Source organism: Ambystoma mexicanum, chromosome 6q (genome assembly GCF_040938575.1).
Source record: "Ambystoma mexicanum isolate Mex_15411 chromosome 6q, UKY_AmexF1_1, whole genome shotgun sequence".
Lineage (NCBI taxonomy): Eukaryota > Metazoa > Chordata > Amphibia > Caudata > Ambystomatidae > Ambystoma > Ambystoma mexicanum.
The window spans coordinates 417,249,098-417,321,186 of record NC_090937.1 but is presented as its reverse complement, the minus strand read 5'-3'; positions in this window follow the sequence as shown (position 1 = coordinate 417,321,186).

Genomic DNA, 72,089 nt, shown 5'->3' with positions numbered 1-72,089 from the left:
TGCTCCTCTACCAATTTTGAAAACTCTGGGAAATCCTCCAATGGAGGCACCTCTGTGCTTTCTTCCAACTGTGTGGCTGTATCGCTCTGCAAAGTTGCCACTTTTAAATATTTTTGCATATCAGCCTCCATTTCAATGTGCTGGTTTCCTGTTTCATTTTCATATAAATCAAATAATATACAATTCTCCTTGTGACAGCACACTGTCTCATCGGAATCATAAGGGTACACAGATTGAATTTTGAACATCCCTTTGGGTTGAGAATCCAGGTACTCTAGCAACACACCCTGTTCATCTACCTATCTCTCAGGGATATTGCTAATCACCATATTGTTGAAATCTGCAGTATAATGTGATTTTTGTATTGCCATTCCTAGCACAGAATTCTCTTCTAAATGAACATCTTGACATCCTTTATTATCCACCATAATTTTGACGGACCCCTCCCCAATATCTACCAATGGGGTATATTCATAGTCCAGACCTTGCATTTTCATGACTCATTCAAGCTCACAAAGGCATCAGAATCCTTCATTTGCTGTCCATTTTTGCTCTTTAGTGTTATAGCAACCTGCCTGATGAATGCAGGAATGGTAGTATCCTTTTTCAACGGTAACTCAATTGCATATGGCACCAATTGTGCACAATGATAAGCCTTCCTTTTATCTTCAAATTCAGGCACAGGCCCGCCTAGCCGGGACCATACTTTTTGGTTAAGGAAATCTAACACCATGCACATGCTGTGCATGATATCATTGCCCAGGTAAAAGTCATTTTGTTTTCCACATACTATCCACACATTGTGCTTGATGGTTTTTTGCCCAACAGTAATCTTTAGCATGCACCTTCCTGCAATTCGATTTTTCAAAATCTGGATTGTCCAATCCATAAATGTATTGCTTTTTAATTCTAAACTTCAGCATCTCCTCCCTTTCCATTATTCTTTGAAGTAATTTCTCATTAATAAAACTCCTTTCCTGTTCAAATGCCAAAGTGGCTTTTACCACTTCAGAATGGCCATTTATACCAATATAAATCCATGGCTGCTTATCTTCCATATGTATTTGAGCGAGAGTGGTGATGTGTTTTTCTGTGTTTGCTTTAGGGAGGGTGTTCTGTTTTCACTTCTTTTCTTTTAAATAGAAGCGCAACGTATGTTCATCTAATTTCAGTTTGCCATTTCTTCCTAGGATCCAAATAAATCTGCACAGATTGTTTTTCTTTTACACTTTGTATTTTGTCCTGACACATTAAAATAACGGTGACACTAGGCACACCTATTCTGGAGATACGCTTCCACTGCATCATTTGATTTGGTAACAATATGGCATTCATTTACACTGCTGTTTTGTGACTTTGTTTTCTTAGGCCTTAACCCCTTAAGTACCAAGGATGAGATATCTCGTCCTTGACATTACCTCCGTAGTGCCAAGGACGAGATAGCTCGTCCTTTTTGGCACCTTGTTTTGAGCGATCCCTGCAAATCAGGGATTGCTCAAAACTGTAATCCAACCCCCGGGCTATGTGAGGGGGAGGTCCCCCCTCACTGCCAGATGGCTAGATCACCTTCAGTTACACGTCAGTGTGCGTAATGCACGCCAACATGAAAGTGAAAGCATTTTCACTGCGGCAAACATTTTCGGCTGTCACAGTGAAAACACAAGGTGAGTCTCCACCTTGCTCTGCCTTGATCGCCAGCTGCATTTCAAGACGGAGATCAAGGCAGGTGTCGTTGGAAAGGGGAGATTCTCCCCTTTCCAACGTTACATTGTGTGACAGCATTGCTGCTCACGGATCGGGCACAGAGCACTCAATCTGTGGGCAGCAATGCCACTAGACACCAGGGCTAACTTTACAGTGCAGGGGGGGCTGCTTACTAGGTAAGCAGCTCCCTCCCCCCATGGGGCCACATATATGGAGACCCCTGAGGGGCAGATGGGTGACCATCTGCACCCAGAGGTGGGGGGCCAACAAAAAAAAACACCTGAAAAAAAGCTATGGGAAGGGGGAGGGGGTTGGGGACCCAAGACACCAGGGATTTTTTGTAAGCATTGCAGCAATGCCACTAGACACCAGGGATAGCTTTTGGAAGTGGGGGAAGGGGGGCTGCATACTAGGTAAGTGACCCCCCACCCACTGGGGGACGTGTCCCACAATTTTTGGTGGCCCTCTCTCCCCCCACCCAAAATGGAGGGGGGTATACCTCACGCAGCCGTTTGTAGGAGGCCCAGGGAGGCCTGCATGAGGTGCCCCCGCCACCCATTTGGGATGAGGGGGGAGAGGGCCATCAAAAATTGTGGGACAGGCCCCCATGTGGGTGGGGCAATAAGGTTTGGGCACCCTGGGGCCAGACTGGCACACTAATGTGCCCCTCTAAACCAAGGGGAGTTGAGTTACCAAAGGAAAAAAGTGAAAATGGAGGACCTCATTTTAGGGGGACTGTGGGGCACCCCAAACTGACAGGGAATTTTCTAATAGGGCCGGGTGGTAACTCCCTCCCCCCACCCACAATGGAGTAGGGGACATGTCATGAAGCCCTCCCTGGGGCCAGATATCTGCTCCTAGGAAGGGACACCTGAACACAGGGAGGAGTGCAGAACTGCCCCCACTTATCTGCCCCCTAGGGAGGGCTACATGAGATGCGCCACCCATCCATTTCACATTACAAAATTCCCTGGCGATGTAGGGTGCCCCTCAGCCACCCCTAAAGTGCAGCCTGCCATTTTCTATTTTTGTCTTTGTTTATCAAACATGCCTTGGTGCAGAGGGGCACATTGGTGTGCCAATCTGGCCCCTAGGTGCCCAAACCCTACTTTCCCATCCATTGGGGGCCTGTCCGATGTTTTGGGGTGGGCTTCTCCCCCACCCCAGATGGAGTGTGGGGGGAACCTCATGCAGCCCTCCCTGGGGGCAGATATCTGCCCGTGGGAAGGGGCAAATGGGTTGTCACTGCGGGGTGTGGTTCAGTAGACCACCAGGGATGGCCTGCAAGGGGGGGCATTTTTGGAAAGTATTGATTTGTTTTTGCTGGTGTTACCATAGGTACTCATGTTTTTTGTTTTGTTTACAGCTTTTTCTACGCAAGCAGCTGCAATGTTATGTGAGTACTGTTTTTTATTATTCTATGGTTAGGGCCCACTGTCAGTGGGGTGGTTGAGACTGGGGCTGGATTGTTGGTGGTGAGAGTGGGAATGGGCCATCTGGGCAGATATTTTGGTGGCTGGGACACAATTGCAGGGGCAGGCCACAAATTGACCCCCATGCCAGCAGAACATTGGTGTTTCTCTGGGAGCGGATGCCTCCCATGTGGGTTGTCCGTCTGCAAGCCCAGGCTGCAGCTCTGGCTGTGCTACGTTCTAGGTGTCAATTCCGGGGAGGAATGTGGATTCTGCCGGCGATCCCTGGAGCTGCCGCTGTGCTTAGCAGACAGTACACCGACATGGTGCATGGGTGACCAAGGCTGGGGACATCACCTGCAACCGTCCTGAAGTAGCGGCTGGGCTGCATTACAGCTTTTCCCTTCGGGGAGGTATTGGCACACTGCCGGGAATCCCAGGTGGGGAGAAGCTGTAACGCGTGCCAGCCAGAGCTCCAGCAAAGTCTGCGGTAATATCCCTGACCTTGGGACCCCTTCTCCCATGTGGGACTTTGGCGAGGCTGTTAGGGAGAATTCTCTGAGAAGGCTAATTTTCCAAACCTAGTGAGTCCCCCAGCAGCTTTGCTGGATTATTGGGGTTTAATTTTTTCTCCTGCTAAGAGTGAGACTCTTTTTCTTCCACTCTTAGGCATGATTTGAGAATGTCCTTTGACTTTGTAATGTGTTTTATGGGCTATGGGGTCTTTTACTCCATAGGGCTGCATGTGTTTTTGATAAGTGTGTTACACAGCACCCTTGGTGCAGTAACACAGGGGTGTCATAGTGGCCCCCAAACATAGACTCCATACCCTGGGACTGACTACTGTCTCCCAGGGCATGTAAAGTCACCATTGACTTTACTAGTCTTAAATTGCGAACAGAACCAGTACAAACCATCATATTGTGGAAGTACTGGTAGGGGTAATTCGATTGCCCCTGGGTCTGTTTTTCAAGGGGGCACTGTCCTGTCCCCCCTTGTCGAGTTTCTGGCTGGTGGCAGTGGTTACCACGTGAAATATTCCACCGGAATATTTCCTATAGTATTTTCCCATTCATTTTAAACGCACCACTTTTTTGGTGCAATGTTAAAGATACCGCTGGGTTATTTATTTAATATTTATTCCCCGGTTGGGTCTTTTTGCCAGGACTCGGTTTTAAAATGGCATTTGTGTTTGCCTCTGTAACTCCAACCCAAGTCGAGCCCTTTGTTCCACTTTTGGCGGGCTTCTGCACAGAATCCTCCAAAAGTGGTGCAACTCTGTCTGGGTCTACAGGATGTGTGGGAGGGGGGAATAGGCACCCTGGAATGAGTTGCCTCGGTACCTCAAGTCAGACTCTTGTGTGATTGGCCCAGTGGTGAGCCGCGCGGCTCACCACTTAGCATGTTTGAGTGACAGCTAGGACTGATGAATGGGGGCTTTCTGCATAAAAGCAGGGCTTTGGGGACTGGAACTTCAGAAGTCGCCACAGGACCTAAAGAATCCGAAGAGGGAGAAGCTGAGCCGACCTGCTACGACAACACCACCGGTGGAGCCCTGCTGAACCAAACTCACCACTTCCCAACGACAGAGAAGATCTTCTTCCAGGAGAGTCTTCTTCCTTTGAGCTGGTGGGGTTAACCATTTTGCCTTTTTCACCTTCCTGGATCGTCTCGTGGTCGAATCGCCTGTGTCAAGCACCCCGGTGGCCAGATAGCCACACTTCACCACTACTGCGAATAAAAGGGGAGTACCTTTTAACTGGGAAACTCTGCGGCTGGTTTCTTCCCTGGCAACTGCCCCTGCTGGAGCTTTCTCGCCATTTCAGGTACTGTGTCGCGCCTGGTCTCCCTTGCAACAGACTGTTCAAGGTGTCCCGTAAATGCTTGACTCTCTATCCTGGGGTGACCTCAGACCCATTAACATTACCTTTCTGAACTGATCCCACTCCTTTTTGAACAATCTGCAAAGACTTTTAAAGTGTATTTCAAATGTGTGATCTTGGGCACATTCCGCCTTGCTCTCTCCAAGAGTGGGCCTGGCCTATGAACGTTTTGCTCTACAGTAGACACTGCCTTTCTTGACTTGCTGTGGTTCTTTAAAAGTGTTGGTATTGTGTGTTTTCCTATTTCTGCCTTTTCTCTCCCTTTTTAAATCATTATTGGAGTGCCATCTATGGTTACACGCTCACTGTTTTGCTAAATAAGTGGTGTCTTAACCTAGACTTGTCAAATAATTAATTAGGGAGGTGTATATATTTCTAGTGACTCAGTTTGAACTTGCTTGACATATTAGTGCCAGTGTATTTTTACAAGTGTGTTTTTAAATAAATAATTATATACTTTTATACCAAAGCTCTGGTCAGTGTTTGCTTGTACTACTGTATTTTGGGCCTTATTGTGTATACTTTATATACTGCCTAACTCTTCTTGAGAGAAGTCGGATTGCTCTGCCACAGCTACCAGGTAAATCGGGGGGGGTACAGACTGCTACCAATTGGGTTTACTGCTAACACCTGTAGTTTAAACTTTTTGCAGTGGTCCCTAAGGGAACTGCACAGGTTTCTGCCTAACACTGGTGTACAGCGATGGGATTCCTAAAGAGATTGTGGGTATGTATGAGCCTAAATTGGATGTGTTGGATTGGTTGGCTATGTTCGAGTATAATCATGGGCTCCAGGACATCTCAGGGAATAAGTTACTTACCTGGTTGTTCTCTAGGCTCCCCCCTGTTGCATCTGATGTGGTAATGGAGTTGGGGGAGGTGGATAAGAAGGATTATGAATGTGTGAAGCTAGCTTTAATAGCTAGATTTGGGAAGACCCCTTCCCAGTACGTTAAGAGGTTTAGGACCCTCAAAAAGAATGATGGTAACCCTTGGGCTACCTGGGTGAATGAGTGTTTGAAAAACTTAGAGGGATGGATTAAGGGTTACAAGGTGAACACTTATGAGGGAATGAGAAATCTTGTAATGATGGAGTCAATTTATGATGCCTGCTCTCCTGAGCTCAGACAGCACTTGGCTGATTCAAGGGAATTAGATTCCAGGAAGCTAGCTAAGGCTGCTGACTTGTGGGTTGCCAACAGGGCTACTCATAAGGATTCAGGGGTCACTCATAAAAATGATGAGGGAAAGCAGCCACCAAAAGGGAACCAAGAGACTTCTAATACCTCCCAAGCTAAAGAGGGCCACAAACAACAAAATAACTAGGGTAAGCCCCAAGGTAAACCACAACAGGCTAGTGTACCTTCTGGTCAACAACCAGAAGAAGGTCAGAACAAGCCACCCTTTCAGAGAGCTTCTGGAGTATGTTATGTCTGTAAGGCAACTGACCATAGCAAAGGAGATCCAAAATGTAAGGGTAAACCTACAGGGATAAGCAAAGTCTCCAGAGTACAGTTGATGCACTTTAGTTATTGTGGTACCACTTAGAACTGTATATATTTGCCATTGTAGATTTTCTGAGCAAAAAAGTGAGTTATTATGATAGTGTACATAACCTTGAGTATTATTTATATAAAGACTGTGTTTTCAGTAATGCAGTGTGTGGACATTCCTTTGTGGGGGCTTGGCGACTACACTGTACTTAAGAACCAGCCTGCATCACCTCCTGAGAAGCTAGGCCTTGATTGCTCGACCACGTTCCAATAACATAGAATCTTGGCTGGGGTCCTCTGTGCCTCTCCTCTACCATATAGAGAGCAGAAGTACAGACCCCCCCTCCAGTCTTTACAAAGAAAACAGGATATAGAAAGCAAGAGGCCACTGGAGCCATCGTGTTTCCTATCAGGAATCAACTGATTCCAATGGCAGGGCATGAGTGTCCCAAAATCGAGGATACTCAGAGCACCTGTCAAATTCAGCATGGAGCTGCCACCAGCCCATATCCTGCTCTGTGGGTCACACACAGGTGCCTAAAAACATACACTAGGGGCACAGGATTGTACCCCCCCACCCATGGGTGCCATAAGGGTATCCCATGAGTCTGTACTCCAAACCAAAAAACAGGAAGAGCTGCACTGCCAATAGTCCCACATGGACTCCTGGGCAGAAAGCAATACAGAACACAAGTGAAAAAGGATTACAGGACAAGAACAGGAGGCTCTGTCCCTCCAATGCATTTCCCGCATTTCAATGTCCTCCGGTTCATTCAATCCTCTGATGATACTTGCTGTGGGAGCATCCAGAGTTAAGTGAAAGTATTGTCTGTATTGTTCCTTGGGTATGTTTAGGGCTTTAAATATATTGTGCACTGCTTCTAAGTGGTCCTCTATACAGCACTCCCCTCCTTTTTTGAACGGTTTGATCAGGGCCTTGATTGACTTCATTATCTTGATAGGGTTTCTTGGCACTAATTTCAGAGTTACCTTATTTTTGTGGTATAGTGGTGAGCATATCTTTTTATACTACAGCCCCATCATAAAACAAATCTTTCCTCTCTATTTGAAAGTCTCTTGGTCGCCTGGAGAGAACCCCCCCAGAACTATCACACTTTTAGAGAACCCAGTGAGTTTATTCAAAATGTCATCTATCGTATTTGGCTTGTATTACTGGCTTATTTACATCTAGTAATCTATGTGTCCTGATGACACCGCTCTCTTTCTAATGTATGCAGATAAAAGCACATTCAAAACACATACACACACCTTCCTACCTTGCAGGTATTTAAACATCAAACCCTTGTGATTCCCTTGTATAGAAATGATTCACAGACGCATGAAATGAAACCAAAATCCCAGCATTTGTTGTTTGTAGACCATGCATTACACAACAATTATAAAAATAGTTACATCTTACCACATAATATCACAGCATCAGGCCTACAAAATATATAAAAGTACAGAAAACAAAAGGCACATTGCAAAAAAAAACGAATTTGGTGTTCAGCACTTTTAAATGTGGAGAAAGAGACATGAATATTTTTTTCTAACTCCCTGCACTGCCAACAAATTACGTCATCTCCCATTCATTCTCATTCCTCACTGGGCACCAAACTCACCCCGGAAAAGCGAAGTATGAAATTCTTGTTGTCAGGACCTTATCTGCATGACCTCGCTACTTCGCAGACCCAGTGCTAAGGACTCTTTTGCATCAGAGACAGCAACTCAACCTCCTTGTGTGGGGAGCTCCCAGCTGTTTAAGTTTGTAGCCAGCACTCACACCCACATGGAGTCCAGCAGCATTTCCTTGGAAGCACCGTTTGTACCTCCATCTCAGCTCAAACTGAACTATTCCCACTGCCTTATTCATCAAGAAAACTCCTCCTGTCTATCACCCCTAGATCAGCCCTCTATTGACATGGCCCATCCACCTCCAATCCGTACCAATCAGAATAAAACAATGTGTCCTGTCCCAGCCCTTGTTTTTCAAGACAATCAAGATTTCAGCCCTGCAAAGCAACTGTCTCTGTTTGCCTTCCTGCCAGTAGCATATTTCTGCTTTCCATGGAAAACACTAACATGGTATGAATTTCAGCGTGTGCATCTCTTCATGGAAAAAATATAGAATGCATTTAATTGTGCACAGGAACTGCAATAATATTGTTAGAGGGATTAGGTTAAACATATAAGTAATGCAGTTATTAGAGGGATATTTAATTATGTATTTCTAATGCAGTTCCACCCAGATGAAGACATCCCAATAGTAAAATATTCACATTTTTAAAATGACAGCACACTGTGCTAAAATGTTTTACTAAATGCTCTGAAAATTGCCTGCTGGCTGTTACTGAAAACTGCTGTGCACCTATTGTGCACCTATTTTGCACCTATTTTGAAATGGCTGCATTTATATATTGCATACTGCCCAATTATTCTTACAACACCAGGCTTCAAGATATTGTGAGAGCAGTTCAAGCCAAGTTCCAGTACAATTAGTCATGTGGATCTAAGCAGTGAGCTGGAATCAAGCTGGGTGGATACAGTGGCAGAGAGTGGGTCAAAGGTGGTATTCAAGCGATCTAGGTTGGAGCAATCACCCGGATTTGATCGGGAGTCCAGCCGGTTTGAGTCGGGGTTTAATCTCTGAGTACTGTCAGCGAGTGATGCTTCTGTGAAGTTGAGGGTCAGCAATGGTTCAAATTGGTGTTCTTGATGCTCCAGTGTGCCGTTTGATGAAGCAGCAGTTTGAGGTTAAGACAGGGTGAGTCATTTGTGTATCTGCTTTTCTGAGTCGGCGAGTGACACTCAATCAGTTTGAGTCAGTTTGCGGACATGAGCAGTTAATTTGAGCTGACGAGTTGACAGTCTCTGCAAGGCATGAGACAGCATTGAGCTGGTTCCAGATGCAAACCAAAAGGTTCAAAGAGTTTGATTGAGTGCCAAAGACAACAAGGGTGGGTCTGGTGGTTCAAAATGCAGCGAGCCAGGTTCCAAAGCAGCTCAAATGGCCCAATGTTCTGAAAGCAGGTCTCCTGGCTGTCTTTACCCTCAGGATGCTGTGATTGCCAATCCAGGGATTTAGAGTAAGGTCAGTACGTGATCTCAGTTTCCCAAACATGGGGGAGGATGATACCCAACTGTAGGGGTCCTTCAACACAGTGAGGTCTAGGGTACCATGAATGGATGAGAAAGAGGTCTTGTCCCAACATCACTTCATCCCCACTGGCCCATGGGGATGGTTAGGGGAAAGCTCTTCCCTCTGCTTTGGCTGATCAGTCTTCATCACTGTCAGAGGTCTTAAGAAACATCAACTCTCCCAAAAGAGGTCCAATGAAATCTTTTTGATAGGTTAGAGCCCAAAAGATGATTCAAATAAGTTGTGCAAGACTCCTTCTGTCTACACTTGCCCCTCCCCTTACCTCATCAGTATGATCAAAGGCCCCTTTGGTTCCATGTGCAGAGAGACAGTTAGAGAGTATAAGGAGGTGTGTCAGGTGTTGATGGTGGCTGGCCGCCCACTTTCCCATATTCTTCTTGTGTGCTGTACTTGAATAAAGAGAACCAGTTGGGCAACTTCTGGACCATCGTTGTGCGACCTGCAGCCTGGAGTAAGGCTACTGTACTCTTTTTCTTCTTTGATTCCTGGGCCTAAGACATATTACTGTTGGGTGGCTGTCCCTCGAGAATGGTGTTACCTACCCTCACAAAGAGCTCAAAGAAGGCCGTTCAGGTTGAGGGTCTGTCACTTGGGAATATCAAAAGGTCTGGCCAGAATACATATCACCTTTTGCAGCTGAGCTGGCCCATGACAGCTGAAACATGCAGGATAACAAATTGGATGTGGCTGCAATGATCAGTGCATTGCACCATGACCTAACTCAGTCATGGATTATATTTAGAGTTTACCCTGCTAACAGCTTGGGCAACTTATAATCATAATTTAGGTGCAGGAGTGCATATCTTAAATGCAGCCCCATTGCTGCCGACACTTGTCTGTCACTGCAGCTATCAAATGGGCAGGTGTGACCTCTGAACCTGCTCTATTGCACTGGTCGAGCAGGCACTGCAGATCAGGGTACTGAAGTTGCAGGAACACAGGCACACACTATGCTTTTGGCAAGGAGCTTGCGAAAGGGGAATCTAATAAGCATAATTGTATTAATTCATACAAATAAAAAAGGCAGGGCTTTCACACCCTTGACAAATGGCAATCCATCATAAGTACTTGCTAATGAGATGTTCAATAACATCTGATGCGTGATGATTCATTTCTCTGTTGATGAGATTCAGTCTTGTCAAGTGGTCTCTGTTTGATTTAGTTATTTTTACAATCATCGATATGCCTAAAGCAAAACAGACTTCCCCTCACCTCTCTAAACATTGAGTGGTGCCCATGTTCAAGTGTTTGGTAAAGTTAAGTACATGGTGATGAATGGACATTTTAAAGCTTATTTTCACTTCTGTAGACCTCACCTGTAGTGTTGTATTGTGAAGTAGTTGGAGACGAGAACTACGAATGAGGATCTGTTTGTGATTATTGATTATATTGTCACCTCTACAACTGCCTTTTTGAATTATCGCTGTTTTTTTTTGTTTTGTGTGTTACCTTTGTTTTCCTGTTGTCAAATGACATAAATGAAAATAAAAACACTGTAGGCAATGTGGGCTAGAAGCTCATGCACTCCACAAACAGTCGCAGAAAAGCAAAATACACTTGTGACTTGGTAGGGCGGCCAGCATGGTGTCCCCTGTATGTAAACCTTGGACAGGCACAGGTCAGAAGCCCCTTCCCCTCCAATGGTATCTTTCAGTTCCCAGTTCACAGTCAATTGTTTTTATCTATTCTGTGGTGTATTTACCTTTTTTGTATTACTACTGATCTGTGTCAGTGTTGTATTATTGATTTCTACATGAAAAGACATTGGGCCTCATGCCGGTAGTGCTGCCGGTGCTGTTATCACTCTACTGCCACATTACGAGTTCTGCTCGCTGGGGCCGCTCTACACGCCTGGTCAGACCAGGCGTGCAGATCGGCACCTGCGAGCAGAACAGGATGGTAGCAACGGTACTGTTATGAACGGTACCACTGTACCATCCTCCGTATTCCCATTGAGCCCTATGGGGGCTCAAATGAGAATGGGGATGTACTGGCTAGGTGTCACGCGAAAGGGAAATTACCGGGCCCTCCAAGGTCAGAGTGGACCGGTAATTCCCCTTTTGCGGGACCCGGAGCCGGACCCGAGCTTGGGGGTAGCCATGCCCTTATTAAGGGCATGGCTACCTCCAACCTCGTAATGAGGCCCATTATGTGGTAAAGCTCCATCCACAAACGTAAATAATGTGTCTCTCTTTCATCACAATGTATATGTGTCTTTAATGTGCCTATCACACTCCACCTCCTACCTTTTGAACGTATTTAAAATACCCAATTCTGGAGACAACCTTACAGTTATTTGATGTGCTTTGCATGTTCACCTAATGTTCCAGCTATACCCGTTGTCCCCGCAATTTCCAAAATCATCAGCCTGTGTATTGCATCACAGAAATGCAGCAAAGAATTGTCACTCTTGGGATTTCTTTCATGTGGCCTATCATGTACTAGTATACCATTAGATCATCGTTCCCACTTATTTGGATTATTAAGCAGTAGGACCATTAAATGTTGTACAGTACTTTTCAGCAGGTGAGGAATCCTCGTATGATTTTGTTCTCAGAGTTTTTTTGAAGTTGTGGTCCTTTTCTGGGTTTATTCGGCAAGATTGTATACAGTACCCTGTAGGAGACTGCACCAGCCTTGTCCTCTTGGCAATAGTTTACCCAACCTTTGGTATAAGTCTGTACTACACACGTTGGTAGAATGACTGAGCAGCCCGGCTTATCTCGAGAGGGGTCAAAGTGAGCTGTAGGGTTGCAACATAGAGTTTCACAGTGACAAGTATCCAAATAACACTTACAATCAAGGTTTCTTGATTAAACAATTATTTATTAATTTTACAGTCAGTTTATTAAGACTTCTTTAGAAGGGAGCAAATATGTAACACTTAAATATTCTTCACAATAGACACTCTCAGTTTCAATAAATCAGTAGATATCCTTTTGTGATGGCACACAGACACATCCTACACCCTGAGGTGATTTCAATAACTAGGACACTGGACATTGATATATCACTGGTACATTTAGAGCAATACTGGGTTTGGTGTCAAAAGGAAAAGGTTAGGGAAGGAAACAATGGTTAGCAAGTTTCTCAAACAGGTAAGCACTTTTGAACCCCCCCCCCCAATGCAACATAGAGTAACACTTTCCCTGGAATACAAATGAAGAATGTATGACTTTTTGGAGGGACAGTTACAAGTCAGAGGTTAGAAGAGTCTTCAGGTAGCCAAGACAACCAACGTCAATTGATCAAAGTCTAGGGGAGCTGAGGCACTTGTTGAAGGTAAGTAACAAATCTTGCACAGTGTTATGAGTTCTGTAGAACATGAAATCACTTGTTGGGCCACAAGCTGGGAGGCTTGTGGAGGGCAAAGCTGCAAGCAACTCTGGAAAAGGCAGCAAATGCAAGTATAATCTGAGAGCAAGCAAGCTACACAGCAAGAAGTAAGTACCCCTTAGTTCACAGTACCTTAGGTCTGATGAAATTGGTTCCAGCTGGCTTCTGTTCCTGTTGTAGTATGCCAGAACCTGTTGTTCCTGGGCCTCAGTCGTGGGCACAAGAGGGAGAACATCTGGGGATTCCTGCACTATAATTCAAAGGTCGGCGGCTGCAATGGGCAAACTTCAGATCAGCGGCACTTTGTGGTTTCAGCTTCTCGCGAATAGCACCAACGCAGATCTTGGACATCTTGCACACCTTCCTTGCTTCTGGGGTCCAGCACTCTGTTGAAGTGGCTCAGGCTTGGTCAGCCTTGCTTCGAGGGAGTCCGGAGGATCTTCCTTGAGCTCGTATCTTGCTTAAAAATGATGTACTTGATTGTGGTGTTTCTCTCCCTGGCACTCGGTTCCTGCGGCAGCAATGGAAGTACAGGCAGCAACGAGAGGATTTCCAGATGAGTTCGTCTTGGGGTCAATTGGTCCCTCCGACCCAAGGGGAGAAGTCGTCCTTTGATGGGCTTCTCTTGTGGAGGCAAATTCGGAGCTTCAGTACTGCAGCAGGGCTTCACCAGGCAAACCAACAGTCTATGAGTTGCAGCAACCGTCTCTTCCAAGTTCTTCTTCAGATTCCTTCGTCCAGTGGTACACTCTGTTTTCTGTCTAAAAGACCTTGCCTTTTATGCAGGTTTCTCCCATTCATTCAAGCCTACCTGTCACTCACACAGCAGGGTGGCTGTCCTCCAAGAACAGCCAGCCGGCCAATCACCTTTGGTTTGAAGTATCTTTAGCTTTTTTAATAGCAATGATCTATTAATGGAGTTGAATGCCACCCTAAAGTCTATGAAGGCTAGATATATAGGCTGTCTACAAGATATACAGAGGGATTTGATTGAATTGATGGTAGTGATATTAAAAGCAGTGCTCATGCCTGCGACACAGCCCGTTTGAAATGGGTCCTGATTCTTGGAAAGTTTTATCCACTGATTTAGGTCTCTCAGCATAATCCTGGCAAAGATTTTTCAATTTTTTCCAGAGTTGTCAAAAAGGGCTATTGCTCTATAATTGGATGGATTTTGTTGATCACCCTTCTTGAACAGCGGTATGATGATGGAGTGTCGGCAGGATTTAGGCAATTTTTGGTCATTCAGGATCTGAGAGAATAAATTGTAGAGGATTGACATCCAAAGTTCTGGAAATTGCATAAGCATCACGTTTGATAGGCCATCAGGGCCAGAAGCCCTGGAATGGCTAGATTTTTTTAACGTAATATATATATCCTCTTCAGTAAATTATATGTAAAAATGTGCTTTGATGGTTGGAGAAGAGGCCCATGTTGTAGGCTCAAGGTTAGCATACAAATTTGAAAAATGAGATACCCATTGGATTTCGGAAACAACATTAATTTGCATCGCAACTTGGGGAATCTGTGCAGAATTTGTATTATAAATTGTTTTAGTATTAGTTCCCCATCATTTTGAAACATGGTAGATGTATGTGACCTCATCCAGTTTTTGTATGTTGTTTTAACCAATTTCAATGCAGACCATCTTAGCTCTTCAGATATTAATAGAGCAAGTTTTTTTCTCTTGTCTATAAAGAGATTTCCTTTTTTTACGAGTGGATCAAATGTATGTGAAGTTCTATATTTTTTCTTGTAATTGAAATTGACTTTAAATAATTGTAACAGTTTACTGTATTCAAAGTGATTTTGTGTGTAAGGATCAGAAGTTCTTGAGAATGTATCTTTTAATAAGAGTCTAAACTTTGATATATTACCTTCAGTCCAGTGAAATCTGTTTCGACCCATTGTTTAAAACAATGGTTCCCTGAATTTTGGTTTTATTTTTTCTCAGGGAATTAGTAGTCATGTTCAATTTTAGGTTTGATATCTCATGATCGCTCTCGATTGCGTGAATTACATGAAATTGGGTCACAAGTGAAAACAATTTACTGTTTACATAGATATAATCAATTATGGCACTGGATGATCCTCTTTTCCATGTGTTTTGTGGAGGGATATCATCCTGTAATGTTCTGTTTGTCATGATCATATTCCTAATTTTAGTGAATTTATTCCACCACACAAATCTAAGGTCTGCGTAATTAGATGGTTTGCCAAGACAATGGGCCTCATTCCGAGTTTGAAGGTAGCCATGGCGCTATTAGCGCCATGGCTGCCTCCAAACCCGGGTCCGGTCTGGTTGAATGGGGATTTACCGGGACATTCCTACCTGTGCAGGCCCGGTAAGTCCCTATTCAACCAACCATTCCCCATTCCCATTCCCATTTGAACCCCCATAGGGTTCAATGGGAATGGAGAAGGCGCTAATTACGGGCCCGCAATTAGCGGGCCTGTTATTAGCGCCCTGGTCCCTTAGCGGGAAACGCAGAGGACGTGTGGTCACACCACACATCCTTTGCGGGTCCCGCTAAGGGAACTCGGAATTGGGCGGTAAGGGTTTACCGGCACCGGGTGACCGTTAACCCTTACCGCCCAACTCAGAATGTGGCCCAATGTAAGTTAAGATCACCAGCCATCACAATATGTGAGGTTGTTGGAGCCGTAAAGATCAAGTCCTATAACATGTCTGGATCTTTGAAATATTGGTCAATTGATATCGCTACTGGATTCCAATATATGTTAATTATGGAGAACCTAACTTTCGTGATTTTTATTTAGACCAATTGCATGAATGGGTTCAGAGTGTTACAGAATTCTAAGGTAATGTCAGCACTAACCTTTAAGTCAATTAAAAGACCTGACATGGGTTGGCCTTTTTTGTGTTGTAAAGCTGAATTTAAAATTATGTTATAATTGTCCCATGACAGAGTTTCAGTTAGCCATATCTCCTGAAGTAAGATTGTGGAATGTTGTTCCAAACAATTTGTTGGATTTTTTATTAGGTGGGTAAATACTCTGGTTTTCCAACTCACCAGGGAAATATATGCAATATCATCATACACTTCTAGTTATGCTTGAGAGCTACAGCAAGTGCATGTAGTCTGTGATTAGTTTTAGCTAATTTAGACCTAGCATTCAACGGATATCTTGTATCATAATTCTCACTTCTTACTAAGTTAGGAGTGGCAAGGTTAGTGACACTCAGTCCATCTAGAAATATTTCAAAGCCCAAGGTAAATAGCTCCTTTTTACCTGACCATATGGTGTTTGGAACCACTCTAGAGCGTAACCATATTCTCGATGTTGCTAAGTCTCTATCATTATTAAATTCAATCTGATCGAGGTCAATGGATCCTATATCTTCAAGGGAGGGGCTATCCGCCAGGATTGCTAGAATTCTGGTTCTATTAAGGTCATATTTGGTATAGGGAGCTCCGCGGCATCTGATAATCAGTGAATAATAGTAATTTATTTTTGCCCCTGTTTTGAGGTGCAGCCTGAAAGTTGTTAAAGTTGCTTGGTCTACTTTGTTAGAGTGAATGATATTTTGTGTCAATTCTGATATAGTAGTCAGACCTTTCATAGTTCGGTGGGTTTTCTGTAACTATCAACCTCCTTTCGAATTTTGAGTCGTCTCAGCTCAAGTACATGGTTGTCATTTTGCAATGATTTTCGCTCTTTATTGAGATTTATTGTGGGAAATCCCACAGGAACAGCAGTTTCTTCTTCCTCTGCTTTTTGTATTTCAGAGGCTGCATCAATTAAATCATTAAGAGGGAAATATGATGTAGGGTATTTATTGTTTGTTTTTGTTTATCTCTTTTAGTTTGGGCTATGTGAAGGTAATTTTCTTTTTAATGGCATAGATGCCATGGTTGTATTCTTTCTGGGGAACATTAGCAAATTTAAAAAATGTTTTAGTTGCAGAGTGCATAGAGGTTTGAGGCATTTTGGCATTTTTAGTTTTTTTTTTCTTGCAATGGGCAATTCATTTTCTTTTTTAATTAATGTTGTTCTGTTCACGTGTAGTGAAAATCGCATATGCTTGTATTTGCGTGTCTGTCGGAGCATTTATAATTGCGTCTTCTATGTAAGTCGCTATCTGTAATGCTGGATCAGTCTCAATCTCTGCTGTTCGGGATTAACAGCATGATTTATCCAGTCAAAGAAGGGTAAGGCACCACTAAGATTGCTTAGTTTTGTCTTTCAACCATTTTGTGTTGATTGGGCACTAGGGGAAATGCCTGAGTTAGTATCATTTAGCTTTCCTTGGTTACACATTATATTATCATGTATTTTTTTAGAAAGGGCAGCGCTCAGAGCTAACTGCGATTTTAAGAGTTTATTAATTTGGATGGCTTGGTTCTTGAGCTTGATATCAAGGGTTTTGAATAATTTTAGTAAAGATGAAATTGCCAAATTCATTCCGTGTAAAGTAGTTTCTATCAAAATGGAAGAGGAGATATTGGGAATAGGTGTGTGAACGTGAGGGGAGGAATGATTGAGTTTTCTCAGTGTTGATGCAGTTCTCTATTTGATTGTCAAATAATACCAGAGATTGAGATACATTGACATTCTACTCACATGCTAAGAAGCAAGAACTGTTAGATTCCAAATCAATTACAGCTGGTTCAGAATAGATCAACAAAGAAGTAGATTGGTCATAAACAGGCGGTATACAGGCTTCTGAATTAGATGGTAAAAGAGCATCTGGAGCAATGGGTATATAATCAGGTCATGAGTTGAGTCATGCATAGTGATAGCAGGAATAGTTGCTGGTTCTTTAGGAGCCACACACTGTTTTTCAGGAAAGGGCAAAGTCTCACAACATTTAATTAGGGTAATATCAGACATGAACGCTACACTTGCGTTCGGCTGTTCTTGTAGCGACACAGATAGATTAAGTCTAGGGATTGGAGCGGTAGCTAAAGATTCACAACAAAAGTGCCTAATATCACTATGTGAGAGTGTTTTAATGGAACTAGTGGAAAGCGTTTTAGCTACTTGCACACTCACCACATTTTGTGTTTGCACAGCAGCACGCCTTCGCGGAGTACTGTCCATTTGTTTTCGTTTGGTACTTATCGCAGGAATGCCGACTCAAAGAGGCATACCAGATTTGCGGGTGTAGAAGCTATGCCGCATTGACGCTCAACAGGAGTTACTACATTTCGCACTCCATGTAAGTATAGCTTTGCCACTTTACTGCTGCGAAACAGCAAAGCAGTACTTGAGGTACTTGCCCGGGTGGTGTGCGCGGCTTACAAATTTGTATGAAGGGCCAAAGAGGGGCTTGGCCAAAAGTTTTGATATTAATTACAATCTCAGTAATATAGCCAGTCCACAAGTAAGTGAAATCAGCGAAGCAGTCCAGGAGCAAAGTCACTCGTGGCAAAGCAGTACTTGAGGTACTTGCCCGGGTGTATTTAAACCTTTGGGAAATCTAAAACACTTCCCTGTGCCACTGCACTGAAGGTGCTGTGTGTCACAATGTAAAAAGATGATGCATATGTAGTTTGTCAGACTCCAAAACCAAAAGAAACACAGTGTTCAAATCAAAGAAAAATACATGAGAATGTGGGAAAAAGGTCTCACTCTCTCCAGGATGAAAAAGAGTGGGAAAAAGGTCTCACTCTCTCCAGGATGAAAATAAAAAGTCCTAAAGTCCAGCAAAATAGTTGGGGGGGCTCTAAGGTAGAAGGGAATTAGCACATGTCTGAGAATTCTCCCAAACAGGGTTTATAAACAACCATAAATGGCTTAACTGAAATATTAGTTGTAGAGTACTGTATACTCTAGTAGGTTAGCATGGCAACCATTACTATTCAAGAAGATAGCTTTACTCTAGTTCAGACAAAAATGTTACTGTTCCCATATCATTTTCATAACTGTGGCTTCCTAGTTCCAGGAACATTCCTGTCCGACTATGCTTGGTTTAAGGCATCTGTGCAAGATAATAAATGAGTATCTGCAACAAGAATATGAGAGGACTGTATGGCAGTGATCCCTTTGTGTGATTATGGGATTAAGACCAGCATAGGCATAATCAATCATACTTGCACTTGCATGCTACGGGCTGGAAGTTTGGGTCAGTTATAGCTGGGAGATAGCCAGGAGAGTGTTAATTTCCTTCATTATGAACATGGATTATTCTTACACCTTGAGCTCACCTCCTCTAGACAGAGGAAGATGTCTTGCTTCCATTCTCTGCTTTATATTTTCCAGCTCGTGCTCTCAGCTCTGTGCTGGGATGTGCTCTGGTCTATGTTCTGAATTGCTGTCTGTACTGTCCTATTGAAATCTATCAGACAGAGCTGATTGCAGCTAGCTGTTGTCTGCCTGATTGAGCACATACAAATGGCAGATGATCTTTACAGGTGAATTGGGGTTGTTTTGCATTTCCACCAGCACAGTCATCAGCTTTTTGTGTAGTCACAAACTCAGCTTCACTTCGCACTCCAGCTTCCGCTGCAGGTCTTACTTTTACGTGATTTCATACTCCTCCTACATCAGTACAGCTTTTTTGTCTGAATGTATATGTGTTTGGTGTTGTTGGTGAGGAGTAGGAATTCGGTCTTGGAGGGGTTGAGCTTCAAGTATGCACTGGACATCCAAGACTGGATCAGAAAGAGGCAGATTTTCAGCCTATGGATGTCCTAGATGGAGTCGATCTTGAGGTACAGCTGTGTGTCGCCTGCATATTGGTGGGTGTGGATGGTGTGTGTGGCTAGGAGGGCTCTCAGCAGGTCCATCGATAGATTGAATATCACTGTGGATAGGATGGAACCCTGCAGGAATGCACAGGTGATGGGTAGCATTGCCGATTGACTGCAAGGCCTCTGCATGTCTTGTTCGGCTGGTCTATGTGTTGGATGCTGTAGCTCTCGGGGACAAGGATGTCTAGGATGTGGGTGAAGGTGGGTGTCAGCCAGGTCTCGATGATGAAGATGCCATCAGGGTAGTGTGTAGCAATGAGGTCTGTGATGTCTGCTGCATGGGTGACAGCTGAACGGATGTTGGCGAGCATCAACTTCCTTGTGGATGGTAGGGGGGTGTTGATGGGCTTCAGGCTGATGTGGATGAGGTTGCTGCATTGCAGAGTCAATGCCTTAGCAGTGGGCAATGCTGTTGACATTGGAATTAGCTGGTGATGGTGGGGATAGCCTATGGGGATGGATGGAGAAAACACATGTCAGCACATGCTTACCTGTTGTCTGAGCAGGGTTTTGGGCCCTGGGTCCTGTCGGTCCAAACAGGTCCAACAGGTCCAGACAGGGATTGTCCTTTGTTTCATCTGCCATTATCGCCCGGGCAAGAGATGCCCCTGATCTAAGAGTTAAGAGCAGATAGGAATAGGCAGGGCTAAGAAAGTGGTTGGGGCCTAGGCCAGGTGACCAAGATCCACTTGCACCTCCTCACCAACTCCAAATGAAGGAGACTGGGGGGCTGCTTATGTAGGGAAAAAGGGTGGGAAAATAGGAAGGGCCAACAAGTTAAGGTGACTGACAGGTGGGCAGGGCTTAGACCATGGGACCTAGATCCACTTGTACCTGCTCACCACAAAAGTATATTTGAGTGAACTCAACACAATCTATCACCACATCTCATGTCATGTGCGACCATAGGCCTGCGGACCAGACAACAAAGCACAGACACTACAACTGCACAAGAAGAAAAGTCATTTGCAGTACAGCCTCCCCCTTTATCCTGGCGAGAAGATCCCCATCAGGAAATTTACCAGATCTAGGAAAGAACCATGTTTCACTGGACACTTCACTCTAAGGTACTGCACCCCAAAAGCAGTGGAGGTAGCACTGACACCAGTTTGTGGATTGGGACCCAACAGTCCCAACCACTTCCTGGCAGCAAGCACCCATAGGCATCCAGTTGCCCATCAAAAGGCTCTGCTTTCCTGGGCAGTAGATGTCTATATAAGGAAGAAGGATACAGCACAAGATGGCCAAAGGACAATCAAGCAAGCTTGCGGTTTGGCCATGTTTGACCACTAGCCACAGTTAGTAGCCAAACACAGTAAACATGGTAAGGCTAAATTGAAATAGACCAAAAAATATCAAAAAGCTACTGCTGCCACCAGCTTGTCCCTTTAGCACACCTACAGTAACCAAAAATACTCTGAGTGTTAGTCTAGGGGAAAATAAAACATGTGCCCCATTGTATTTCATTGTAAGCTGCATTGTACAATGATACACAGTTACCAAAGTCATAACAAGTAAACAAAAGTAGTAACAAAGTAACAGGAATAAGGGAAACAACGTTTCCCAGTACTCACAGCCTGAAGGACATGTCAGTTTCCCTAAAACAAATGCGCAAAAGCCAACGTAGTGAAGTTTAAGGCTTCACTGAGCTGCAAAAAGAGTAGGTCAGAATAAAAAATAAATAAAAGCACACCATTTGGGGGTACATAGAAATAGAAGAAAAGGTGCAGTAAAGAAAAATCTTTCCTAACAGCAAGCCATGTACCTTGGCACTCACAGGGAAACAAAGGGATTCAACCAGTAAATACAGACAAATAGGAGTACAACTATGGTGCGGTAAACAGTTTCAAATAGCTCCTTAACAGATGGAGCAGGGAAGAGGGCTGTGGGGTGAGGGGGTGGGCCAGGAGTCGATCAATCATTGAGAGAGCTTTTGTGTCCGCGGAGTGCAACAGTGTTTTGTTTCCTTGCTGATGTCTGTGGGGCACCTCATTGGTTGGATGCCATGTAAATATCCCCTCATTGTCAAGCTCAGGGTGTCTTGTGTGTCTCATCAGATCTGGCCACTGGCAGATTAATAAAGTTCCAGTGGACAGCACAATTACGTAATGTAATGAATGCCATGTGGGGGGCAGTGTGGGAAGGTTTGTGATGTCATGCTGGGTGGTATTCGACAGTGTGGGTAATGATGGCCTGCACCAATCACGACTAGGCATGGTATGTTTAGCTATAGGGGAGTGACACAGTCCAACCAATTAGCTTGTCTGGATGGTTTTATTAACTGCTACAATTTTTGCTAATTATGTGAGAATGGATAAATAGTTTGCTCGCAGTAGGCAGCATTCGACAGCTACCTTCATTTGGTTCTGTTCCACTATGCTGTTTGAATTGTGCTCTCCCAGCTGCATCTGGACCTGTAATAAACTCTGTTACTTCCTGCTTGGTGCACGCTGCTTTTTGGATTACTTTGGTGTTGCAGTCACTACTTGCCTTTGGAGGACCCCTGCCATTACCAAGATTCAAAGGTTCCAACAACTTCATCTATGCCACGCCTACAGCTGTCAAAGTTGCTGGTCGAAAGATGTGGATCCACATAACTGACAGCCGGAAGGACAACAGATCCAATACCCCTCTCCAGAAGCAGGACGAGGAAAAGGGGGGACACACTCATTTCTTTAACTTCTCTGAACTCAATGTACCCCTTTGGGAGGATGAATGCTAAAGATTTTCCACAGCCACCAGGAACAACAGACAATATCATATTTATTTTCTTTTCCTCTCTCTCTCTCTCTGTTTCTCTCTCTCTCTCCCTCTCTCTCTCTCTGTTTCTCTCTCTCTCTCTCTCTGTTTCTCTTTCTCTTTCTCTCTCTCTCTCTTCCTCTCTCTTTCTCTTTCTCTCTCTCTCTTTCTCTCTTTCTCTCTTTCTCTCTCTCTCTCTCTCTCTGTTTCTCTCTCTCTCTCTCTCTCTCTCTTTCTCTTTCTCTCTCTCTATCCCTCTTCCTCTCTCTTTCTCTCTCTCTCTCTTTCTCTCTTACTCCCTCTCTCTCTCCTTACGCTTGAATGTACTTGGTTGTTTTGTAGGGGTGGGTCCAATAACATCACAAATGCTGCAAATAGTCCACTAAATGGTAGAGTATCTGTGACCAAAATTAGGAGGGATGTTTTAAACCCAGGAGTTTATTTAGGCAGTGTTAAAGATGTGCATCACCCCGATACTGACAACATATCGTACAACTTCATGAAGGTATTAGGAAGAGGGAAGTCATGCAGTCCTTGCTATGTGTTTCCTTTAATCCCCCATGCAACAGGCATGCCTTATGTAGGTTGAAAATATTGATTCAGGAGCACAGGGTCCAAGCACAATGGGTTGAAGCTGACACCACAACATACAGAGACAACAACGTAAAGATAAAGGAGATGCAAGAGACAGAGAATTCGAAGAATCTTATACTGAACTATCAAGTAGTAGGGCAGAGAAAGGGTGAAACTGTCTTTATGGTGCAACCCCTGCTCTGGTGTTCTGATGAAGAAGGGCAGGAACAGCTTCAGTGAAAAACAAGTAGATATGAGGTGTTGTTTTTCATGGTGCTAAATGGGTAAACGGGGTGATGGTGTGCAAAAACAAGAGGGATGGTTGGACTATCAAAGAGTGCAGTCTTGCAAACTAAATGAGACTTGTTTTGATGTTTAGAAGAAGTATGTTATGAAATGGACATGGATCGACCAGCATGAGCAGTCTACCCAAGTACTGAAACACACACGATCCTCCATGTGTTTCAGAGACGATGACAGAATGCATGTGGGGACTAAAACGCAATGTAACATAACCATCAATCTCCCAGACATCGGAGGACGAACAGCAGCCCTCATGGACGTATGTTGGATTTTTGGGGGATTAGCCTACACCCAATTGCCTACACTCTGAAATGGTGTGTGATCCTTGGCAACCCTTCAGTCTCCCATTCTTGTTATCCCAGATGTCAATCTAACCACAATCCGCGATCACCCCATGCCCAAACCAGTACAGCACATGCACCAGTGGGCCTGTCGCTCTTTGGGTTTGCAACAACATTGCTGCAGCAATTACTTCTCCCAAGACTCCAGTGACATACTAACTGTTATTCCTGGGTAGTTTAGGCTGTTTAGTAAATCTGACACATTATTTTCCTCTCTTGTTGCTCCCTGTATACAGGCAGCGAAAAATACGAAATGACTCCAAATAACCTGGCGGGGAATGCTTCAACTTGCAAATGAAACAGAACATGGTCTAAATGCCATTAGAGAGGAATTGAGAGCCATTAGATTGACCACCCTCCAAAACAGAAACATACTTGACCTGTCACGGCCATGGAGGGTGGCATCTGCGCAAAGATAGGTAGTCCCTGTTGCACTTACATAATTTCCAATAAGACAGATAACAACACCTTAAACCAAGCCATTCACTCACAACACACTTTGCGCAGTATGATGGGGAAAGAGGGTCATAGAACATGATTGGTGTACATCTATGCTTTCATAGGCACCAGCATTGATCAGTAATATATTCAAAGTTCTGATTCCTGTCCTTGTTTTGTTGCTTATACTTTTTTGCACCTGCCAGCTGGTTATGGGTTGCTGAATAAAGACGGTGGCCAAGGAAATTCCTATGATGTCACTTACACTTATAGCAGGGGAGGCCACTTCCCTTTTGAAACAGGTACACACAGAGACAGAGAAATGAAATGGCGAGATTGAGCATTGTATGGTTAGAATAGTGCTACTGATTGGTCCACCTGGAACACATTCTTGCCCCGCCCAAACGAGATAACTATTGGGAAGAATACATTGACTGCACAGAGGATGGGGTTTGCTGTGTTCTGACATGTACCCCAGAGGAATATGCAGAGCAAGGAGGCAACCTGTGAAAGGTTAATAAGGTATGCAGACCAAAGACTGATTTTGACAAAATGAAAGAAGCAAGAAAGGTAGTTAATGAATTAACTATAGGAGAATGTTAGGATGCAGGAGTAATTCCCTAAACATGAAGAGAAGTATAAGCTGTCGAAATTCTATTAGCATGAAGATTTGGCAATTTTCTGTGTCAGTGCTTCCGTCATTTGTCACGGAATTTCAGGCAATTTTCAAATTGAATTTAGTTTTGCTACATTAGGCTGCAGAGTATGTGGTTTAATGATGGAAAGCAATAGATATTGTTACTGGTTTTCAGGGCATCTTTCCACATTAGCCAGAGTCCTGTCAATTTGAACTAGGCTCCATCAGAGTTGCAGATTTCTACCATTCAGGAAACTAGGCTGCAGATCTGAGCCTCGTACTTCCATTTAATCAAACCTTTTTCCTGCTTCCCCAAACAAGTGTTCAGTGTGCCATGGTCCTTGGAGGAAGGGTGAGGTGCAGCACACATGTTAGTTATTGTTGCAGGGCCTAGCGGTTCTCAGGAGCTTTGAGTGAAATGTAGAATAGTGGTGTTTTAGACGATAGGTAAGAGTAGAATAGTTGTGGAGGACATATGGAGAGGAGACATTGCCAAAGCACCCAACTAGATTGTGGATTACTGCCCCCTAGGGAGTGTTGGGACAACTGGGTCTGCAATAGAATGACCTGCTAGTATGAACACATGTGTGAAATTAATTTCCAAAGAGTGGAGCCTCAGTTACATTTTTTATGAAGCCACCTCGTTCCCAAGAGATAGTCAGAATAATAAATGCCAGGTATAGCAACATGTTTCAAAATGGGAGTTGCAAAAAGTGTTAGAGGGTAAACTGCTACAAGGCCTGGGAAATGTCTTGATTGCCAAATTGGCCGAGCTCATGGCAGAGGATGTTACTGTGTATAATGTTTTATGAGTTATTTGATAGTACACAACTTTAAATAATTGAATTGTTGTTAAAAGAAAGATGCCTCTGTAAGGAATGTGGATATGTATTCTTGCTATGAGTCTTATCTGCTGAATTCACTAATCACACTCAGTACATGATTGGAACATTTCGGTGGGACTACACATCAGAAGTTACATTAATGTGTTTTGACTAATGAGGGTATGCCATTTTAGTAAATTTTACATGTATAACTTTAGCCAATTAGGATAGAATATTTTTTGTTGACTGTAGAGGTAGGTCATTTGAAAGGGGCTATACTGAGGATGGTCACGGGTAATGTATTAACCAATAGAGTTTGATAATGCATATTGTGTTTAGATTTTTTATGTAGGTGAGAGCAAATAGGGAATGTTGGATTACCTTGACCCCTCCTTGATGACCCTCAATTATACCTTTTGATCATCAATTTGTTAAATTACTGACAAGATATTAGGTAAGCATCTAGTAGATTACAACTGCTCCTTATATCCAATATGCAGTTTTTTAATAGCCATTCCATATGAACATACATCCTGGGAGATAAGTGGTGTTTCTCCAGCATGGGGTCTGGCATGGATTCACATGCTCATGAATATTCCCTGTCGTCAGACTGGGAATCCAGGGTAAAGAAAAAATCAGTTTCAGTTTCATTTTTGAACTGTCTTTCTCCTAATAACCAATCACTGAGTTCTGGGTCATACTGCCGCCAGCCAATGACTGCCCTCTACCTAGGCCCCTCCTCTGGCAGCCATCTTCAGATTTTTACTGCACGTTCAAGTGTTGGGAGTCCTTGCATTTAGCTCTGAAGCTTTTACAGCGTTTATCATTTTTGGAAGAGTATTACTCTATTTTTTGGTCAATCGGGCCTTGTGCTCCATCAGTCAATCCATCCGATTAACGAGGAACCGTTGTCGGTTTTTTCAGTGCCCCTCAAGGGTGAATTTCATTGAGTTTCTTCGTGGAGGCTTCTCGAAGATTCTCAGGCGTACGCCACGTGGCCGTCAGAGGAGAAGACGGATTCGGCTCCCCTGTTCAAGATCTGTTCTAGCTACAGCTCGCAGAATGTTTTCTTGGATGACAATCATTCCTAATATCTGTACTGCCAGTATCCGGCACACAAGGAGGTGGATTGTGCGTTTTGCCAGCAGATGTCCTCACGATGAAGGATCGGCACAGGCAGCTGAACAAGTGGCTACAGGCCAAGGCCCCTGTTCTGGGTGGGTCCCAGCAGCATACCTCTGGCAGATCCAAGAAGGCTGAGCTGGCTTCTAAGAACTTTGAAGGTGCCCCTCCTGCAGGGGTCCAACAGAAGGCTAAACACCACAAGTCCATTGTCACCAGGAGAGCCGTTGCGATGGGCTCCGCAGTGGCCAGGGCGCATTTGATGTCTCCAGCCTCAGTCAGCAGTTGACGCTCAGAATCCTCAGACCATCTGGCAAACTCAAGGAGAGGCCCAAGTCTGTCCTACCGGAGAAGTCCACAGGAGAGCAGGGCTCAGACCCTTCCCCTAAGGGGAAGGCCAAGCAGGACAAGGCTACAGCCTTGACTGTGAAGGCCCAGGTTAACCCGGTGAAGGCCCAGCCTTTCATTGAGGGGGTGGCAGCGTCTCTGGTGAAGGCCGCCGAGACGGTCCCACAGGACGTGACACCCTAAGACCAGGGTGTCTTTTCCTCCCAGGAGGGAGGCTGCGTTCCTGCCCATAGAGAAGACCCCGGAGAAGAGGATGCCTGTCATCTCCCCGAGACCTTCACCACTGGATGCAAAGAAGGGGGGTGTGGTGGCCCTGCAGGGTACGGATATCTCCTCTGAGGAGAAGCTCACAGGTCTGCAAACTGTCCGGGGGGAGGGAGACATAGGAAGTAGGCCCTACAAGGAGCATGCAGACGAAGGTCAATGATGAAGGTGACAATGGCAAGGACACCGAAGAGGAAGTGCAGCAAGGTGACAATGGACTGGGCTCCCAGCCGGTACCCCAGCGGCCTATTCTGTCTGCATCTCAGCTTCCACCCCCACCTCATGCACCTCTTAGAGACCTCTCAGTGGACTTCCTTTTGGCACTGCATACGCTGGTCTCGGAGATCCAGACAAGGATGCCTATCATGCTGGCAGCCCCGCCCGAAGCACCACTGCCGGCCAACTCCCCCGCGGGGGGAAGAAGAGAGTACATCCTCCACCTCCTTGCTACCCTTCGCCCCTGTTGCCACTCACTTCCCCCGAGGGATGTGATGGACCCAGGCACAGCGATGATGGGCACAGATGACAAAGGCAGGTTAGGGGACATCCTGTCTCTGCTGTCCAGATCTTCACCACCCAACGAGATTGGCTTGTTCCACTCAATGCTCTCCAGAGCGTCAAAACTTTTCCAGCTCGCTCCAGAGGAGAAGAAGGAGGGCTTCCTATATCAGCGCAGAGAGGCGAAGAGGAAGACCATCCTCTCTGTCCCACTTCTGGATGAAATTTGGGACAAGGGTTTGTCTCTCATGGAGAACCCTTCTACTGGCCCAGAGAAGAGGGATCGCCTTGAGAAAAAGTACAGGGTACCAGACTCTACGCCCAAGTGCTTACAGGCCCAGCATTCTCCGGACTCTGTGGTGTCTGCGGCGGCCAGGAAGAAGTCCTTGAATGGTTCGGCCTTGGCGGGTTCCACCCCACCGGACAGCAAAGTCAAGAAGTTAGATGCCATGGAATGACAAGTCATCTATTCTGCAGTGACTACCATCAAGGCCACCAACGCCCTCACCATCGTGGCTCGTTACGACCGGGAGTTGTGGTTCAAGATTGCTCCCATCCTGGACTTCCTCCCCGATGAAAAGAGGTCAGAGGCACTGGAAATTCTGCAGGAAAGCGTGGTGGCGTTGGACCATGCCATCCAGGTGCCAACATTGCCAGGAACATTGCCAACGCGGGATTCCAGCAAATGGGCAAAGATGTTCGCCTTCGTCGTCATGGCTGGCTCAAGGCCACCAACTTTCGACAGGACCTTCAGTCGAAGGTTCTGGGCATGGCCTTAGACTGGGATAATTTGTTTGGGAAGGCTGTGGATGAGTCTCTCCAAGCCATAAAGACGGACACAGAGATGGCACGTGCTTTGGGCACTCTTCAGCAATGTAAGCCGTCCTTTGGGACCTCAAGCAGCAAGTCCGAAGGATCCTCCAAGGGTTCCGGTGGGGGATCCTGTTCTTACTGCCAAATCTCCTGCTCTTCGGGCCAGTAGACAAACAGGGGCAACTCCAAGACCTTCGGAGGAGGACGTCGTCATCATTGCCAGGGTCCCTAAGGCGGTCCTTCAACATCCAAGCAGGATTGAACCAGCCATGGCATCTGACCCCACCTGTTCACCCCGATGGGAAGCCAGCTGGCAAACTTCATCAGCATGTGGAAGACCATCTCCACCGATCGTTGGGTGCTGGACGCTCTCGCCCACAGGCAACCCTTGAATTTCAACTGAAGTGTCCCAGAATGCCACAGTGGCCTGGCAGGAAAACCATGTCCCTCAGCTGTTGCTGGAAGTGCGGGCCATGCTAAAGAATGGTGTGATAGAGCTCGTCCTAAAGAGGAACCGGGGCTCTGAGTGTATTCAAGGTACTTCCCCATGAGAAAGAAGATCGGAGGCTGGCGGCCCATCCTTGACCTTCGTCAACTAAACAAATACATCAAGTCCCAAATATTCTGGATGGTCACTCTTCAGCATGTACTCGGACAGCTGGAAGAGTGGGACTTCCTGTCGTCGCTGGACTTAGAGGATGCATACTTCCACATCCCCATTCACAAAGGACACCACACGTTCCTGGTGAAAGGGAAGCACTACCAGTTCAAAGCCCTTCCCTTCGGACTGAAGTCAGCACCAAGGGTCTTCACCAAGTGCCTTGCACCGCAGCTGCGACTACGGGGGATTCACAACTACCATTATCTGGATGACTGGCTCATCCGGGCAAGCTCGAAGGAGATTTCCGTCGACCACACGGTGAAGACCGTGCGCCTCCTGACAGATCTGTGCTTCTCGTGAACTATGCAAAGTCCTGCCTGATTCCATCGCAGGTCGCACTGTTTCTAGGATCCCAACTCAACACAGTGTCGTGATTGGCGTCTACGTCAGATGAGAGGATAACTGCCATCTTGTGCAAGGTACAACGGCTGTTGGCCCTGAAGGTGTTGAGGGTGAAGTCCACCAAGTCTCTGCTCAGCATGATGTCGTTGTGCATATACCTTATTCGGCTGTGCAGGTTGCGGATGTCTCCCCTACAGGAGTTCCTTAACGCCCCTTGGGTTCAAGTGTTAGGAAGCTTTGAGAGCAAGATCACTCTCAACAAGAGTTTCTGTTGAGTGATACAGTGGTGGGGGGTTCGTGCACAACTTTCCAGAGGCACGGATTTCCAGACCTCACCTCACCAGAAGATGGTCATGACGGATGCCTCCTGGAAGGATGGGGAACTCACCGGAAGTCTTCACGCAAGAGGCCTGTGGCTACCGGAGGAGAAAAAGATGCACATCAATGTGTAGGAGATGCAGGCAGTGTTTTGGGCCCTCAAGTCTTTCCTTCCGTCCCTTAAGGGGAAGGTGGCGTGGGTCTTCACGGATAATACCACCACAATGTTTTACATCAGGAAGCAGGAGGGCACCAGATCCCCGGTGCTCTCCAGTGAAGTTCAGGACCTAAGACCCTCGCAGGATTCTCAAACTTAGGTGGGCTTTCCACTGTGTACCTAATACGCATTACTGTTGTTGTTCTGAAATGTGGTCAACTAGGGTTTTTCTCCCCTCGCAGGATTCTCAAACTTAGGTGGGCTCTCCACTGTGTACCTAATACGCATTACTGCTGTTGTTTCTGAAATGTGGTAAACTAGGGTTTTTCTCCCCTCGCAGGATTCTCAAACTTAGGTGGGCTCTCCACTGTGTACCTAATACGCATTACTGTTGTTGTTCTGAAATGTGGTCAACTAGGGTTTTTCTCCCCTCGCAGGATTCTCAAACTTAGGTGGGCTCTCCACTGTGTACCTAATACGCATTACTGTTGTTGTTCTGAACTGTGGTAAACCTGTGCCTGCCGCTCTATCCCTGTCTGCGGGCTCTCGCATCGTCTGTCTTCCCCCCCCACTCCCTCCTACTCCATGGTGCTCTCTATCTCGCCTATCTTCTCTAACTGCTTCTCCATCGACTATCCTGCTCTCCTCACTAAATCTGGTAGGAAAAAGTTTAAAAAGGACATCCTGGTCTCCAACCCAGGGCTCCCTATCGCTGACACCTATACCAGTGCATGCTCCAAGGAAGCTCTTACTGACATCCTCTTTTTTGTGCCTTAGCCTGACCTACGGACCCTTCATATGGTCTCTGTGCTCTCTCTTTTCTCCTCTTCTCCCATTAATGGTGGCACCCGTTGGGATGTCCTCCTGGCCCCCTTCGGCTCCTCTAAGGCAATCATTAATGTCTATGCTAATGGGACCGTCTTGGTCCAAGGCCCTCAGGCCAACCATCACCTCTTTGATAGACGCTTCCCTCGCCTCATCAACTTCCTTTCCTCTCCCGCTGTCCCCCCTCCTCTGTCCTCGGCTACCTTGCCTCTACCCTCCCTCCCTGCCCCCTCTCGTGCTCCTTCTTCACCTCCTTCTTCTACACCTCCGCAGAGCATACCTCTGATCTGTACCCCCCCCCGGAAGTCCTTCAAGGCTGGCAACCTTCTCCACATTGCCACTCTTAACTCTCGCTCTGCCATCAAGCATTCCTCTGATATCTGTCGCCTTCTTGAGGTACTGGACCTTGACGTCCTCGGTCTCACTGAGACATGGTTCACAGCCAGCTCTGTCACCAACTTTGACACACTCTCACCTGACGGTTACAAGATCTTCTCCGTGCCCAGGCCCAACCGTGCAGGTGGGGGTGTTGCCCTTATCTTCCCTGAGTGGATTCCTGCCACTGTCACTCCTACGCAGACCTACTCCTCTTTTGAATGTCTTGTCTGCCGACTCTCTCTCTCTCCTAGCCATTCCCTTACTGTGGCTACTATCTATCGGCCACCTGGTCAAATTTTCTCCTTCCTCTCTGACTGGGCTGACCTCTCCTCCTCACTCCTGTCCTCAACCACTCAACTCCTCTTTCTTGGTGACTTCAACATCCACCTTGATGCCTCCTGTGCCCCCACTGGACTCTTTCGTGACCTCTGCGACTCTCTCTCACTCTCTATTCTCCCATCTGGGCCTACTCATTCTGCAGGGCACACTCTTGATGCTCTGATCTCTTCTGACCTTCCCCTCTCTGTCCCTCTCTCCACTCCTCTCTCCTGGAGTGATCACTTTCTCCTAACCTCCCACCTCACCCTCCCTACCCCACAGGCAAAGCCACCCTCATCATTGCCACCCACCTTCTCGGTCATCTGACCCATGAAGCGCGTGTCAGTTGAGGCTTTCGCTGCCACCTTCTCGCCCCCCCCCTCCCCCTTCGGCTGACTCCCACCCTGACACAGCCCTCTCCATGCTCCACTCTGCTATATCTGATACTCTTGATATCCTTGCCCCTGTCATGAGAATCCGCCTGAAGCCCAAAGCCAAATGTAACTCCTGGTATGACTCGGATCTCGTCACCCTAAAACGCAAGTGCAGGGTGGCTGAGAGGAAATGGCGTGCTTCATGTTCATTCTCTGATAAACTGGCCTGCCGCCTGCTCCAAAGCCAATACCGTCTCTCCGTTCTCACCAAAAAGAGGGCCCTTATCCAAGCCCGCATCTCTGCGGCATCCAACAACTCGGCTGAACTCTTTAAAATCTGCAAGGAGCTTGCCAACCCTGCTGCAGTCTCTACCTCTCCTGTCCCCTCCCAGGCCCTCTGCACTGGCCTCTCACTTCATCTCAAAAACTCAGGACATCCTGTCCTCACTCTCCTCCTATCACCTCCCTCCCTCTCTTCCCGACTCTTCCTCTGGCCCTTCTGCAGCCACCCCTCCTCCCTCCTTCTCTGCCTTTCCACTTTTTTCTGCTGACGAGGTTTCCAGACAAGTCCGATCTATGAAAGTCTTGTCTAAACAGGTTCACCCCTGTTCCTCCAAAACTATCAAGGACCACATTGACTCCCTGGCTCCTGCCCTGCCTGACTTTTGCAACCACTCCTTCGCCTCTGGAGTCTTCCCATCCCCCCTCAAGCACTCCCTTGTGCACCCTCTTCTTAAGAAACCCTCCTCCGACTCCTCCTGCCCGGCTAACTATCGCCCAATCTCCATCACTCCCTTCCTGGGCAAGCTCCTGGAGAAACTGGCCATCTCCCAGCTTAACCTCCATGCTGAAACTGTTGGTAGTCTCCATGACCATCAATCTGGCTTCAGAGCGGCCAGAAGCACGGAAACTGCTCTCCTGAACATCCGTGAGGACCTGCTCTTGAACCTCGACTCCAAGACTCCGTGTGTTCTCATTCTGCTCGATCTCTCTTCTGCCTTTGACACTGTCAACCATGCCATTCTGCTCACCCGTCTCCGTGATGACCTGGGTATCACTGGTCAGGCTCTGGCGTGGCTGACCTCCTTCCTTTCCAATCGACCCTCCCAGGTCCAACTTGGGTCCTTCCTCTCTGACATCTTTTTCTCCACCTGTGGTGTTCCCCAGGGATCTAATCTCTCTCCCTGGCTGTTCAACCAGTATCTGGCACTCCTTGCCCACCGCATCGCCGCTCTCTGCCCCTACTTTCAGTGCTATGCGGACGACACCCAGCTTATTTTCAGGCTACCCTCGGCCTCCTCCTTTCCTTCCCTCATCTCTGACTGTCTGTCTGCCATCCAGGAACCCTCCTCCTGCTCCTACCTGCAAGGCAAAAAACCTTGGGGTCATCTTCGACTCCACAATCTCCTTCTCTCCTCATATATCTGACGTCTCTAAGAAGTCACACTACCAGCTGCACCTCCTCAGAGGTATTCTTCCCTTCCTCTCCTTCCCCCAGAAGCTCACTCTCTCCCGAGCCCTGGTTCTCTCGAAGCTGGACTACTGTAACAGCCTCTATCTTAATCTGCTTGCCTCCAATCTTCGCCCCCTGCAACTCATCCAGAACAGAACTGCGAGACTTGTCCTTGGCCTCAAGCCCAGGGACCGTATCTCTCCAGGACTGAAATCTCTACACTGGCTCCCAGTGGCTGCGAGGATTAAGTTCAAAACCCTCTGCATTGTCCACAAGGCCTTCTGGGGCCTGGGGCCTAAATTCCTTCAACTCACTCTTCCTAAATATCTTCCTTCCCGAGCCCTTCGCTCATCCATCTCCAACTCCCTCAGGGTCAGCCGCTTCTCGAAGCAACGAGTCGGGGGTCGATCTCTCGCCGTGGCAGGGGCCTCCCTCTGGAACAGCCTTCCTGCTTCCCTGAAACTTGAGGAGAACCATCTCCGGTTCCGGAAGCACCTCAAAACGTTCCTCTTTGCTTCTGCTTTCTCTCTCCCTCTCCCCTGCTAAAGTCTCAACTGAATCTGCACCGAATCTGCAACTGGGCCACTCTCACCGACCTCGGTCCTGGTCCCAGCCACTCTCCTCTTGCACTGCCTCCCTGGCAACCCCTGCACTGAGGGACTGTCTCTGTATCCCTACAGCCCCCCCTTTCGCAGCACTTGTCTGCACTTACCTTGCACTTGCCACCAGCTGGCCCTATTTATTTACTTATTCTACTTACTTGTACTGCACTTCCCCCCTCCCCTTCCCCTTGCACTTTTCCCTTCCCCCTACCCCTGCACTTGCGCGGTCTGAATGACACCTGGCCTAGTAGGATCGCTGTCTGTCTTCCCCTTGTTCCCCCCTCCCTGCCTCGTCGCGCCTTGAAACACTTGTGTATAGGCGCATTACAACTGCCATATCATATCATATCATATCATATCATATCATATGAAGGCACTGGCCCGTCAACCAGGGGATGTTCCTCATCCCGTTTCATCTGGTAGGAGTGGAGAAAACTGTTGCCGACTCGCTCAGCAGGGAGCTGTGCTATTGCCACGAGTGGGAGCTTTGGCAGGACCAAGTGGATCACCTGTTCCGCAGAAGGGCAATCCCCAGATCGATTTATTTGCGACAGCGATGAACACCAAGTGTCAGAGGTTGGCCAGCAGGTTTCCCCAGCTGGGGGGCATGGGGGACGCATTCTCATTCCCCTGGGATGGCCTGTTTCTGTATGCATTCCCTCCATTGCCGTTGCTTCTTCAACTTGTCAATCAGCTCAGATGGTCGTGGTGCAGGATGAATCTCGTCTCACTGGCTTGGCCGAGGCAGATCTGGTACCTGGACCTTCTCAACATGTCAGCGTCCCCTCCAGTCAAGCTTCTGGTGGTGGCAGATCTTCTGGCCAGAGAAGGAGGTGCAATCCTGCACCACGACCCGGGATCACTGTACTTGAAGGCCCGGCTCCTGCCGCGTTTGAGTTTGGGGGTTATGACCTCCCAGCGGATTGCAAGGAGGTGCTTGCCAAGGCCAGGGCATCATCTACTCTTAAATGCTATGGACATAAATGGAAGAGGTTTGCCGCTTGGTGCTGTGCAAAGAAGATCGACCCTCTGCAGGTCACGATCTGCAGGTGCTACCATATTTGCTGTCATTGGCCAAGGCAGGACTGGCCCATGCTTCCATCAAAGTTCACCCGGTGGCTATCGCCTGCTACACCAGATCTCTGGGCCGGTCGTCGTGGTCACACCGTCTGGTTAATGAGTTTATTAAAGGACTGTTGTCTTTGTTCCCGCCGGTGAAGGCTCCAGCCCAGGGGTGGGAACTCAATGTGGTGCTGACTAGGCTCATGAGCCCTCCATTTGAACCTATGCAGACAGTTCCACTGAAGTTCTTATTGTGGAGGACAGCGTTCCTCGTGGCAATCACATCTGCACAACAAGTGGGTGGATTCAGGCCCTGTCCTGAAAGCCACCTTATTTGACATTTCACGATACAGGGGTGGTGCTGCGGACGCATCCCTCCTTCATGCTCAAGGTGCCATCGGACTTTCATCTAAATGAGCCCTTGGTGTTGCCTGTGTTCTTTCCGATGCCTTTATCACCGACCGAGAGGGCTTTGCACTCGCTAGATGTGGCTAGAGCGCTGAAGTTCTACGTGGACCGCACAAACAGTTTCTGGAAGACGTCACAACTTTTTGTGAACTTTGGCTTTGTGAACCAAGGGAAGGCCCTCTCCAAGGATTCCATTTCCAGGTAGCTCTTCGGCTGCATCACCCATTGTCACCAGTTGGCAAACTGACGGTTGCCTGGCCATCCGAGAGCCCATTCAACCAGAGCGATCACTGTAACTGCAGCATTCATGTCTGGAGTGCCCCTGCTGGACATCTGCAGGGCTGCTACGTGGAGGTCGACGCGGACCTTCACGAGATTCTACTGCCTTGACCGGGATTCCTAGGAAGAGTCCAGAGTCGGCCAAGCAGTGCAGCACAACCGGTTTGCTTGAAGGTGAGCCTGGTGAGGAGGTAAGAGATGCTTATGTTGAGTCTTTGTCACCTCCCGTGGTTGAGCATGTGTGTACTGCTATGTATTATTTATTCATGTGCATGTGAATCCATGCCTGACCACATGCTTGAGAAGGAACAAGTTACTTACCTGCAACTGTTGTTCTCCAGCATGGGTCTGGCATGGATTCACATGCAAACCCTCTTGCCTGCCCCTCTGCAGCTCTTCTCTTGATCTTACTGCCACTTTACCTGCTGCCAAATCTGAAGATGGCTGCTAGAGGAGGGGCTTAGGAGGGGCTTACATAGAGGGCAGTCATTGGCTGGGGGCAGTATGAGCGAGAGCTCAGTGATCCGTTATTAGGAAAAAAAACAGTGCAGAAATGAAACTGAAACTGATGTTTTCTTTACCGAGGATTCCCAGCCTGACGATGGGGAATATTCATGAGCATTTGAATCCATACCAGACCCATGCTGGAGAACAACAGTTACAGGTAAGTAGCGTGTTCCCTCTCCACAGATCTGTCTAATGTGAAGATGTGATTTAAGAATTTAACATGTTTCAATTATCGGAACAGCTTTCTATCAAACCAACAAGTAACACAACTTTGAGAATGGTGGTAACATTAAGGAAGGGATTAGTAGTGTTACTTACATGGTTATTCTGCTAATTGAGACACAATTATTAATCAATCATTCCTAATTAATTATAGCAAGGACTGTACCTTTAATTACCAGTAGTATATATAACAATAAGAGCTAATAAGAAATCCAAAAAACTAGTAGCAACAATTAATTCTAATATGTTTTAAATAGCTTGTGTTGTGATTATGTATCTCAAAAGAATATATGTTTATAATGTTCCACTCTTTCTTTTATTTTTCCCAATTTTTCCTAGTTTTCTTTCTGACATTTTAAAAAGTAATCTTGAGAATGTATACCCTTATCCTAGTAAGTAAATACTACCAAATGTTATTATTTACTTATTTGGTTTTGGCCATGAAGAAACTCATTCAGAAGGAATTATTTTGTTTACTATTTGTGTGAAAAAGTTGTTGGTGGTTTATGTTGACTTGTAGCATAGGAACTAAACAGTTCCTATTAATGTGGATATTTCTAACAACACCAATGTGAATTGTTAAGCTACATAACTGCATTTGCATTCTTGAATATACTGAGATGTTTTTCGTTTGAAAAGTATTCTTTATATACTGACAAGCTGTATTTCCAGTAATATTCATTATGTTTCACACAGATCAGATATTTTGATTTTAATCAAGTACATACTGTAACTCTTAGCAAACATGTTATTGTAGGAACCGCAACATAAGTGCGGCACACTAAAATAAAGTATATGCAGTAGTAGTTGAGGCAAGAGGTGCTTACTGTACAGTGTGACCAAAGGACGTGAAGTTGTGTAAAGTCAGTGAAAAACGAAAATAAAAAATGTACCGATCATCGGTGATGGTAAAAACCTCTGTGAAATGTTAGGGCAGGAATGGGAGGTTATATGGAAAACATACTTCTGCTGCTGCCCTATCATGACATCACTACTCTTCCCCTAACCCTTGTGTTTAATATTTTTTATTAAATCGCAGCAGACTTTGGTTAGGGAGACCTCCTGCCTCTATTGGCTCCAGGTAATGCTGCATGCTATAATCTGGACAGTGCCAATGTGTCTAAATTGCTGGCGACTGGCACAAGGTCACTACATTTCAGCCTGTGGATCAGGCGGGTCTGTTCCGGCTCTGGCAATTGACTTTGCATCTCTGCTAAAACGCATCAGGGGTTGGAGGCCCTACAGATGTTCGCTTGAGCTGCCACCTCACCCAATAACACACCATAGTGTGAGGTCTAGTGGACATAGACATTGAGTGCAGCCAAGTTCCTTGAGACGATGGGAAACCTTGTTCAAGCTGGATGTGAAAAAGGGCCAATTTAATGTTTCTGAAAGGTTTTGGTTCGAAGTAAAGAGCAGATCTGGAGGGGGCTGTGCAGTTGGTTGGAAATTAATGACCCTAAATGTTCTCTGTTTGTTTTGCAAGCGAACATGAATACACATTTTGCCTAGTCATATTCTGAGCTTGAAAAAAGTATTTTTGACATTCACAAAGCAACAATAAATATCAGTTTCAGCAGATATGGAGATTTGATGGCTTCCAGTGGACCTACCATTGGTCTGATGGACTAACATTTGTAGGATAGTGTGGGGTACAAGAGAGTAAGATTAATGGCTGCCAGTGGATTTTCTTTTGTTCTGTGGGACTAAGTGGTCAGTATGGCAGTTGAGCGGGACACCAGAAGACCCCCATTGGTAACATTGTATCTGCAAGAAGTCTTTTGTTTTTGTTCTGATAAAGCTAGGTGTGGTCATTATTAAAGCACACATGGCAGTCCTCAGGAGAACAGGAAGGATTGGATTGTTGTCTGAGCGATTAAACTTCATTTCCTTCCACAACTGCTTATACTGCCCAAAAGTGAATACGTTGTTAACAGTGATCAACCATGTCTCTCATTCAATGCTCACATATATTAATACTGACTTGCTCACACTCTGCAGGTGTTCAACATGTAATTGAACATGTTTCCTAAAAACTCTCAGATTCACAGGGTTGCCCGTGGCATATCGGGGATCAAACAGGGAATGTGCGTGCACAATAGGGGTGCCAAATAGCTGGTGGGACCTCTGTTGTTGTAAGGAGGAGGTGGGGTGCATTTTGGTGTTGTCAGTCATGGCACGTCTGGTGCAGCCACCACTTCAAAATCACCCTTCTCATGCCACTCAACAAAATCAAACTCAAAGTTGCAGGACAGTATGTGGGACAGCCCCTGGGAAAGGGTGTCAGTGGTGATAAATCCTTGGCAATGGGGCAAGGAGAACGTTGGTTCTGTGTCAGCGGGGGTGAGGAGGATACAGGGTCAATCTTGGTGCTGGCAGGGATGGCATTGTGCCAGGCACAGTGCCCACTGCATTCCCTCCTCAATACCACCCTCCTCATCCTCCGCAACAAATTCAATCTCAAAGGTGGAATCAGGCACAGACTTAATTTCCACCATCATGATCAAAGTGACATGGTGTCAGTTCACTCTACAAATGATGTCACAAACGCCACTTGTGATACAAGAGCTCTGCAAATATCCATCACATGTAAGTTTAGGATATTGCAGCAAAGGGAGATTCACCATTCTTGGTGGATAGCAACATAGATAGAGCAAGAAAGAGACAATATAAAGAGAGAGATGTAGCAAGCATGGAAAAGAGTAAGAGAGGGAGCGACAGAGATAGAGAAAGAAGTAGTGAGAGAGAAAGTATTATGTGAATTGTTATACAAGTAACCTTACACGCATTTAATACATAAGAAAATATGAAACTCCAAGAAAACATACTTGTCAACATTAAATGGATAATGAATATAAATATGTTTTGCTTACTAAAAATTAGATTCCCAGTTAATTTTGTATTATTAAATAATTTGGTCTTCACAAAGAAGAGCAACCACATTAATCTTCCTTCATGTTAGTAGACATGTATTAAATTCAATTCACCTAAACATTTTGAAACAGCAATAATTAGTTGGGTTGCATTTTCACCAGGTTCCCTTAACCAGAAATCTTCTGTCATAATATAAATAGTTCATTAGGTACAACATTTCTAAAATATCATACCCGCAGATAATGCAATATGTTGCAATCAGTTAAAATATATAGGGGTCATTATAAATTTGACTGTGATCACGGCGGGATGCCGGTAAACTGACCTACCATTTCCACCGAGCCTGATATTATTGTATCACTGAGACATTACAGATGGCAGAAAGGGCGGTAAATTCCCATTCCATGGAGTCCCATAGGACAGGCAGTACCAGTGCCGGAAATATCAGCTGTTTTTTGCCGGTTGGTGCATAATTTACCGCCAGCTGTTGACTGGAGGTTAATCACTGACTCCCCCTGAAAAACATGTAGTTAACCTGTCATGGAACGATCACCACTTTTTCCAGCACTTTTACTGGATCAGCAAATTTATAATGACCCCTGTAGAGTTTGAACAGTTGTGTCTTCCTGACAAAATCTACTAAAGTCTGTTGTGACCTTAGTGTGATCTTGAACAATTAAAATATGTTGTGTTGGTATTATATGCATTCTAAAGCAGAGGTATTGGTTTCTATAGTATGAATTTGGGATTTTTCAGGTATCTTGGTTGTACTCCCAAAGTCTTCTCTAAGGGTGACATACTCGAGTGAATTTGTAGCCTCCACATTCACTGAATTGTTTCCATCCTATCTTTTTGGAACACAATCTTTTAATTTCTACAAGATGGTCAATGGTCTGGAGCAGTTTTCCATGTTTCATTGTTGCTAAAAGCGATCATTCACTTCATTTTTCATAAAACTATTTCTGGCATTACTGGAGTCAGTGATGATAACAATTTCCTTTAAATGATTCTCCACTTCTGTTGAGATTGCCTTGCAGGTGGCAGACAGTTCACCCACCTGGCTACTCTTGAAAGGTATCTAAAGGCCCACTGAGGGAATTGCATCATTTCTGCCCTATACATTTCCCAATCCCTGCAACTAATTATTTGGCTGGGTAATTATTCACATGGCATTCACATCCATCTACTCTGCAAGTTTCAGCACTCTCTTGCTCGAAAATGTGTATGTGGAGATTGATCAGAATCAGCCAAATTGCCTATAATTTCTGGGTGTTTACAAGCTTCCATGTACACGCAGTCATGTAGTTGTTCTAGCCCTTCTGGCATAGGGCATTCTTTGTTCTGTTTGTACCTCAAATCTACCAAGAAGCCTTGTAAATGTAATCTCACAGGGCTATCCTTGTCTGGGATATATTTCCTCTCCAAATGATTTCACTCTGTGTGTATTGCAATGGTTAGATTCACCTTGTGTAATGAGGTGGAAGTGTTGTAGGGTCCAGGGTGTAGTCAATAAGGAGGTTCCACAATCATTAAACTTTGTCTCTGTTGGTTCATGTGGTCTTCAGAGAGAACTCCTGACCCCTTCTGTGGTATTTTCAACTTGAGGGCTTTGCCAGGCTGTTCTTTAGCCTAACCACTGGACAATGCTGTTATTCTCCCCACCTCTAGATCACACCTTGTTTTAATAGGTTTGCCAGTGGATGTACAAACACTTCATAGTCATCAATGAACTTTCTATTGTTGATAGGCCCAACAGACTCTTCAAATGTCTCACATTGATGGGGTGAATCTATTTATCTATATATTGTAATAGCCTTTGAGTTTGTTTTCTGTGGGTTCAAGCCACTGAATGTGATCTAATGTTCCAGAAATTGTACTCTTGCCTCATTGAGCTGTCCACAGTGGGACATTCACTCAAGTTGTTCATAACTGAGTGAGCACATGTCTGATTTCTTGGAAATGTGCCTCTATGACCTCTGTGTTAACCAGGGTGTCATCCCTGTATAGGATGTTGCCTCATCAAGAATTGCCTTGTTTAGAAAGGCCCCACATTTACTCCCACTACTTTCCCAGGAAGGTTGTCATCCTTAGAAGTTGAATTCAGGATATAGATCACTATTCTGCTTCCTATCTAGTATGGTGAAGACCTTTGTACCCTCTATCTGTGCAAGTCCCTGGAGAAAATCAGATAATGGACTCATTAAGATTGGAACTCTCTTGTTGATCTCTCTCAGATTGGTGCATAATTGACACTTGGGTTTCAGTACACCCAGAATAGGGTTTTTCAAGGTTATGTGTAGGGGTTTGATTATCCTTCTTGATTCTATATTATTGATAATCATGGGCTATGAGTCCAAACTAGCTAATGGTAGCCTGTATTGTCAGACAGAAATGAAGGTTACCTCATGTCCCTCTGATATCTCATATGTTAGTAGTGACATGTAACCCTCAGGTGTCAAATATGTTAGTGGTGGCATGTAGCCACAATCATACTTTTCAAGGAAAGCACAACTTTACAATATACCTTAACTTCTGAATCATATAAACAGGCATCTGATGCGTGGATATGTGCCGCCATTGACTTAAACATCTCTGGGAAAAACATCCTCTTCCTACAGATGTCCAGGGTTGGATTGGCCCCTCTGCCTTTCGGCTTGTGGCCGGGCCGAAATCTTCTGTGGGGAGTGGGGGCCGGTTTCTGGCCACGCCCTGGCCGGTTTGGAAAAAAATAAATTAAAAACAATCTATATTTTTATTTTTCAATTTCTTTTTTTTTCTTTTTTTTCAAAAAGCCTTTCATCCTTCTCAGGTCAATAAATGAGTACCATCACAGGTTGGGTGATATTGTATGCACATTTGTTCTATAAAAAAGAGCTTAAGCTTAAGTGCTATACAATAACCTATTATCAATTGGCCTTGGATGTCTGCTTGGATTCATAGTAATTTGACAATATGGATCTATACACACAGATATTAATGATACATACGGTGATCCATTCTTGTATGAAATGTATATCACATTAGTGAAATCATAACCATATTTTTCGTAGTGTACTTAGGAACAATGCTATTTGATGCCACTTCCTGTTTTGTCAAGTGGTGAAAGGTCGTGTTTCATCACTTCCCAGGATGTCACTTTGGGATGGGGTCAAATGACATCACTTCTGATGATGTCATCAGAGGTCAAGGGTCGTGAGGCAAGGGATGTGCCACTTTTTAGAGGCAAAGAATGGGCTACTTTTTTTTGGGTGACCGGGCCTATTTCTTGTCCCAGTCTGACCCTGCAGATGCCCATCCTCCTGACTTCCATCACCAAAGTGGAACAAGTTTCAATCATACTGTGATGGCGTGCCATGACCGTGGGCTCATGGAGGTACAGAAATCGCACCCCAAAAATCCATTGTGGTTTATAATCAATACATTTGTGCACTTTCTTGGGGACATATGTATTATAATGGGACTCCTTTATTTCCATCGCTATTGGTGTACCCTCTTCTAGCCACATTTCCTGGTACCCTCTCTTATTTCCCAATATTAGTATGGCATTGTCTCCCTGGATGAAGTTCTATCCTGTCCTTTACCGTATAATGCAGAGCTTTAAGAGTTTATGATCACTTCGATCAGTTTGAATAACCCTCATCTCCTTTATCTTTTGAAGAAGACTGTTTGAGAGAAAGTAATAGTCTAATATTTGGGTGCCCCCGCCTCTTTTCCACGTGTGGTTTGGTGGTTTATCACCTATGACTACTCCATTTAATATTGAAATATTTCCTGATAGAAGTTCTCTTCTCGACAGTAGACCTCTGAACTCTGCATCTTTTAGGTCAATTGTCATGCGTTCTATCAGGTTCAAGGTACTGTTGAAACAATGGATATTTAAGTCACAGCATAGTGTGATGTTAACATTTCGCCAAGAAATTCTTGCATTGTCAATCTCTTCCATGACTTGATTGGTAAAGTACTTTGATGGTGGTGCCCTGATGTTCCAATACAAGTTACACAGTAGGATTGGCCCAGTGACAGTAGTCTTCGAACTTCCCTTTTCCAGTAAAACAACGTGGATAAGAGAAGAAATGTTCCTTACCAATATCACTCTAAATCCACTACAATCCTTTATGAGAGTTAGAAGTCCAGCCATGGGTCTGACCATAGCTCTTTTTATTGCTGGATTCAGGAAAGCGGCAATCCCCTCCAGGAGCGGTTGATTAGGTAACCATGTCTCCTGGAGGCAGATCACATCAAAATATACAAACTGTAAACTCACCTCCCCAAGCAGATCCTTGAAACCTCGCGTGTTCCAACAGCACAGAATGATGTAGGGCTTAGAGGTCTCTATGTCCGGTTTTTGGCATTATGATTTTGAGGCTAAGGCCTCCGTCAGCCAATTCCAATTTTCATCACTTTAATATAAATCTCTGTGACACGTTCCATTTGTGTCAACTCTGCATCAACATTATACACAGGCTCTCCCACACGCTGTAACGTTAAAATGTGTTCCTTTTGTTTTCCTATATAGCATTGTTCTTGTATTAAGATGGGGGCATAACATCTGTCCCCACACTGCTACAAGATAAATAGGAAATGTGAGTTGTTGCCAATTTCTAGTCATTTATTCAGACCGATCTGACACTGGTCCAACATAGTTACATGTGAAATAAGGGCTTAGCCTCCTTTCACACCAAATCATAAGTAACTACTGTGAGAACATTAGGGTCATGATCGTGTCTGGGCAGTCAACTTGGAGCAGGAGGCTAACTAAAGCATATGTCAAAAGTAGCCCTTGCCCAGATATGTTAAGTGGGAGTTGGGAGGTCGTTGCCACCCAAATTCCTCCCTTGTAACACAAATATCAAAAATCATACCACTTTTTGTCTCCCAATGCCTCCCAAAACAGTTGCTGGTCAAGTTTTTATTTCTGAACCACAACTTCCAGAATCTACCTGAGAGCAAACGAGAAGACCCATACCAGATCCGAAGAAATTGGGGAAACACAACATGACACCCAAGATGACTCAGGAGCCTTCAACACATCACAAGAGAAAACAACATCACCAGAAACCAGATATCTTACTCCAAATATAGAAAACAAACTTTTAAACCCACACCATGCCAGTATAAAACAGAGACTGTTGGGGAAAAATGCACTGAAAAGTGGGAGAAGCCTGAGGTTTTTTAAATCCACTCACCTTTGTCCTGGGGAAAAGACAGGCACTGATTATTGCAGTGTGTCAGACGAGCACTACAGACAATGAGAAGCAGAGGGAGGTACAAAACCGCCAGCCCCACACTTTAAAGGCAGACAGTAGGAAAGGCAATCGCCAGGTTGTATGGGTGAGGCCACAGGAGGAGCTGAAGGTGACAAAGCCACCAGGCAGAGGACAGATGTTGAAGTAATGTTTTGGAAAAGTGGTAGCATTGCTTAGAAAAGCTGAGGTCTTTGTTAGAGAGAGTGATAACAGCTGTTTGTAGCATAGTGTAGTGCAGAACAGGAAGTGGGGAGGGGCATATACACATTGTGTAAGAGAGAGAGAGAAAAAGAGAGAGAGACAGTGATAATGTGGGAGATAGGAGTAGCGGTGTGAGGCATTAGCAATTAGAGTGGGAAAGGGTGAGTTTTAAGAGAGGTTAGAAGAGTAGGGTGTACTTGTGGGGTACAATGAGAAGGGTGTAGGAGAGAAGACAGGGGGGTGAGACAATTGGGAGTGAGTGTTGTAGAAGGGTGAGCAGGGTTCCATATCTCTGAGTAATGGGGAGAAGTGAGCAGTGGTACTGCAGAGGGAGTGGTAGTAGCAGGACAAAAATAGGAGTGCAATCAGAGTGTGAAGGCGAGGATTGGATGTGTGGATATCAAAATAGGGAAGTGTAGAGAGGGGACTGCCATAGCAGTGAAAGAAGTAATAGTTGTGCTAGTGTGGGGAGCATAGTAATATCAGAACGAGGAGAGAAATAGGGGTGGGATGAGAGTTGTAGCAATGAAAGCGGTAATAGTAATAGTGCAGAACAGCGAGAGTAGTATTGTGGAAGAAGGCAGAGAAGTAGTAGAGTGTAGATGGCATAGTGGTTGGGACGAATGTAGTGACATTGGAGGGCCTATGTAGAGTGTATGAGAAAGAGACATCAGGGAGAAAGAGGAGAGAATCATGGGGAGGGGAAATGGTGAGTGTGTTGGGCGTAGAAGTGTTGAGTGAGGAGGAGAGTAGCAAAGTATTATAGAGGGATGGAAGATCTAATGGCACATACATAGCCCACACATTTGGAAACATCAAAAATATAGGGCCTGCTAGAAGTTCCTGAGGGAGTAAGAGGGGCAACATATTAGAGTGACATCTGTAGCCGAGGGCAGTAGGTGGACAATAGAGGTTACTGGTTTATAGTGCGAATCAGGGGTTAAGAACGACGAGGTTAGAGAGAATCACATGGTAGACGAGAGAGTGGATGGCCGTGGCACCACTTCCAAAACTCCTTTCCCAGCTGGTGCATCCTATTAAACCAAATGCCTGTTTTGTGCTGAACAATCTAGGCTCCAGGTAACAATCCATAACCTATGTTGTCTTGAATTTTTAGAGAATAAAAATCTTTAAACTTCAGTGGGGCTCTGTGACTTATTCATGCCATCTGTGACTTTACTGTGTGTTCTGCATTGGTTGTCTCAATATTGGCTCTACCTCTACCCAAGCTATTTCTTGTCCCCCCTGGGCTTTAGTTCTATCTATCACAACATGTGTTCTCTCAGATTCATGCTTCACTGTCTCAGCGGGTGACTTTATCCTTCTAATCATTCAGTAAATAGCCTTTCCATACTGCAAACGACATGGGTCTGGTTTCTCTATCTTACCTCTTGCTTGAACCTCACCTGTTGCATCAACTCACAGTACTTCAGGGGAACATAGCAATTCCCAGGTGCTTCACCCATTGACTACCATTTGTTATTGATTTGCAGTTGTGTGAATATAGGTATCCTTAGATTTCTTGGATAATGAATAACGTTCAGTCCTTTTCTCATATGCAAAGTTTATGTTTGTTTCTTCATTAGTTCCTGGGATTGCTCATACACAGTATTTGTCTTTTTGTGTTTCATTAACATTACTCAACTTTGTATCCTTTACCATGGAAATCTGTCTCCCTCTTTTGGCAGATGGTGTTGCTGTGTGTTGATGGACTGGGGTCTCACAAGTGTGGAGTCAAGTGTAGCAGCACTAATGCCTCATCATATGGCCAGACATCTGCTCCCCCAACTGAATTACATGTACAACCCAGTCCTGTATCTTCACTTTGTGTGCAAGTTTTGATATATGCTTGCTATTCAAACCACCTTTATGAATAATGTGTATTTTTCTTCACTGTGTTTTAAGTTTCCACAGGTGTTTGCGCATAAGTCTATACTGAGTCTGCAACAATGTATTTGCTCACTTAAAGAAAGTCAACTGTTTTACTAATCTCCAGATCAAGCTTTAGCTATATCTTGTATGCGCTTTTAGTTTGAATGCTATGTTGTACATGTTCAGTTATCTCAGGGGTTGATTCAGGGTTGTCAGCATGGGTCATTTCTGACTCCACCCCTTTTTCCCCCTGTCATACCGATTGGGGTCTATGGGCAACAAGTAACTTACTTTCCCTTGGACTACACAACTTCTTGTGTCATTCTGCACTGGGGCTGGTTGATTGCTCCTCAGATTGCTGCACAACCTGCCTACCTCTTCTGCAAGCATAATCACTTGTGATTCAAGGTATTGAAACCTCTCTTGCTTTCTAGGGTCATTTTGCTAGAATTCTGATCTGTATTGATTTGATTCATATTGACCAGAGGTTGTATGTTGTTCCCCCTAAATGCCTGAGTTAATGGTGGGGGTGTTTCCTAGCCCTAGGCGATAACCTGAGCATATGTCCAAAGACTGTCAGTTGTATTGGGCCAGTCATTTTCTATATCAGGGTTGTCCAACTTCAGGCCTCGAGGGCGTGAGGCCATGTCGGGTTTCAGGATACCCCTCATTAATATTCATGATATTAGATTAATGTGCATACAATGATTCTCAATGTCTGCACATTTTTCCTCATGAATATTAATGATATTAGATTAATGTGCATACAATGGTTCTCGATGTCTGCACATTTTTCCTCATAATTATTAATCAGGGGTATCCTAAAAACACATCAGGATCCCGGCCCTCAAGTCCTGGAGTTGGACAACCCTTTTCTAGATAGTTATCCCTTTGCTACCAATTTGATTCCAGAAACGTATCCACATATCTCGGGTCTAGTTGACTACCAAGACTATATGTCATTGTTATGAGGTACTCTTTCCTCCAGGAATGTGTCTCCTGATAAGACCCGAGTGTTATTTGTCTTCTGGAGCTTCTTGGTTCTTCTGGGTTGTTGCAGAATCCGTAGAATAGATTCAGACCCCGATTGTTGGGACACCCATAGGTTGACTAAACAATTTGATCAACAGATTGGAGTGTTCATGCAAGTGGTGTAACATTGTTCACTGGGGCTTTCTTTGTGAGATTTCTTTCTGGTTCTGAGGAGAAGTACATTGTGCTTTTCCTGCTTCTAATGCAATGGTCTTCCTTGACTTAACCATATCTATCTCAGTGCTGTATTCAGATCCCTATTTTTCTCTTTCTTTTCTGTTCCTCTAGAGTCTGAGCATAACACGACTTATCATACATTTGTTGCGTAAAACACAATCCATTGGGGTGGTCTCTAATTTGAGAAGTCCCTGGCTAATTCTGCTACAATCTGTAAATGCAGTCCATGGTAAAATGATTACTTAAAATTCCAAGATTCTGTATTTAATTCTTAGTCAAATCTGAAAGTCTCACTCCTTAATGACTGTAGGTATTCTGCAGGGAGCCCCTCTCAGCCTGTGGATGCTGCATGTGCTGCCTGCTGTGCTGAGGAGGGTGGTGAAACATGCTTTCTCACTTCCTCTTTGTATTTACGCCAAGAGGTGCTATTCTGCTCTGCTAAGGCGCATAGGAAAATAGAGTAGCGAACAACGGCTGTCCAGGGATGAGTTTCACAGTATTATCCTGCCCTTTCACTGATAAAGAAAGAAGTATATTTTATTCATTGATAATGGCCCTCATTACAAGTCAGGCTTTAAGGGTTTAACGGTGCCGTCGGCGCCGTTAACCCTTAACGCCTGATTCACACTTTAACGCCTGCTTTTTGCAGGAGTTAGAGTCCAAGGCGCTAAGCGACCTTGGTGCTAATTACGGCACCGTAATTTACGGTGCCGTAATTAGCGCCTTCCGCATCCCCATTATGCCCTATGGGGCAAAAATGGGAATGGGGAAGGGCAAATGGTGAATGGGGAATTACCGCCCCACTCACCTTGGAATGGGGCGGTAATTCCGCCATCCACCATGACGGAATCCGGCATGGACCATGGTGCTAACAGCACCATGGTCCACCGCCTGACTTGTAATGAGGGCCAATATGTTCTTCTATAGAAAAACCTCCACTTTTAGTGACTGTCTTTAAAGACTTTAAAATCTTAGCAGGTTCCAATGGTTATGGGTGGGTATCTTTCCTGTCTTATGTTTAGGGCCTCCACAGGCGCACCTCTTCTTCCGATGCTGACACATTTTATGTGTCTGGAATTACATGTCTAATCCCATATCTCCTGTTGCCCTCCTTTTGGTCTTCTCTTTCACACAACTGAATGGCCTTTTCGTTCTTTTTAGAGCAGCACTATGATGTTCTCTCTGTGGAGCTTCTGTGCTATACGTCCATTCCAGAGAGAATCTGGATGATGGCCAACTAGTGACTCATGTTCCCAGGTAAACCCTGTGTTCGAGGAAATCAAAGCTGTCTCACATTTGTGCTCTGAGGACTATGCCAGTAGCTTTGGAAAGTTTGAGTTATCTTTTTCCCCACGTAGTTGGCCCAATTGAAATTTTAACTGTGCACTGTTGTCAGTTGACTTTCTAAGCTGTAACTCTCAGTGATCCCATTTATCCTGTTCAATACACCGCATATTGCATTGCCTTTTCAATAATTTCACAAACAAGGTCTGTAGTACTATAACACATGCCTTATATTTCGAGCACAGTGTATTTCTCCGATCATATTCCAGATTGAGCTCTGTGTAGGCCTGCTCCATTCCCATGAAAATGTTAAATGATGTGGAGCTCATTTACCAAAGTTGTGTAATGTGAATGAAAGCTGTGATATCATTGTGTAAGACCTTTCCGCCTTTCATTCATGCCATTCGACATGTTCTATCATTTGTATGGCCTGAGTGCAAACGTACCAGGTTCCCACCGTCAAATAACGATTCAGAGCACAATGAGAGTCTGTGAGTTTTGCCTGTGCAAGATCTGTACTTTCCCTTCTAATTGATCAATATATTACTGTATGGGATACCAAGAATAATTGTGTATTTTTTAAATCCAAGTATCTAGCTCATTTTAGAATCCCCTTTCTCCTGGGCACATAATTCCACAATCAGATATTTTCTGATAATATTCTCCTTTTCTGTCTTTTTATAATATCTTCAATGTGACTTATCATGCATCTATGTGGGATATATCCAACACCAAGTCAATCTTTCAAACTTTCCTTCTCTCTCGGCTTCATTTGTAAATTTGTGATGCTACAAATCTATTCTCAGTAATGCCCAAGATGTGAGGGTCAAAGAGCGTTATGTCTGTATATCTCCTCAATTCAGATACATTAATCTGTTCTATGTTTTTCTATGATTCTGACAAGATTACAAAATGTGTGCTGGGACTCAGTCAGAGGATGAATTTGGGAAACAAAAACAAAAACAATGGGCAGCTAAAAATACTAAATGGCAGCTCCACTATTTTGTATTCTGAACTTCACTTAAGTGAGCACACATCCAGGATACCTGTCCTTTATCAAATGCCGGGGAAAGAGAGGGAACGAGATAGAGAGAGAGAGGAGGAGTGTGTGTGTTGTGTGTGTGAGAGAGAGAAAGAGAGAGAGAGAGAGAGAGAGAGAGAGAGAGAGAGAGAGAGAGAGAGAGAGAGAGAGAGAGAGAGAGAGAGAGAGAGAGAGAGAGAGAGAGAGAGAGAGAGAAGGGAATGAGATGAGTCTGAAAGTGAAATGGGGCAAATCTGCAAGAGTCCAGAGATATGGGCATGGGAAGTACCCCCGGATGTAAGAGCTTAAGAGCTTTTCCACGTGTTTCTATCTTTTGTAATGCTTTGTGATGACAATCATGCTTTTCTTGCAAGCTTTTCTTTGCCATGGTAAAATCTCCTACATGTAGTTTCAGCTTGATTGCTCATCGAGGACTCTGACAGCTCCCCATACGAACAAGCTCAAATTACATGGTCTATCAAACATTACACACGCCAGCTAAGCCACCTGCACATGGCAATTGAAGACCCCTCCCAACAGCCATCACATATAAGCACAGCACACATCTACAATAAACTTACATAGCACACTTAGTGTCAATGCATCCTATCAAACGGACATACAAGACGTCCTTTCAACCACAAATGCAGTTGGTCATCTGGTGCAAGCAGATCTAGGTCACATGACCTTTGTCCTCCACCTGCTAATCACTAATGATCTTTCATTTTGTGCACTTTATCTAAAACTCAATAAGTTCTTTCCCTAAATGAGCTGACTTCCAGCCACACTTCGTTGGCAATTGGTCAGCAGGTTCAAGTGGATCTGGGTCACCTGACCTCTGCCCAGCCACCTGCTAATCACTGCTAAACCTGTAGTGGCTCTTCTTTGGTGTTCTTTTTATTAACTCCTCCCTTTTCTTTCTCTACTTAATCTGACTTCCAGCCTTTTTTTGTTTGCAGTTGGTCAGCTGGTGGAAGTGGATCTAGGTCATGTAACATTTGCCCCACTAACCTGCTTAGTTCCCAACTTTCTTTCTTTTCTTAACTCTTGGATGCCAGGGTGTCTCTCGACCGGACATCCTAAGCAAGGGTGTATGAGGAGGTATGCAGTAATTATATTGACTAAAAAAAAATAATGATGAAATAATATCTAATTTTTGTTTAAAATGTATATGGGGCTGGGGTAAAGGGTTAAAATGGTCGGGAGGTTGTGGGGTGGATTTAAAAGCATAAGGAAAAAAAAATGCAATATCTTTCGTTATACAAGTTTCAATTTTAAAACATTCTATGTAATTTAATTTGTTATAATCACATGTAACGAAATGAAGAATAGGGTAATTCATGTTTGGTCTTGTTAGGGCCTAAAAGGGCCTGGAACCCCTCTTCCCTGCATCACAGGTAAGCCAGCAGCATGTGACTCACTCATCCCATCTTCCGCCTGCAATACACTGCAGACCATCTTGGGGTTCACTTAAGGGATAGCAGCAGCATAAGCCAATCCAGCCACCAGCAGCAAACATGGTGATCTCATTCGTCCAGTCTTCTACTGCTGACCATGCCAATCTCTGTCTTAATTTAAGGATTACCAATGGCTTAAGCCAATCCACCCTCTAGCTGCAGACGTGCTGAAAGAAGATCATGTGACCTTGCTCTCCCCACCTTCTGCCTGACATCCACTGCTGAACACACCCACTTTATTTTATTTTTATTTTATTTTATTCTTTAAAGCGCAGACCTACTCAAGAGCAGTAGATTGTTGTAGAGTGTGGGTAGCTGGCATTTGATCTGGCATCTTTTAAAAGTAGCGCAGTACTGTGAGGTCTGTGCATCGGTATGTGCGTCCATTGGAATTAGAGCCATGTTTTGAGAGATTTGTGAATTTGGAGAATTGTGGGGACATTCCGAGCTGATTCTGGGATTGAGTTCCAAAGGGTGGATGCATAACAAGACAAAGATTGTTTGTGGGTCTTCTCTTTGTAGACGAGTAGTGATTCAAGCCGGTTGGTTGATTTGCTGTGTAAAGAGCTTGTGGCACCAGATATGTGGAGTTTAGCAGCAAAGTACGCTGGTGTGCTACTCGTGACTGTTTTGTAGATGATACATGAAGCATTAAACATTTTCCTGTCTTGGAGTGGAAGTCAATGTATTTCACACAGGATAGGGGTAGTATGGTCAGGTTTCTGTGCTCACATAATATGATATGTTGAAGCATGGTAGAAAGATTTTAGGGGAGTCAGGTGAGCAGCCGGGACCTCTGTCAGGAGAGCATTTCCGCCATCGATGTGTGATACCTCAACAGCCTGCAATACAGTCTTGAAGTCCTGCAGCGGAATGAAGGGTTTGGTTTTTCGAAGGGTAGACATTCTGAGCCAGGCTATTTGGGCATTCTTGGCTATGTGTTTCTGGAAGGACAGATTGCTGTCAATGGTGAAGCCTAAGGAGTTTCTGAGTCTGAGAGTTGTGGAATAAATCCTTCTAGGTGCATATCATTAAGCCATTGTTGGACAACTTGTTTTTAATGGGTGGAGCGATGACAATGAATTCAGTCTTGGATGGGTTTAGTTTGAGGTAGGCAGTCGACATCCAGGACTGGATGATTGCTAGGTAATCACAGAGACGAATGATGTTCCGCACGCTATTTACTCTCATGTACAACTGAGCATTGTCTGAGTATTGGTGGATGGCTATATTGGGATATTTGAGGAGAGTACTCAGATGCTCCATGTAAAGGTTAAAAATCATTGGTCAGAGAACAGCGCCTTGGGGGACTCAGCAGGAGACCTCGAGTCAGTTAGCTCATCTGGACAGCCTGGTGTCTGCCTGAGAGGTAGGAGTTAAACCAATTCAGGACAGTGCCAGATAATCCCATCCTGTCAGCAAGGGGGGAGAGAAGAATGCAGTGGTTGGTGATGCCGAAAGAAACCGAGAGCTCAAGGAGGATGAGGAGGCATGAGCCGTCCTTATGCTTGGGCTTTAGTTCAGGAACAACAGAAGCTTATGCTGATCCAGCCTCCGGTAGCTTATCTCGTGATAGCAAGTCACAATGATGCCACTCTTTCAGCCTTCTTCTGCTTCATATACCCACCCCAGGCTTATGTAAGGAACACCACCAGCATTAGCCAATCCAGTCTCCAGAAACATATGTGGTCAGAGGTGGACACGTGAAATTGCCCCTCCCATCTTCTGACCACCATCCACTGCTGACCATGCCTACTTCAGGCTTCACTTAAGGGACACCAGCTGTGAAAGTCCATGTAGACTCCAGCAGCAGATGTAGTGAGATCAGGTCACATGTGCTTGCTAGAACCACCTTCTATCTACCTTCACCCGTTGCCCATACCCATCCAATGCTTCATTTCATTTATCAACCGTAGGTGTCCTCATCACAGGGCATCCTCAGAAAAGAATGTGTGAAGATCAAGATGTCATTGGATTGTGCCTGTACAAGTTTGGCTACTAGTAAGACATAACAAGGTGTGTTTCACAAATGCAGCTCATGCCCTTACTCTCCAGGAAGCACCTGGGTAAATGAACTCATCCACTCCAAAAATCAAACTCAGTCAATATTCTCCAAATCCCCTGCATCGCTGCTTGCCATTGCGCCTCATGACATACACACTCCTTAAGGCTGATGAGCACCCACTCATTGTCCTAAATGTAGCAGACAATTCAGGCTTGTTTACCACCAATACAACTCAATATCTTCATTGTTGAAACATGGCTCACACCAACCTCCTCCCAGATCTTTGATATCCTCGTCCCACCCACATACATCATCCAACATGTTGACCAGTTAAGAAAAACAGGAGGAGTGGCAATAATCCACAAAATAAACTGCCTGTGTACAGTGCACAATTAATCGCCATTTGAATCAATTGAAATGCTCACTTGCCAATTCCCTCTATCACACAAGGACACAGCCACTTTCCAACTCATCCTCACACGTGTGGTACCTTCCCAGATGAGATTATTATGAATTTACTATCTACAGCTTCAATCTCTCATGCAACCAACATCTTTATTGGAGACTTCACATTCCCTGGGAACCAAACAACCAAAATCCCCAGAGATGCATTTTTGTCCCTGGATGATCACCAGACATACCCAAGGCATACTAGCCCACAGACACATTGTGATAACACCCCAGACTATATTTTATCCTCATACTTCTTCTAAGCTGCACAGACCACATCACGCTTAGCTGAACAGATCATGCAGAATTACTATTCTTCTCATCACAATTCCTGACAGCCCACAAGGGTCAGGATACATTCCATATAGTGGCACATAATTCCTGCAAAAACATTCCCATGGAGTCAGTGGATTACAGTTTCTCCAATTTCCCCACCTCTGCTTATGTCACATTGATGTTAGAAACCATTTGATAATTCTAAATCATTTCCAGGCCAACTTTCAGGGATGGCATAGAGTTTTCGACTGCATGTAATCATCCAGAAATATACAGTGATTTGTAAATAAAGGATGTATACAGTCTTTGTAGATACCCGCACAGCGTTTTATGTGGTGTCTCGCAATCTTTGTGGCAGGTACTTTCTAGTAGAAATGTTCCCTAAAACCCACGGTGATTGGTCCAGCAAGTATATTAAGACAATCAGGCAACTGTATGCTGTGGTCTCATAGGCAAGCTGACAGATCCATTTTGTGTAAAAAGTGGAGTATGCCAGGGGTGTGTTCTCGCCACCCTTTTGTTTAACAATTACATAATGAACTTATTGAAAATATCGTTACTAACTGGTTGGATCCCCGTAGAATTGTAAATTATAGATTTCCTGCATCATTTTTTGAGGATTAAGCCGTTTTGCTGGCTACGTCCAATTTGGGGCTAAGAACAACTGTTGACAGCTTCACCCGCAAATGCAATCAACTAGAGTTTGAGCTCAGCAGACAGTAACAAAATAAATTGTTTTTAGATTGCAACATTCCAAGCACTGCGCTTTGAATATAAACATGAATGGTTGTATCTTAGACCGGGTCTCATTCTCTGATTATTTGAGCATTAAATTTGCTGACCATGGAAAATGATCTGACCAATTATATAAGGCCTGTCTGACCTTAGAAAAGAACAGTGGAGCTGTGGGAAAATGTTTTCATAGACATGGTGGAGGGGCATCTAGCCCGACTCTTAGGTTGTACCAACTACAGGCTATGGCTTTGGCCTCATATGGAGCTGACATCTGAGGGCTCGCAAGTGTGCAAAACCTTGCAATTGAAGAAAATAAATTCTTAAAAAAGCTTTTATATTTGTTGCCCCAAAATCCCAGATTCACATAGAGTGCAATTTGCAAACAATTGCTTGCAATCTGGGCTTGAGACCAATGCTGTGCAGGAGTGTGGAGAACGCTGGGCTTCACCAAATATGGGAAGTCTTTGGAGCATGTTTTAGCACTCAATGGAGGAAGATCTTTGCCCTGGTTTGTTCATTTCAAGAGATGGTTGTAATCCCTATATTTGGAAGCCGTATGGGAGAACCCATCATCTATAAACCGGGAGAACAAAGAAAGAGCAAAATCAGTGTATTCCTTACTATTTAGGAGGGAGCTGCAGTCAGCATGCCAATATACAAGCTTGGGACTCTTAAATGTATTATGTAAATTGGAATTAGGCTTTGAAGAATATTTATATGTTATTCAACCATGGTTTACACATGCTCTGAATATTGAAATCAGGTTGAACACCTTAAAAGTGGTCATGTTAACTAGCACCTGGACCAACTCAAGCACCGACACTTGCCCGATTTGTGGGACAGGGGTTGAAACCGTGTTAGGCAGAATCACATGCAGTACCCATTGGGAACAATACATGCAATTAAGACTACAAGTGTAAGCACTATTTCACCTTTTGTACAAGCCCATACTACACAGTAAAGGGGTAGCGATGGCTGAGCAGCCAGACGTATTTCAAGAGTTTAAAAGAGCAGTAGAACAAGTTACACAAAGGACCAACTAATACAGTGATTCAAACAAACACTTACTCAAAGTTTCTTGGTAAAAGAATATACATTTATTTACTCATTCAGTTTGAAAACATTACACTAGCATAAGCAGCTCAATATCACACACTAATAAATCACAAACATACAACCGGTAAGTAAATGAACAAGTTTAGCTCCCCTGAAGTGGGAGCAAAAAGGAACTTCAGATACCTATTAAAGGGGTCAAAAGACAAGGTTATAAGAATAGACAGTCCACATACATTCATAGGCAGAGTTCCGGTAGTAAACAGTTAAGTCTTTGCCACAGAGTTTAGAAGAATTTGGCTAGGCAAAAAGTTTGATGAATGTTTAGGGAAGGACAATCATTCGAAGTTGAGGAAAGTTCCACAAACTTTTGCGATGGCCGAAAAGATTTCCGGGCCTTGTAAATGAAGAAAAGCTGTAGCTGAGGCAATTGTTCCTGACAGTTCCTGCAGATCTCGCTGTTCCTGAGCTTCAGTTGTGAGGGCAAGAAGGAGGCTGTCGGGAGGTTCCTGCACGGCGCAGGGATGAGGCCAAAAGCTTAGCAAGATGTCGGTTTAAGGTGTGAGTGCCTTAAAGTCCACGAGCTGGTTTCCTTCCCTCTGGCTATCCAGTTTTCAACAGCACTCTGATGAAAATTCGACCAGATGGGGATGGTGTCCAGGTGGCTTGCAAGTTGATTGTTCCCACCAAACTTAAGGGAAGAAGTTAACCTTGAAGGGCTTCTCTGTCGATGGACTTTCAGGCAATTCGGACCTGCAGCAGGACTTCACCGGTCGTCCAGGAGTTGCAGCAGTCCTCTTCCTTCAGCTCTTCTTCGGTTCTTTCGCTCCATTGGTCGACTCTGCTTTCCAAGTCTCAGAGACCTGCTTTTAAACAGTTTTCCCCCATTCCTTCCAGTCTGGCTGTCACTCACACAGTAGGGTGTCTGTCCTTGCCGGACAGCCAGCCGGCCAATCATGCCAGTGCATTCAGGTCTCCTAGGAGACTAAGCACAGGGAGTTTCAGGCACCTCCCTCACATCCTGTCCACCCCAGACACTCAGGCGCCAGAGGAGGGCTTCAGCACTGAAGCCCGCAAAAGGCCAACAAACAAAGGGACCAAACCTGGTTTGGTGCGCAGAGACAAAGACAAGAAGGACCTTACCTAAAAGAAATGGCGAAAAAAGTCGACCACAGTCTGTTTTTACAGATAGTTCTGGGGCCCCATATTGAAAAACACGGCTGACCCAATTTTTAGCTACCGTTGTTATCAATCGGGAAAAACCATGGTAGTTTGATCTAAACCACTGCTACCAGCAATTTAAACTAGGAAAGTAGGAAAGGGTAACATTTGACTGTTACATGAGTGTTTTGACTCAGGGGAAGCTAGGCAACCCCTCCAGCACACAATAGTAAGATAGTGTGTGCTGGGCCCATACATTTAAATAGACTAGAAACGTCAATTTCACTTTACATGCTCTGGGAGACAGTAGTCAGTCCCAGAGAAGGTATTTAAACCTTGAGAAGTCTAAAATACATCCTTGTGTCACTGCACTGAAGGTGATGCGTGACACACAGAAAAATATGACACCTATGGAGTTGTTTTAAAACTCCATAACCAAAGAACACAAAAGTAAAACACATTGAAAATGAAAAGTTCAAAGCCCCAAAATATAGCAAAAGAGCTGGAGGGGCTCTAAGGTAGAGGGAATTTCGCACTCGTGTGGGAAATCTCCCTAATAAACCCGGATGCATTTTATGCTATGTGATTATTTTAAATTTATCAGAGTAAACTATCTGAAACTCCTCTTTTTGAGAGTGCTCACATGGGCTCTAGAAAATGCAATGAACCTATATAAATCTACCAACAAATTGGAGGTGGTTTATTAGGTAGATAAATGCATTTCCTTAGCTTGGATCAGAAGGTGTCAAGTGCTGGCTTATGTTTGCTGATTCATAATGTGTTATCTTATATCACTGCACCTTACATTCTTCTTTTTGATCTATTTTGGCTAAGCCTTTTTATTTGTACATACCAAAATAAACTGTTTTAACTGCTTCTCATTATGTATCTTATGTTGTTTCACATGTTTTATGATTATTATATAATTATTGCATAATTTATGTATTTGCCAAATGGTCTATGAATGCGATTTTATTTTGGATTTTGTACCTGAAGTATATGATGGTCGAATAAAGGTTTTTAGTGATGATGAGAAACCTTTTGACAAACCTCAAAGGAGTTGACAGATACTTTTGCTCTGAAAAAATTAATTAGGCTATCAAGAAACAAACCACCCACCCCCTGGTATACTTATGAACTCTCTGTTAACAAATGGTGCATTAGAGTTCTTGAAAAATGCTGGTGCAATACTCACAAACAAGAGGGGCTTTGCATCCCAAACATTCAACCCTCATGTCCCAATACAAGGCTAATTGTTACACCACAAGCATCACAGTAGACCGTCACATGATAAAACTGCCTCACACAGTCTTCAAGTGTGGTACCAGCCCCAACACTACCAGAATCCTGTGAGAAGTGTGAAGCTATCAATATAATCTTTATCAATAAGATCAACGCAGGTTCTACATTGGGGGTTCCAAATCCTCTGACCCTATTGCCTGTGTCTCTCATGGGTTGCTTTATAGACAGAATTCTCTCCCCTTTCACCTGGGGACATGCTTGTATCCTTAAAACTGACTACTTACACAAATGGCTTCCTCACTGCCACCATCCTTAGGAAATCCACAAGTCTTGCCCTTACAGATCTTCATAGACTAATCAATACCTCCATCAGGGATGGTACATTCCCAAATGTTGTAAAAAGGGGCGTACTCTCCCACTCCTTAAAAACCCACTCTTGACCCAGAAGACTTAGAAAACTAACAGCTGCTCACAAACCTCCAATTTATGAGCAGAGTCATTGAGCAGGTAGTTGCGAAAACAACTACTAACAAAAATCATGCAACTCTGTCTTCTCTGGGATTGCCAGCCCAGGTTCTGACCCAAAAGCAGCACTGAACCAGCCACCATCCAGGCTGTCAAACACACCTTTCAGGTTATTGACAATGATATGGTTGGCCATCACAATCTATTCACCTTCCTTACAAACAGGGTGGGGTTTTCAGGCATTCTACCCATCTGGCAGACATGAGGTGGTCCAAATGCAAATGGTGTCCCTACACCACAGACTTTTAAAAATGCTATTCTAGGAAGTTTCAATTGGAAAAACGTCCATTACCCACCTCCTAGCAACATACTTAACACATCTATTATCTTTCTACTACTTTTTAAACCATTTTTTGCTTGCTGACGTTCGCAGACATCCACTGGCATCATATGACTGCACCTGTGCGGCGTGATGACCTAACTGCAATAAGTGTCTGAACTCCATGGACATTTTGAAAATGCATTTTCGGCCAATTCTGGAAGTTTAAAGATGAAAGTTTACCCTGCCACAGCTCCTCCAGACATTCTCAGTTGATCTCTCAACTTTTTACAACTTTCCAAGGCTTATTTTAGAATCCTGAGTCCACGTGCAGGAGAAAGGTTCACGGATGGTTCCTCTAAATGGACCAATCCATTACTTTTTTCTCATTCTCAATCTGGCAGTCCAGGAGAGAGCACCTGCTTTCCAGATCACTTTCGAAATCTTGCAACCTGCATCAATGGCACAATTTTTACCTATTCTTCCTCTTAGGGGCCACCACAACCACCAGCTGGAGGGCCAGGATAGGGGGCAGGCATGCTGATGCAGAGGAGGATCAAGAGGATGAGGAAGATGAGGTAGAGGAACTACCTACCTCCAGCACCCAGAAAGAATAATGAGTGTGGTGGATTTTTACAAACACATTGGAGGGGTACCAAAGGCTTGGGCTGACCATGTTAAATTGAGTCACACTCAGTCATGGACAACATGGGCAGTACTCCTTTGGTACCCCACCCATGTACAGCCAAACCCACACATTCCACCTTGGTGCTCTGAGAAAGGCTGTTCCTTTCTCAGGGAGTAGTCTATCTTTCTCTACCCCATCTTCCACAAACCACTCCTGTGGGGCAGAGGATTCCTATGGCTGCCTTGCTGGGCATACAGGAGTCTGTTAATCCTTACCTTTCTAGGACAACAGTACTCTGTCTGCACTGCGACACACCACACTGCATGGAGGAGCAGTTTTGAAGTACTTTCAAGGCTGTGATCAAGGAGCACGAGTAGCCCTGCCTCCTACCTTAGATTTAAGCAGGCCCTACATCTGCTCCTGTGTACCTGCCCCTCCATATTTGTGGTTGGTGCCCCTTCCCCCTTTTCTCCCCTACCTTATCTCTTTGCCTCACCTGTAAAAACCAAAATAAAAAATATAAAATAAAAAATACCAAAACAAAGGTTCCATTTGGAGCTACTTTACACAGTTAAAAAATAGAACAAACAAATAGAACAAACAAATAGTCTTATGGACTCCACCTAATGTACATTTTTCAGTTAAGTTTTTAGAATCAATAAGATGAACACTTGTATACTAAATATAAAGAAAAAGGAACAGAAACAATGTCGGTCCCAAATAATTTTCTCTAGCATACAATAAGGACCATAACTTCCTAAGCACCTTTTGTAGCCTACATAGTCCGCTGACAGTATATTAGCCTGTGGACCTCTGGAAAATTCCAATGATGAGGGAGGAATACAAATCGATTAACTTACAAAGCTTTTTTTGTTTAGAATCTGTTGGTGTTTTCATATACTGAATTAACAAATGTTCTACTGTACTTAATTGTTTTTTGTAACTTTCACAAAAACTGCTTTTACATTTTTCTTTTTATTTATCAAACCTAATAACAGAAACTTCAATATATATGTTTCAATGCATTCTGACCATTGGAAAGAAAAATATGATTTCAAACACGAGTCAAATGAACTCCATCTCTTTGAACAATATTCACACCATCAAACTTTATATATTCATAGTGGAAAGATGTAATTGCAAAATCCTGTAAAAACACATATAGCTTTATTTGCATTCTGTCTGGCTTTTTCAATCTGTGGACAAAACAAGTTAGAACATTTCCACATTTGCCTTTGAGCTATCCGAGATAAAATGTATCCTAACTTTAAGGATATTACAGTCACATAGCCCAAACCGTTGCCTCCAAAGTGAACTATGATGATGTCTGTGTGCATTAAAGTAACCCTACTCTCACAAAACGGTAGCAATTCCACCCACTTTAGTCCTCAAGCTACACCAACAAACCCTTAAATTCTTCTAATCCAAGATTCACAGATAATCCACACTGCTCCAAGTACACCTTTAACCAATGGATCCAAGAATCTCCGACCATCCAGACACTCTTCTTCTTCATAGCCATAGCCATCTTAACTGCACACAACAAAGAAAACACTTGCTACCCTGTCTTCCTGTATACAACAACCACAAAATCTGATTTGCTAATCCCCTGATGTCCGTGGACGCTCATGATTGTGCGCGGTCTCCGCAGTACTATTTCCATGCCAGGCATCAATAAAAGACCCGGATGGCACATGAAGGTCCATGGACTACGTGTTGTCCGCAGACACCGTAGCACAGGGCAGCCCTTCTATCCTTTTTACTTTCATGTTTGTAACAGTCCCTCATTCGCTACTTTGAAACACTCACACATTTATCGACCAATCACATCCAAAACTCTACATGCTACCCTGTCACCTTGCTTCAACAGTTCAGATGTACATTTCAACTCTGAGGGTATGTTTCCTGTTAGTCACATCCTCTTGCATCAAAAAATACTGTGAACATCTCCAAGAGTTCTATTTGCATATTCAACAATATCTACATCTAACAAAACATTTGCTTATGAAGGGAAAAAGTGTCATCACTGACATCACACTATATGGGACTACAAATGCTTGGGATTGGGTGAATAACATTGACACATTATGGCTATGGGTGCTGTTTCATCCGGATTGGTTTCTCCATTGGCGGGAGGGTGAGCGTCACGTGGTCTGGCTGCTAGTGTACAGGAGGGGTGAGGGACAGGTCTCAGTGAGCCAGGGCAGACACTAACTAAGCTAGCATAAAAAACTACCACTAGACATATAATAAACAATGACCATCAGTATAAGCTTAAGTAAATCTTCTTTGAACCTATAATGTGCATGCATAAAATCAGAGCATCGTTAATTATGACTTAGTTTCTCTCACCAGGTATCCACGGGGTGCCACACAATACTGGCTGGAGGCCTAAGTGCTATCCCGGACCCCTCTCTGCTTGGTCATGTGTCAGACGTTGGGTAGCAACTATAGCAGGAGAATGGAGGGTTACGATACTGGTTCTGTGATGGGTGTACTCCCACCTCTCTCTGGTCCAAATCCCCTCCCTTGGGGTTATTGCTCACCTTAGGTTTTTGTGCGTTGAACTCTCTGTTCTGTGTCTCTGTGCAGGGGCACGTGGGTGGCGCGGGCATTCCGTGGACCTAGTTGCTTCACTGGTCCATGTGCTCTTATGTTGGGTCCAGACCGGCTGTGACTCTGACTCTGCTTTCTGTCTTCCAGGTGAGTTATAATGATGTCTTTTCCGTCTTTATTCTGTCTCTTTCTTTCCCTCCGTTTTCTCTGTCTTCTCGGCGTCTTGCTCCACTACGCTGTTCCCTAACAATGTCTCTTTGTGTTCACAGGGATGGTTGCGATCTCGGAGTTGCCGCGCCGATGCCAAAGACCATGGTGAGTTATTGATGCATGAGCGCTGCGCTGTTTATTGGTGTTCATTGCTAACCTGTGTTCTCTTCTCTTCTTTGTACAGGTTGCAGTGATATTCTGGAGTGATGAGCAATCGAAGCGCTGCTTGCCCAGGTAAGTGCTTTGTTAATGCTGACCTTGTTCCTTCTCCCTTGCAGGTTGCGGTGTAACCCGGAGATGGGCGAGGTAAGAGAAGCGGAGGGTGCTGCCAGGACTCACTGCTTGCCCAGGTAAGAATTGTTATTAATGCAGTCCTTGTTTCTTTACCTTTGCAGGTTGTGGCGAACTCTGGAGATGGGTGATGAAAGCGAAGCGCAGGATGAATTCAAGGCTGGTTACTTAACAGGTAAGTGTTCTTGCTTGCTAATGCTGTTCTTGTTCTTTCAGGCTATTAATGGAATCCAGATCTAAGGCTTTAGGATCGGGCCACCGGAGAAGCAGATGAGCAGGAGCAGGACACGTGAGTGTTACGCTGCAGGAGTATAGAATAACGCAAAGTGTGTTCTGCTGTTTGGGTGTTGTTTAAATAGCCCAGGTAAAGTAGTTCCAGGCCAAGTAGTTCCAGGCCCAGCCACACCTAAAACACTAGACTGCATGGCTTGGTTCTAAAGAACTGAGCTTTGTAATAGGCCTCCATGTTGGATTAAGGTCCAAAACTGATATTGCTTTATTCCTGATAATGAGCCTGGTGCCAAAGGCGCCAGGAGTGACTCCATGTATGTTCCTGATGGAGTTTTAAGGCCCTTGGGGCCGGTGCGAAGGGCTTTAGCCCCACTGCTGCCAGGGGGCTGTTATACCTGAGGGGGTCAGGGACATGGATCGTGACAGACTTATATGGAGTGACCAGGCTTAGGTGTCTTGGTCAGTGTGATAACATCGATCATGGGGTGGGTATGAGCACATCAAAGTAATCATGAGGCACGCTGACATTTGTTAGTTCTAAGGTGCAATATACTGTGAAAGAGGTCTAATTTTAGTAGGGGGCTCACTGGAGTGGGCTTCACAGCGGGGTCACACCTCTGATACATCAAGGAAGTACCTTAAGGGGCACAGGCTTATAGTGGCAGTAATTTTCCAACAGTGGGGGTAAGAGAGCACAGGCAGGTTTGTGGAGACGGATGAGCTACAGTCATGGTTCGGGCCGGTTCACACACAGGACAGTGATCTCAGAGGAAGAGTGAGATGTTACATCAGTATATTTGTTTCAATTGTCCCCGGCGCATCCATGAGAAATGGAGCTGTGAAGCTTTCAGACAGAGTGAGAAAAGGTGGGGGTCATGAGCGCGGAGTGCGAGCGCTGCAAAAGGGGAGAGAAGCCTTTTCGTATTATCGCAATGAGGCCAAGTCCAAAGATGGAGCCGAGGGTGCTCAAAATGGACGCCAAGTGTCCCTCACAACAGCCCCACTTAAGACGCAGGCAATGGAAGCATCCCCAGCTATCGTGCGAGCAAGTGGTCCACATTGTGCTGAATATGTAAGGGGGCCTAAACGACCCCTCACTCCCACACAACACCTCTACCAATATGTATAGATATGCAGTGTTCCTACCACTAACCCTGTAATAAGCATCACAATAAGCATGGTCTATTTTTTAACCCCTGATATGAAATGCTGTGTATTGCAACATGCTGCACAGGTCACATCAAGTGGCATTCACGTACATGTATTGCCTACATATTAAACTTCTGAAAACAACAGATGTCCACACCTTTGTGCAACTCTGCCATTCCTTGCACAGCCAATTTGTGTTGTGAAACAAACATTCAATATATTATGAATCTGTTTCAATAAAACCACTAGACAGATAATATTCAATAAAAAAGGTTTACTATTTCTATGTCCTTAATTTCAAATGATCATTTATGAATCATACGTTCCACATTGAATTCAACATCTTCTTCAAACCAATAATAAAAAATAAGAGAAGTTTTAGAAATATAATGTCTTTCACTTTTCACTCTCCAGAATGCATGTAAAAATCACCAACACAATGATTCCCAAACAATTCCAACATTTATCATATTGATGGATTGATAGTCTTGGTATTGTCACAATTCCTTGAATATTGCTCTACGCATTTCGGGAAATGATTTACTTCTTCAGGAGCTGTTTATACAGTACGCTGTTATCCTTTTTCTTCTCTACAATATATAATGAACAATAATACTATACTACCCTTAGTACAATGCCTCTCTTTTTGTTTACAACATCAACATTATCTGTCGCGAATCATCATGTAACAATCACCTGGATGATAATGTCTTGCATCATTTTTTTAAATATTTTCCTTCTATCAAGATTTCTTTGACGAATCAGGGTTCCTCCCATAGATTAGAGAAGTGTTATAAATCATTAAAAACATCTACTCTGCTGAACTATTTGTTATTATATCAATGGCTCAGAACAAATAATTCAAATATCAGTTAAGAACTAGAGAAGCTGCCCTCTAGTAGGTACACAGTAATTTACCTGTGTATTATAGCAAGATTCCACCGCTCTGGCGTACTGGCGGTCAAGAACGTCCTCCACTCACATTTGGCAATCTTAGGGATTCTTTCACACTTTATATCCTTTCACATCTTAGGCAATCTTTCACACTTTATATCCTTTATTTGTTTCTGTAGGTTAAATTGAATTAATGTCAACTAGGATTCTTATTCTATCAATAGAGAGATTATCTCAATTCATTCCAATCTGAACGGTAAGAAGCTTACCAATACCTTATTCTAGCATGGACAAATGGCAAGAAGCTTACCAATAAGTTGTCTCCTCTGTACAATCCTCATGTATTTGTCCTTGCCTATTCTGCATTTGATCTTATTTTCCGAGGCTGATGGCTCAATATCACATTTAACCCTGCAAATATAAGCAGGAGGATTGCTTGTGGGGTACTCAACTTATTTACAATAATTAAGACTTTTCCATAAACAAAAGATAGCTGTGGGCCAGTTTTAGAACTCACATTTATCAGTTTGTCATTGTAGACTGCATTGTGTTGTAGAACCATGAGGTGCGCGCATTCCAAAATGGCCGCTATTTGTTGTTGTGCGTCATCACGCTATCATGTGATGATGACACTTGTGTATTTACATATATGCGCAGTAGCGCAAAGTTGCTGCTTAAGGTAAACAAAAATGATATGAATTATATCCTATCTATATCAAGGAAAATACCTGATACCATATCATTCATATGTTCAGTAAAATACCTGATTTCCTATTATGTACATGTTGTAGAATATGATAACATTAAAGGATACCATTGGTCATTCTTGGTATTTAATATTATTCTTCTCATTCAGCTGTGCTGTTTTTGTTTTTGAATTGAATCTAAAATGTTACTATGTTATTTGTGTCACACCTGGATATGATGTCCATTGTAGGTATTCTGCCTCCGTTTACAAACCTCCAAGAAAAATCCCCTATTGAAGCTGACTTCTAACCACTCATGATAGACCGATCCCCAAGTGAAATACTTGTTACAACAGTGGGATGTCTCCCTGGGTCAGTGAACACAGCAGAAAATAGGTGGTCATATCTAACAGTGTATCATCCATATGTTTATCGTGTGGAACATGCTCCCACTCTTATTATGTGCTGTCATTATGTACAAATAGTATGTAGTAAGATCAGTTGTGACATTCATATATAGGACCCCAAGTTGTATTCCTTGTTCATTCCGTCAGGGGCTAAACTGTTTATTGTCTCAATCCAAAAGATTTCACTTTGGTCGATACGTCTAGCATGGATTCCCCCTCTCTGAGCTTTCTTAACTACCTCCAATATGATGACTTTCAACTGTGCTATTTGTGCCTGTTATCAGTGAAATGTTGAGCTACTGGTTACCTGATGTTGTTGATTCTAATATTACTTTTATGCGTGTTCCACCATTCCATTGCTTTTCTTGTTTGGACTACGTTAACAATCCCACATGGGCAACTTAATCCGTACATGATAGATTTAGTGTCACAAGTTGTATAATCATTCAATTTGTTTTTTTTCTTCAGTTTTTAGGATGTCCGATGTGACTGCTTCTCATTACATTGGTACATTTGCTGCAGTTCAAGCATGGGAATGTGCCTGTCTTCTTCTTCTTCTTCTTCTTCTTCTTCTTTAAAGTCTGTTGTTTGTCCCTTGGTGATCTCTTGGCCTTAACCAGCTGGTCTCTAAGGTTCTGTCCTCTTTTTTACACAATAATAGGCGGTTTTGGGAATAATTGGTGGAGTTGTGGATCCAATTCTATGAGCCTCCAGTTCTTCTTTATGATTCTCGCTTCATGACAACTTTGCCTAGAGTACCGAAGGGCATATAGGAACGGAATGTCCTTTGAATTCGTTTTTGGGACTAAAAGATCCCTCCTCTCCAAGGTGTGGGTTTTCACCCTTTCTTTGTCAATGATGTCTTTCAGATATCCCCTCTTCCTGTATTTTTTGGTCATTTGTAGGTTTTCATCTCTCAATGTATCCTCTGATGATATGATACTTCTTAGATGGAGAAAATGACAATATGGTAAGTTGTCGGTGATGACTTAAGTAATGTAGGGAGTTGTTAACATCTGTGATTTTGTGGTAAATGTTAGCTGTTATTTCATTTCCTATAATTGCTAACTCAACATCTAACAAGTGCAATTTAGGGGTTCCCACTTCGATAGTGAATTAGATTTGCTCATGTATGGAGTTCAAGAATTGGTGTCCAGACCCCATCAATCTCCTGTACAGATGACAAACAAGTCGTCTATATACCTTTCTAAATGAAACATAAATAAGTTTGCATAAGCAGGGGCCATAAAAGACCCCATTGATGTCCCAAAGCTTTTAGATAGAACTGTGTTTTATGACGGAAGTAGAAGTATGATTTTGCTTAACTCCAGTATGAATATCTTATTGGCTTCACAGTTATCATTCCTTAGCAATTACCATTCTAAAGTTTGTAGTCCATCTTGATGTGGAATTGAGATAATCAATATGTTTATTTGGAAAGAAATATGGATAAACCACAATACAAACAAAAACACAAAATACATTTGTTATACAATGATGATTAAAGTACAATTCTGCAGATTTAAAAATAGGAGATAAAAAGTCATAGTAGTGATACCTTAAAAACATAACAAAAATGGGTGCATGTGTTCAATCAGTTTACTAAATATTTATTCTGCCGATACCAGGCCTTTTCTTAGGTATTCTACACAGCCCCATGCTACTGGGGTAGTATTTGCTGACAACAGATAAATCAAAGTGGGTCTAACATGGCTAAAGCCTGCATTTCACAGCAACGTATATTGGGTTTTCTTCTTATGTCCAGGTAAGCTGGACAGAACATTACAAAATGCAGAAGGTCCTCCTCAGGCTAATAACAACACGGACAGGCGATAGACTTTTTGGTGCTTGACCAATTTTTTGTTCGTGCACCAAGCCATAAAGAATTGAAACGTGCCCGCGTCAAAGCCCAGCGATCATGAGGGCTTGTGACTATGCAGCAAATATGGCTGAATGCCCTCTGCAGTAGATATCAAAGAGTACCTTCTATTTGCAGCGACCCCCAATGCAGAGTTTTCTCAATTTGTAACCAAGATTGCATTAAACAATTGTTTGTATTTTTTGGCTGTGCCGAGTAATAACAGGGTTGAGGGACATTGCAAACTCTCTGCATTTAGCTGGGTAATACATTTATGAACATATGAGAGTCATGGTATTTTGTGTTTTATAGGGCTGTAAAGTAGGGCTATTATGATCATTTGTGATAGTGTGGCTTTTGGGTTCGACCATACCGCCAGCCAATGTGACAAGGGAGCCATTTTAGACTTGTCGCCAATATGAGGACAACTGTCAGAACGTGCCCTGCCCTTCCCCTGCTCCTCACCTGATCCTTCTGGTTCACTGCCCTTGGAAGAGGATGATGACTTCTTCTTGGATCTTGGAGCCTCTCTTGATGGTTTCTCTTTTGATCTCCTATCGTGCAAATAGGGTCTGGCTCCCTCGGAGGACACCTTGACAGGGATTGGGACCTGTCTTTGGGGGACTCTGAGGAGCCAAACCCCAACAGTCAGGGAAAAAGCCGTATGGCGCTAAAAAACCCTGATGTAGTGTCCTTCTGTAATCAGGTCAGACTTGCCAAGGGGATGCACACAACTGGTGGAAGAAGTTCCGATGAGAATTATATTCCGGGTCTTGAATAGGACAAGAAGAATTACTCCGGGATGCAGGTCTTGAAGATGATGCAGGAGCTGAGGAGTACGGCTGCAGAGTGAATTCAAGGAATAGGTCTGGTAACTGGCAAGAAGCAATGAAATGCTGCAGCTGGGATACAGAAGGGTTTGGACTCACAGAAAGAAGGAGAGAAGGTTAGGAGCACCGAGGACAGGAAAGCAGAGACAGCACAGAAGGGTAAGAAAGCAATAAAGAAAGTGCCCACTTACCAGATATAGATTGATCCCATGAAAGAAACCAGGACGGAGCACGGAGGACCGCAGGAGAAGGCAGATCTGAATAGAGCGGAACCGAAAGCTAGAATGGCAGAGACGCCGACAGGGTAAGCAAAGAGAGGAGAAAGTAGTGAGCAGGCGCCGAAAGGGAAAGGAAACAAAAAAGCTTCAAGTGGAAAGCCCGGCTAAAGAGTCGGTCGAGACGGATGGAGAGAGAAATAGCAAAATTCTCTAGAAAGGCTATGAAGGGCTGCTAAGAGTGGTTAGCTGCAGAGCGCTGAGTATCAAGGAAAAGATACAACGCACTGGGCGGTGTGCGGGGCTTGGTAATATACACACGGCGGCCATGATAGGTGAGGACTAGACCGCCTCACTGGAACTCTAAACGGCATTACGTTTCCAGTAATGCCAGAGTTTCCATGGTTGAATCCTGACAACAACCTAATTCCATATGGGTGGCGTAGTTGTGTGCTGACTGGAGTAGGCCGAGCAGTTTTTTCAGGAAGGCGTTCTCTAGGATTTCAATCGAGGTAACTTTCTCCATACCCCACAATGAGGCCCAGTAATTGGTAGCGGCATGATCATCTCAATTGGTTGACCTGAGCAGCTATTTTGAAAACGAGACAGGCCCCAAGTGCCTGCCTCATTGTCATACACTGTTTTTCTATGTGACTGAGCCCCCTCCAGTTTTCACCAATAAAAACTCCAAGATATTCAAATTTACTAACCCTCAGTATAGAGGGTTAGTAAATTTACTAACAAAACCCTAGTAAATTTAGTAAATTTACTAACAAATTTACTAACCCTCAGTTCACCAATACTCCAGATTTGAACCGCGTATAGGCATCCCCCAAGTGTTGTAGGGCTATGGGTGTTCGGGCTATTAGGACCATGTTGTCTGCATAACCCAATACTGGTAGCGGAAATATGCCTACCCTGATGTAATTTGCATTGGTTTCCACCAGTGCCTGATGCACTCCATTTATGTAGAGGGCAATTAGCACCGGGGCCACCACGCAGCCCTGCCGTACGGCCAGGACAGTCAAAAAAGGCTGTGCATTGCCCTTGTTCCTCAAATCTGACACAGGCCGAGGTGTTTTCATGAATTAGTTGCAATACCTTTACCTGCTCCTCTGGGCAATTCATGGACCAGAGCACGTCCCAGAGCAAAGCTCTGTCCACCTTGTCAAATGCTGTGCTCAGGTCCATGAATGCTAAGTATGGTGGTTCGCTCCTAACAAAAATTGACGTTGCTCCCACCAGGTACAGATTTAAGATTTGATCCCGGGTCTCCAGGCCCAGTTAAAAGTCGTACTGTATATTTACGAGCACCCCAGAATCAGAAATCCACTGTTCCAGGTGCTCTAGGACAGCCCGGCAAAACAATGTAAAGGAGGTATCTAGCAGGGAAATTGGTCTGTAAGATAGAGGGCTACCTGGGTCACCTTTTTTGAAAAATGGATAAATTATTGCCTGCCACCATGAAGTTGGGAACACCAAGTTCCAAAAAGGCATTAAAACATCTTATAAGCAGGGATATCCAAAGGTCGACAACATCACGGAATAGATCTGCTGGAATTGCATCCGGGCCTGGTGCTCTGTTATGCAATTGCCTATTTACCGCTGCCTGTACCTCCTTTACAGTGGCATAGGGTGGTACCACTATTTGACAGGGATATCAGCTTTGTATAGAGAGGCAAAGTGGTTGGAGCATGCTTTTGCACTGACATTATTCTCTTTATGTGTACGGGATCTTGTGTGGGGAATCCCATCTGCCATGAACAGACATGCCCTGACAGTTTTTCCCACGCAGTTTCTTCTAAATGGATTTTTTTTGCCAACAGATCAGATTTATAGTGAGCCTGAGCATTAATTATTTTGCGACTCGTGCTATCCTTTGTGTGTAGGAGCTCCTTAAATTTATTCTGGGCTGCACAACATTGTTCATTAAACCAGCTCTGGATATTTGGTTTCCCTGTTCTGAAATCCTGCTGAAAGAGATCAGTTAGGGATTTTGTGAAGGCACGATGATTACTCTTGGGTCCAACCCATTTGTGAGAATGGTGGCAATTTGATCCATATTGGCTTTGCACACCTTGGACTGTGTAGCTATACCATCCATTTTGTCCCATTTCATTCTACACTTGCACATTGGGTTATTTTGCAGTGATCCAATTGTGGAAAACTGCTGTGTAAATCCGCAGAGTGATCAACTCGTAATACCAGCCTCAACGGGTGATGGTCACTAAACCATTTTTCTAGCACCTCAAATTGGATCATTAGGGGCCAATCCCTTGCATAAATGCAAAGGTAATCTATCGTCAAGGTCCCTTGGGTGCCATCAAATATAGGCTTCTCTGGATGATAAAGGCCAGCTCAGCCATTTTCGGCGTGAATGCTCCAGTCCTGGAGCCACACACTGAACTGGAGTCCCCTCACACACATTAGTTCATCTACCAATAGATGGGGTGCTATCCCATAGGCAAAATCTTCACCTGTGCCCATCATCTCAGGCGGGGTCCCTGTACCCATTTTAGCATTGAAATCCCTGCCCAGTATTAGTAATAAGTCAGGAGTTCCATTGGCTAAGTGCTCTGAGCCAAAGAAATCCTTCAGTGGCCCTGGGCACCCTTGATTAGAAGTATCTGGGCTGTTATACAAGTTCACCAGTGTCATTGCTCGTCCCTGTTCGGGGCGTGCAGTGATGCATTGTAGATTCACATTATTTGTTTCCCTGTCTGTTAAGACAAGGTTGAGGGGAACCTGTGCA